The 72089-nt window shown below is 35.6% G+C and overlaps 3 protein-coding genes across 3 annotated transcripts in view; 2 read left to right on the forward strand and 1 right to left on the reverse strand.

The window, feature by feature from the left end:
- Window positions 1-18739: 18739 nt before the first annotated feature.
- On the forward strand, window positions 18740-20181 carry LOC126975155 (zinc finger protein 239-like). Its single transcript, XM_050822947.1, has one exon. The coding sequence runs from the start codon at window positions 18862-18864 to the stop codon at window positions 19963-19965; it is 1104 nt and encodes a 367-aa protein (XP_050678904.1). The 5' UTR covers window positions 18740-18861; the 3' UTR covers window positions 19966-20181.
- A 26812-nt stretch (window positions 20182-46993) lies between these two features.
- Window positions 46994-57562, reverse strand: LOC126974901 (uncharacterized). Its single transcript, XM_050822625.1, has 7 exons — window positions 57401-57562; window positions 55977-56131; window positions 54982-55074; window positions 52027-52129; window positions 49324-49496; window positions 47650-47778; window positions 46994-47225 (listed from the first exon to the last, which is right to left on the reverse strand). Exons 1-7 carry the CDS (start codon window positions 57549-57551, stop codon window positions 47031-47033), a joined length of 999 nt encoding a protein of 332 aa, XP_050678582.1. The 5' UTR covers window positions 57552-57562; the 3' UTR covers window positions 46994-47030.
- Window positions 57563-70126: 12564 nt separating this feature from the next.
- LOC126974895 (zinc finger protein ZPR1) overlaps window positions 70127-72089 on the forward strand; it is a 17863-nt gene continuing 15900 nt past the window's right edge. Inside the window, exons 1-2 of the mRNA XM_050822613.1 lie at window positions 70127-70367; window positions 71811-71944. Coding sequence (XP_050678570.1) covers window positions 70263-70367; window positions 71811-71944 — 239 coding nt within the window. The 5' untranslated portion in view covers window positions 70127-70262. The remainder of the gene's footprint in view (window positions 70368-71810; window positions 71945-72089) is intronic.

Raw genomic sequence — 72089 nt, forward strand, 5'->3', positions numbered from 1 at the left:
ACTGGTAGATCGAATTGCCGTAACACCTCTATCTGTTAAAATATTAATAATCGCGTTATAAATTCGGAAATAGAAATTGCAAATGAATTTGATAAATACTTCTCCGAAATCCCGATTGTCACGACCAAATACCTTAACTCTTCGCCAAAAGCAGCATATGATATGCTTAAATTACACGTACCAGTATCTTCTACTGACTTGAAATTTAAGTATGTTACAGGTAGCGATATAATAAAAATCTTCAAATTAATTAACCTAAAAAATACAAAAGACCTATGGGGCCATTCGACTAATATTGTTAAATACATACTTGACATTATAGCACCTGAATTAGCAATAATATTTAATGAATGCATAGATGAGGGTGTGTTGCCTGACCTCATGAAATACAGCAAAGTTATACCTTTGTTTAAATCGGGCAGTTCTTTTGACCCTGCTAATTTCAGACCTATTTCAGTGCTGCCTGTTTTTAGTAAAATTTTTGAAAAACTTTTGCTTCAACAGCTACAAATGCATTTTTGTAAATTAATGAACAAAAATCAGTTTGGTTTCACTAGGGGTTTATCAACAATTAATGCGGGTACTAGACTCATTGAGCACATCTTTGACGCCTGGGAAGAGTCACAGGATGCATTGGGCATTTTTTGTGATTTGTCAAAAGCATTTGACTGCGTCCACCATGAAACTTTACTCCTAAAACTAAAGCATTATGGAGTGAAAAATAGAGCCCTAAATCTGTTAAAATCATATTTAAGCGAAAGAGTTCAGATAGTCGATGTAAATGGCAAACGGTCTTCGGGTAAACCTGTGCGAATAGGTGTTCCACAGGGTTCTATTCTCGGTCCTTTCTTGTTTCTTATATATATTAACGATCTACCGTTGTGGTAGTTGATAGCCATGAGATTGTATTGTTTGCTGATGATACTTCACTTATTTTTAAAGTGAAGCGACGTGCGGATATTGATGACGAGGTAAGCAATGCACTCTCAAAGATAGTGCGTTGGTTTGAGACGAATAATCTGCACTTAAACAGTAAAAAAACAAAGTGTTTACGGTTCATTACACCAAACACAGCGGAGGTACAAACCAACGTACTTATAAATGACCAGAGATTGGAACTTGTGGACACTACGGTCTTCCTGGGTATCACGTTAGATAAAAAGCTTCAGTGGGGTCCACATATTACCCATCTAGCAGATAGACTCAGCTCTGCGGCATATGCAGTTAGAAAGATTAGAGAGTACACGAATGTTGCCTTTTTATCAGTGACTAACCGACACTGGTTATACACCGAACTTTGATGATAACTAACAATTTCATAACATTGGTATTACGTATCACACTCGGTGGATATCCAGTTTATAGCTTTTGTTTCAAACTAAGATTCTATAAATACCTATTTTCAGTATTGATGAAAATCGCTTTATTAAGCTCTGTTCAAACAGAGGCGAAAAACGCGCGGGAAGCGGGACGCGTTTTGCCTAATTCGCTCGCTCGCTTAGCCTCTCAAACTGACGCGACTTCCCGCGTGTCATTTTTGGTTCTTCAGTGGAGAAACCCCACCGGGCGACCCGCTCTTGTTTCGCTTCAACTTGAGCGACTACTCGCGTCAATTTGAACACGTCCATACAAGTTAGCTGACACAATCGGCGATAGATTTCCGTCTCGCGTCCCGCGCGTTATTCACCTTAGTTTGAGAGCTTAAAACAAATTGAATTATTATATACTTGCATCGGACAGGAATCGGATTCGGAACGACTCTCAGGATATCAAAGCACAGCAGAGCATTCTCGGACGGAAGATCGAGAGGCGACATGTGGACAGACAGGCGGACACACAGCTCATTACGTGCGAACAGGTAACTATATATCCGCACAAAGCGTGAGTAACTTCTTCTTTTTCTTTGCGTGCCTTATTTTCGTGGAAAAGGAGGACAAACGAACGTATGGGTCACCTGGTGTTCAGTGATCACCGCCGCCCACATTCTCTTGCAACACCAGAATCACAGGAGCGTTGCCGGCCTTTAAGGAAGGTGTACGCGCTTTTTTTGAAGGTACCCATGTCGTATCGTCTCGGAAACACCGAACAAGGAAGTTCATTCCACAGCTTTGTAGTACGTGGAAGAAAGCTCCTTGAAAACCGCACTGTGGAGGACCGCCATACATCTGAGCTGATTGCCTCTCCGACTAGCGAAGATTGGCAGTCAGCATTGTATATTCAACTTTGTCCCTCGCGACGAGAAATATTTCTGCCGCACTCGCTTTTCCTGTCCACTCCCGGATGATGCGTAGCCAAGACTTTTTAGGCGACCTACGCCTCTTCTTCCGGCAAGTTTTCCCATCATGATGAGTTGTAGGAGTTCGTACCTCCCGTGCCTAAGCATGTGCCCCAAATATGCGACTTGATGCTTTGCATGTGTCCGCGTTTTGCATTCACACATTCGTGACTTTATGAGTCCAACTAATTGCCAGCATCCGTCTAAATATGTCAACATATTTCCTGTGAATCACTTATCTAGTCTAAATTGTAGACTTTTGAACACATCTTTAAAATTAGAATGAAATAAATCAGATGTTTTAAAAAAAATAGAGCAATATTATTGAACTGATCAATTTACTCACGGCCGAGTAAAAAAAGAATGACTCCGCGCCGTGATATTAGCAAGTGAAGCACCGTTATGCTAGTGTGTGTGCGGTTACGTGGGATACTAGTTACACAATTTTTTCTCCTTTAAATAATCATATATGGCCACAAATACTTATATAGTATCGTTTTACACTTTTTCACAACGCACGACGGAATTTTTAAAATATTTTATTGAGACGCAAACTGATCTGTCACAGACGATGGCAATTCTCATAATGGCGGTGGCTGTAGTAGTGTAAATGTGTGCGTGGGGCTATGTATTTACACGTTAATCAGCTTGTTTCGGTGCTACACTGTTACGTAAGGTGACACGGAGTCTTTATTTTTTTACTAGTCCGTGCAATTTACTCACACCAAGTCCGTTATGTTAAGCATCTTACAAACTAATTTGTGTCGTATATAACAGCCATTGTAAAATACTCTATTGATTGAAAAGAATGGCCGTTGAGTTTCTTGTATGTTCATCTCGCGAGCTCTACTTTTTACGAACATATGGTTGAGTTCATTAATTTAAATTAAATGTTTACAATGACTTTGAATTTCTATCCCATTGCTCCCAATAGCCTTCTCGCACGAAAGCGCATCGGTATAGCATGTGGCTCCATCTACAGAATCTACTTTACAGTTGAATTGACGAAACGACTTAATTTTTTTTTCACAATTTTCAGAATTAAGCGGAGAAGGTTCCTTTTGAAAATCACTCCTTTCATAATAATATACAAATTGCCTTCTCGTTTTTTTTTAAAACGCAGGTGAATCGATTTTATTCAAAATTTAACTTTTAATAAAAAATATAGCCTGAGCGTTCGAGGCGTACACTTTTGGATTTTCCAATTTTTCTTTCTTTCTATTGATATACTGTTTTCAATTTAACAGTGCGGCAAGCAAGTGCGAGGCTTGAGGCAGTACATCCAGCATTTCAAACGCGTGCATCCTGACAAGAATCGAACCAAGTACCCGGCGATGAAGACGCCGTCGATGTGCGAGCTCTGTGGGAAGATATTCCAGGTATTGCTTCGCAATGCTTGCAATCGGTAGACCTATGATTGATTACGGCTTAAATAAGAATCTAAATTTATATATACCATTAGTTTTAAAGTTGATTTAGTCCCGTTATTCTATGACTAAATTTGACATCACTTATTGAAAGTCAAAAACTACCACCCATTCCAAAACGAATGCCTGACCTGAGAAGAATGGGCGCAACAAACTCAGCGGGCTTTTTTTCATCAAAAAATATGGCTACTAAGTAATATTGTACAATTAAACTTATTATTTAATAGCCTGATGGCGGCCGTTCCATTCCCAATTTGTGGAATCATTATGAAAGTCATTTATGTTATAGTAACCGTTTTGAATATAGTAATACTTTTGTTTTAAAAATTTTCTGGGATCTTATTGTAAAAGCATATACATCGCCCCACAAAAGACTTACTAACTCAAATTAGCCGAGTAGTAGGCATAACAATTTATGTTTGTTCCTCGTGTTAACATTATGATTGTCACAGTTTCTAGCAAATTCCTGAATGTGCTTATGAACATACAGAACATTATCAAGAATATATTGAGATTTTTGGAGTCGGTGTCATCCAAGATAGGTTTGTCACTACATACAATATACATAGTTATAGGTGAGATGTGCTTGAGTCGTGAGGAGGCGAGAGCGGGTCGCGGCGGAAGGACACCGATTCCAAAAATAACAATAATCGTAACTAGAATTAGATTAATTAATTAGGTTGTATAAAAATACGCAATTATTTTTATACTTTTTAGTGCATTTTATATTTATTGTTTTGGAATAGTGTTTTTGAAGTCGGTTGTTTTATTGTTAATTTTTTTTTATAAACTATCTATCCACGCCGACTCGCACTGAGCGAATTAATTTTATTTCAATTTCACACTTATACATTGGTTCATTTGTTGTCACATAGAGGTCGCTAGTTGACCATATTATGCATGTTTTTACCATTTTCCCAGACCACGGCCCTGTTGAAAACACATATGCTGGTGCATACGGGCGAGAAGAGTTTCAAATGCGATGAATGCAACAAGAGTTTCTCGCAGAAGACAAACCTTGTGGTGCATATGAGAGTCCACAGTTCCTCGCGACCCAGCTTCGAGTGTCCGCTCTGTGGTAAACACTTCGCTTCCGATCATAATAGGAAAAGGCATATGTATGTAAGTACCCTCATTTTAGTAAATAAGACATTCAATATCTATCTTACACAATAATCATTTCAAAACTACTCGTGTTGACATCCACTCCTCCTCCCCTCAGCATTACAAAAAAAAATTTGCAGCAATTTATCAGTGCAGAAACCACATAATTAATGCTTTGTTTTGATTTATATTCAAAATGTAATTTTAAGTTTTTTTTCACTTATTCACTTCTACATTATAATAGTACAATACAATATTTTTTCATTGTCTTGCAACCCCGCACTTGTGCAACTCAAAAATGCATGCTGGTTTGCCTGTAATTGGATTTACACCATAATTTATACTTTTTTTGTTATTTTTATAAGCCCGTAACAGTGTATAATCTGTTGGTGAACCTAAATAAATAAATATTAGTCAATGACATACTCTAATCGCCTGTTAAAAGGCCGTCAAAAATTTCTGAGCGGCGTTACATTAACTTATACAGATAACATTTAAACATTTGTTTATTTATTTATTTAATTACAACAGAATTACAACAAAAACATTATTAACAACAAAACTATCAGCTAAATACATGATAGGCTGCAATTCCACGTGGGTGTGTACTCAGCATGTTTAGCATAAATTAATAACTATTAAAATACAATAATAATAGCGATTTTAAAACTAGCTTTAGGTAATGAAATATTATAAAAGAAAAAGACAGAGAAATTATATATTTGGTCAAATAGACGTGAATAGTTATGGTAAAGGCCTATTAAAAAATAAGGACTCCGTGTCACCTTACATAACAGTGTATTACCAAAACAACACACACTACTACAGGCCAATAGGCGGCCATCATGAGAATTGTCATGTCTGTGACAGATCAGTTTGCGTCTCAATAAAATATTTTTAAATGCCGTCGTGCGTTGTGAAAGTGTAAAAACGATACTATATAAGTATTTGTGGCCATATATGATTATTTAAGTTTAGATATGCTGTTATTTGGACAGATTTGTCATTGCATGGCGTCGTATTCAAAGCGCGGACTAAACTAAAATAGTGCCTAATAGACGCGTGGGCAGAGTTTTGCTTCAGACAATTTTTGAGCGTGATTGTGAGTCTAGTTGTTTATTGTACGTCAATGATATTAATTCTATTTTAATATTTTATCGGTGGTAGACCTAAAGGCTATCCGCAGCTAAAGATCTACCAAAAAACCAAGACATTTTTTTGCAAGTACCCTCATTTAGTACACAAGGGGAAATATATTTTACAATAATTATAATAGTATGATATATAGTTTTTGTCGACATAAATACGTCTTGAAAGAGCGTCCATTTAAATGTGAATAAGGATTTTGAATTAGCATTGTTACATTTTCTATCATACACAAGCGATCTCTCACTTCAAGGTCGATCAAGGTCAAGGGATTCTTCTTAGTCTTTCGGAATTAATATCTCAAATTATTACTATGAAAGCATGAATATTTTAGTTTTGTTTTGATTATAAAACTATAAACACTAATAACAATAATATTGGCACACTTTTTACATAAATTATCTTGCCCCAAATTAGGCATATAGCCTGTGTTATGGGTTGCAAGACAATGATATATTTAATACAATATACTTAGTTAAACATACATAAATACATATAAACATCCATGACTCTGCAACAAATATCCATATTCATCATATAAATGCTTTCACCTACCGGGATTCGAACCCGGGACCTCTAGCTTAGTAGTCTTGGTGTTACCATTATGGTTATGACAGTTTCTAGCAAAATTACTTATGTGCCTATAGGTAAACTATAACATAAATGACTTTCTTAATGATACCACAGATTGGGATCGTAGCGGCCGCCCTCAGACTATTAAATAATAAGTTTAATTGTACGATTTTACTTTTTTACCATATTTTTTATTAAAAATAAGAAGGATCTGCGCCCGTTCGGTTATTCTCAAGTCTGAGGCATACTTTATTCGAATGGGTGGTAGTTTTTGACTTTCAATAAGTGATATCATATCCTATCTATATATATAAAAATGAATTGCTGTTCGTTAGTCTCGCTAAAACTCGAGAACGGCTGGACCGATTTGGAAAATTTAGGTCTTGAATTATTTGTGGAAGTCCAGAGAAGGTTTAAAAGGTGAATAAATAGGAAAATGCTCGGAATTAAATAAAAACAACAAATTTGTTTTTCCTTTGATGTGTGTCCATGACGCACGGTTTGACAGTTCTGCTGTGAAATAATTTCATTACGACAGCAGGGTGCATATTTTACGGAGTAATTCTTGATTGATTATTGACAAATTCATAAAAAACATTATTTTATTTATTATATACAGAACAACGTCTGTCGGGCCAGATAGTTTTGAATAAAAATATTTGAACTAGAACTTGATAAAGTGCGGTGGTTATATCAGAAATATTCTCCATATAGATACACACCGGCCTAAAGCTCTTCAAATGTGACACGTGCGGCAAAGGTTCTACGACCTCGGACGCACTGCGCTCTCATATTGAGCACGTGCATCTCAAGAAGCCGTGGCCTAAGCGAGCGAGGCGAGGTGACGAATGCCCGCTTGAAGATTGAAACGTAAGTTAGTAACAACTATAGTGTAGAATGAGTTAGTTTTCCTATTACAGCACTAGAGCGCGGCATAATGCTCAACGTTGAGTGTTCCAACTACAGCAACGCTTCGCACAATCGAGCACTCTCAAAAGTACAGGAAATCTTTCGCAAAATCGACAACAATATATTCGGAACGATACGATAATACCCCGAATATATTACACCTACCCTACTCTAACAAATGTTCATATTCTATATCGTTTATCGTAACAACATCGTAACCATAGACTAATATTTTGATTTTTTTACGATGTTAGAGTGAATCAATTATGCTCAAACCTTGAAAAACTGAATATTATCTGTGCTATGTCGCTGTTAAGTGTCAAAAGTCAAAACATAGCTAAGGCGCTAAGGACCATGCCAGACTCTGCACCATCAATTTGGTATCATTTACACAGAATGTAAATATTAAAAAAATATGTAATGAATAATATGACCATTTGAAATTGAGGAAATGATATAAAACCTGCGGATAATAAAATGTTAAAAAAGTAACTCAACCCTTCTCGTCGTCTTCCTATTTCTCAGGCGGCCATTAGTATTACTTTCTACGCATAAGCGATCAACAAAATGACTTAAATTACTTGGTAGTAAAAAATCCTGTTGAATAGTAAATCACATGTTATTATTTTAATAATATTTATTAAGTATTTATATGGCAAATATATCTATACAACTTGAAACGATAACAGCAACGACAGCCTAGAAGGTGTCGGTGAGATTATCGTAAAAGTGACGTTTGATTGTTTGTCAAATTCGAATATTCGTCTCTGACATTTTCATGACATGGATAAAGGTACAAACTTACCGAAAAATGATTTAAATATTCTTCGTTTATTGTATTTTGTTACCAATGTTCTAAATAAATAAAACTAAAACTAATGAAGGTACAAACATTGACTATTTAATTTTTTATACCACATTTAAAATGTGAATACAATTTCATTTTAGAATTCTAAAGTATACACAAATTTATTGAACAGAGACATACTTTTGTCAACATTGCAATGGCTTGATCGAATCATTTATTGAAGCAGACATAAATGTTTTCGTGGAAATGAACATATTTATCGAAATGATGAAGACAACATCTTATTTTCTTATAACATTGCTAACTCTATGAATATTATTTTTCAACACTGAACTTAGTATACACGCACTCTGCTGGTGCATTTTAAAACAAATTCATGTTCTAATTCAACATCAGCACAATTCGGCATTATGCTCTGTAATTGGAAAACTATCTTGATTTCCTTGCGCAAAGTCTCCAATTCCAGATATGGACTACGCTGTGTACGATTTGGGGACAATACAATTTAAAACAATACTTTAACTTCAAATAAAATTCGCTGCCCCACTGCGACGTGTGTGAATTGTCGCATTACAAGAAAATGTATGTGATTTAAACAATTTTTTTTTTAAAAGTGATAACGCTCACTTCTGGGATTAATTACACAAATTTAATTTGAATACGCGACCTCTCGCGTTCCGTGCGAGCGCTCTTCCACATATCCAACCGTTCGAGTGACGTATCGTTGATAAACCTTGTAAGTCTTGTTCAACATTCATTGAAATTTCAATCTCGTTCAAAATGTTGTTTGTTCGTGGTGTAATAATTATTGTGATTATAAATACATTATCAGGAATATACTATAAAAATGGCCTGCCTTGTGCTGGGTGCCCTCTTACCATTATGGCGAAGAGTAAGCAGAAAACACGCAAACATGGTATTTTTAGACAAGTTTTGTGGTGAAAGTATAGCATTTCTAGCTATGAACACTACTTAATCCTGTTACACATATCCTTAAGTCTTATTTGTAGGTTGCTAATGATTGCTGTTGGTTATAATTAACACTGCCGAGCCTTTTTGAACTACCACTTTTCTTTGAAGTTAAACAAGTTTTTTGACATGGTGTGACGCTTTTTTTTTGTACTTCTCTCAGAAAAGTTATTCTTATAGCTTGTACGTTTTTGTGTAGGTTCATTTATTCAGATTAGTAGTGAATAACGAGGATTGTAAGCATATAAACTGTTTTTCACGCAAGAATTTTGAAAATATTGGCTTTGTTACATTGATGGCGGGCCGGCAGCCGTGAACTCACATCGCTCAAGGTCGCTTGCATTTAGTGTCGCCTTAAACGCAGTGCGCTACGATAGCGACGGTTTTGTCGCTTCATTGTATTATATGTCAGCTCTTAGCGAACAATATTAATATATAATTTATTGTAGTCATAGACAATGAAAAGAGTTTTTATTGCACTGCACAATGTGTACATAATAATGATTATCATTATTTTACAGGTACATCAGTGAAGCGAGCGTATTACTTTTAGTCTGCGAACTAATAGATGGCGCTAGTGTATATTTTGACGTTTTACAATCGAGTATCATTACTTAGTTATATTTTTATGTATTGACAATTGGGTATCGCTATTATTATATTTTAAATATATTATTACTTTATATTTTATGCTGTTTCATTTTAGTATTGCGACCATTTTTGCTGCCTCATGCAGGTTTCATCGAATTGTCGACACGCGATTTCTAGTTTCCGAGAGGGTTTTCCAAAATATGTATAGTGTGGGAAGGGTTAGAATGTTTATGTCATAGCCATAATGTTAACACCAGGAAAAGAATAACTTATAATGCCTACTACTCGGCTATGTCGAGTTAGTAAGGCTTTTGTCGGGCGATGTATATGCTTTTACAACAAGATCCCTGAAAATGTTCAAAACAAAAGTAGTGTTAAAAAATGTTTGTGTGGTCAAGGTTACTATAACATACATGACTTTCTTAATGATACCACAGATTGGGAATGGAATGACCGCCCTTTAGGATATTAAATAATAAGTTTAATTGTACAATATTACTTTGTAAACATATTTTTTCGATGAAAAAGAAAAGCCCGCTGAGTTTGTTTCGCCCGTTCTTCTCAGGTCTGGGGCATTCATTTTGGAATGGGTGGTAGTTTTTGACTTTCAATAAGTGATGTCACATCCTATTTTGAAGCAAAATATTGAATTTGAATATAAATGTTACCCGAACCGAGTTCTTGGACACATTTTATAAATTGGTCTAATAGCGCTCTTTTGGAACACAACAATTCTATGAATATACGCAGCATTTCCTCACAATAACATATTAATAACAGCATATTTTTTTTATGAAAATAAGGCACGAGACGAGCAGGTCGTTTAGCTGATGGTAATTGATACGCCCTGCCCATAATAATGCAGTGCCGCTCAGGATTCTTGAAAAATCCAAAAATACTGAGCGGCTGTTATTTCTTAAGTTAAGTTGAGATGTTAAGTCTCATTTGCCAAGTGATTTCACTAGCTACGGCGCCCTTCAGACCGAAACACAGAAGTACCCATAATCTAGCCGGCTTCCTGTCCGAAGGAGCCTCCCACTGGTATATAATGGTATGGAAGTACACAAAATAGACCAAATGAACTTTAGTCATTCACATCAGTCAAATGTCTGATCTTTTTAACGGCAAAAACTGCAGAACTCAGTCTATGGGTAAAAGTACATTTATTTAATGGCAGCATTCTCGTTGTTGCTGTATTATATTATCTTTGTTTTGATTACGATCAAATCAATACTTTTGTAAAGAATATTTCATATAAAATTTATTGTAAATAAGCAATAGTTACATGAAAAAAAAACTACGTTAAAAAAAACCGACTTCAAAAACTGAAAATTATCAAATAACTAAAAATTTAATTTAATACACCTTTACCTTTAATATAAATAAAATGCTATTAGTTAATTGTGCTACCTATTGATAGGTTTTAAGTCGGCCAAGCCATAAAACAATATTATAAACAGCTTACTTACTTGTTCAAAACAAAGGTGTTACGTTATCCAAAAGAATTGTTAAAAAACGTTTGTGTGGTAAAGGTTACTATAACATAAATGACTTTCTTAATGATACCACAGATTGGGAATGGAGCGACCGCCCTCAGGCTATTAAATAATAAGTTTAATTGTACAATGTTACTTTAATTGTAAAACATATTTTTGATGAAAAAAAAAGCCCGCTGAGTTTGTTGCGCCCATTCTTCTCAGGCCTGAGGCATTCACTTTGGAATGGGTGGTAGTTTTTTTTTTTTGACTTTCAATAAGTGATTTCACATCCTATTTTGAATAAAAATATTTGAATTTGAACTGTAATTATTAAGGTTGTCTGGCCACGCGTGTCTGTGCGCTTGGGTTGTTTTGTTCTAGACGAAGCTGTCCCGCTCAAAGTCACGCGTGGCGAGTGTAGGTACCTATTATTACATTTGGCTTAGCACCGACTTTAAAACTTAGCTTCAATATGTAGCACATACAAATAATAGTATTTTATTACTCTTAAATGTAAATGTGTATTAAATTAAATTTTTAGTTACTTGATACTTTTCAGTTTTTGAAGTCGGTTTTTTTTTATTATTTACATTTTAGTGTCAGTTAATAACTATGATATATAATCAACCTGAATGAAAAAAGTTGTACACAACAAACAATTATATCATCGAGGTAAACAAAAATTTTCATAAAAAATGTTCATAAAATGAAAACTACTGGGCCAAACTATTTAATTTATGGGACCAAATGGCATCTATTCTGCATCGAACCAAAGAAAAATTACGTAAATCGGATCATCAGAGTAATCGGTGTACATGCATAAAAAAATCTCCTGAGTTTTTATAATCACTACGGTAGACGGCTTTGGTAGCCAGACACAGTACGCGCAACCATGGTGTTAACTTTTATAACAAGATATCGGTATGTTTGAAAACAATGAAATCACAAAAATTGTATTCACAAGCTAACCGCAAAGTGATGTCAAGTGCCATGACACTTGTTCTTTTTGTTCGCCAAGTTGATATTGTGACAAACATTAAAATGGGTTACGCGAAGAGATCAATAGCTTTGTGCTATTCCATCTCACCCTAAGTTTAGTCATTTCTAGTTTCTATTAAAACCAAAACAAATTTTATAACTATATTTACAATACTATAACTACAAAAAATTTAAACTATCATTACGTGGAAGCGTACCAATAATACTGGCAGCATTTCCGCGTTGGATAGCTAGGCTGATCCGTTGACCTAAATAGCTGCCAGTGCTTGGGTTTCCAGTAGTCTTATTGACGCAAGATAGTACTTTGTACATCCTCCGCGCCTCTGGGTAGCACGGGTCAAGTGTCTCGACACCAAACGGCACATAGATGTATGAGACTGCGACCGGCTTATTTGTGACTGAGTGAGTAATTTTGGAAATTTCCATAACGGGCAATATTGGGGGCCAGAACACTAAATTTATTGGTAATATCAACCCGGTCTGAAATTTGGACTTCAGCTTCGGAACTACCTTTGCACCCGACACCCAACTGAGTTGGGATGAATTAAGGTGACAGGAAAGGAGAAATATGTCATCTTGTTTCTATTTGTAGTGAACTGTAAAGTCGTCGACGATACGTGTATCTAAAAGTACTCTGTCGACACTACTTTTCTAATCTCTATGGTTAATTCCATAGTATTATAAATTACATCGTCTTTGGTAAATTCATAGATAAGAGTATTCACAGAGTACATATTTAATGTTTTTAAGGAATGAATAATGAATATAAATATATTTATTGTAATTTAGAAAATTATTTATCAAGTTATTAATTATTTAAATATTAATTATTAATATTAGCTTTTTTTTCGTGTTGATGGAAGTTGAAACATCATTATTTATCATATTTTAAATTTGGAGCTCCATTAAAACCTTGGTGAGGGAGATTTTTAATAACAGGCGAGAAACATCTAAATATCTTAATAAATACATATTTTAATATGAAAAATTTCATAATTAGTTTCGCTACTTATTAAACTATAATAATAAACTGAGGATTGGGCCCAATACTTGAATATAGTGAAGCCAATATCTGTTTCATCGTATTCTAGTGTATAAATGATTGTGAAAGTGATTATGCTGAACTATTTTGTATACATATTGAATGTAGTTAAAATCAAGAATTTCTAATGAAATAAACTAAAGTATTCGTATATTTATACCTCGAAATTAAAGTAAAGAATGACAAACACTCTAATAATGTTTTATTTCCATAAATTAATTCATTTAAATGACTTTATAATCCTTTTACTAAATCCATAGTTCAAATGCAATTGCATGTCTTATTTATTGAAACAGTAACGTCTTGTAACTAACTGGTTACCATGAATCATATTTTGGTTAATTTTTGTTTTAGGAATCTGAATTCTCAAAATATTAATCCAAATTGCTGCTATAAAGTTAAAATTGTTACAATAGTTCTTCTGCTGTCATCTTCTAAAACAGTGTTCAAAGTTACACTTAAAGAATTTTGTCTATATTGTTTGCACCTGATCACATTCAAGATGGACAATGTACCATTTATTAAACAGGAGGCCAAAAAGGAAGAAGAAGAAACAGAGCAGGAAACAACAGGTAAATTCGGAGACTTTTTCTTATTATACACATTTTTTTTTAAATAATTCTAAAATCCTATTAGAATACTTGCCTACACACTATTCCCTCACCAAGATATTATGGTCTCTTAATCCATATTTTAAAGAACGACCTTTAGTCGTTAATCCCTATTTTTGATCAAATTTATGGCTCAATATTCCATATGGTGTTCATTTATTATTGTTACAACTTTTCTTAATACTTATAATGGGAAAAGGTTCCTATAATATTAAGGAATATATTGAGGATAAAGAAGTTTGGAGTATGGTACCATGCATATTGCGAGTCTCTGCGACCCTGTAGCATCCAATGACATATTTTTACTTACTTATTTTTACTTTTTGACGCTTTTGCACACTGAAATGTTCACAAGAACATTTCATGACTATTTACAGATGCTTTTTGTAAGTTTATGTAAATACATTTCTTTTTTCATTTTCATTCATTTGCTGATGATGAAATGAGATGACTGAAATGTTTAGCACCAACCCAAATTCCCTTTTGGTTGTTTTAAAATATATCATTCAGTACAGAAATGAATCTCAGAGACAGTGGGTCACTCTGTCAGATGCCTCTTTCTATTGATATTTCATCTCCCTTTGTTTCTAATCCTAATTCCTCTTGAGGTGTTAGTGTAGAGCAGTGGTTCCCAAGCTTTTCTTGGGCATGGACCATTTAAATTATATTATTGTTAACAGGGACCAAGATGTGCAAGAAAAATAAACTGAATCAATCCAAAAATAAACTTTAATCAAGTATACTTCAGTGGAATTTAAAAATTGCATTGCATTGTATTCTTAAGGCATCCAGGAAGAGTCTGAAGCTAACACCTGACAGTGGATGATACAATGTGTTGTTGTTGCCTTAGGATTCTTCTGTATTACTAACATTGCCAGACCAGAGCATGATCAAACCAATGAGTTTCTCCCATCTAATGTAATGTTTCTGAAAATATTCCGATATCATGTTCATGACGTCAATACCTTTTGAAGTTGTTTACAGTTCTCGTGAAATCAATAATTCTTTAGAAAGAAAGAAAAAATGTTTATCGACATCATTATACATTCTGATAGTTCTTAAAGTTATACTATTCTAATTATGATCTAATGACACCAATGGGCCCCCAACTTAGCATAGTTGTGGTTTCGAAAGAATCCAATGGTGGTCTTCCATGGAAGATGAATATTGAAATTAGTTTGCGGAACCACTGGTGTAGAGTTTTCTATGATTGGTTATGTGGTTTTCCTCTACATTACAAGTCTAGCGCCTTCCTTATGTAGGTATGTGAGATGCTATCAAACAATTTAGAGTAATCTATTATAAATCGAATATATAGGGATTGATATATTCTTAAATTTTTCAATAATAGATTGATTGTTGAATATCCTGAAGGGAAACCTGCTTGTTACACAGGCTACTTATCGTCAATCTTTTCCGTTGACAGACTTGACAGTATTAGTTTGTACATGGTTGGTACATATTGGTCTATAAGTTTGAATATCAAGTGTAGAATAGTATTATGTCTGACTAATACCATTAGTGTGGTACTATTCCTGTTCGAGAACCATGTTAAAAAGTATTATCTATACTAATATTATAAAGCTGCAGTGTTTGTTTGTTTGTTTGAACACACTAATCTCTGGTACTACTGGTCCAATTTGAATGATTCTTTCAGTGTTGGGTAGTCCATTTATCGAGGAAGGCTATAGGCTATGTTTTTTTTTTCAAAATTAGGGATCCGTAATAAAATTGCTATTTTGTAACACAAGGTGTAATCTATACTATAATATTATAAAGCTGCAGTGTTTGTTTGTTTGAACGCGCTAATCTCTGGTACTACTGGTCCGATTTGAATGATTCTTTCAGTGTTGGGTAGTCCATTTATCGAGGAAGGCTATAGGCTATGTTTTTTTTTCAAAATTAGGGATCCGTAGTAAAATTGCTATTTTGTAACACAAGGTGTAAAATCGAAAACTTATTTTTGCGTGCGCTGCAAAAACTATTGACAATAGAACAAAATGATGTACAGGCTATAATATAGGCAATATTTTATTACTTATAAAACTATCGCGTGAATTACACTTTATATGGTAAAACAACGTTTGCCGGGTCAGCTAGTTAAGAATAAAAGCAAAATGTGAGCTCCTGTCTCTTTAAAGCTTCATTCCTGATGCTGTTTGGGCCAGGGGTATTCTCAGATTTAAATAATATGTGTTGTTGTTAACAATTGGGAGTACAGTTCTCGAAATTTTCGACTCGTAGCTGAACTTTGACTTACAGGTATGCAGATGTGGTCGCTAACTATGGGCCTTATGTGAAAGTTCATGATCGCTAAGAGGGCAATGGAGAGGGCTATGCTCGGACTTTCCCTGCGAAATCGAATCATAAATGAGGTGATCCATTGAGAACCAAAGTTACCGAAATAGCACAAATGATTGCGAATCTGAAGTGGCAGTGGGCAGGGCACATAGTTCGACGGACAGATGGCCGTTGGGCCAAATTCCTCGCATGGCGACCATTCATACTGGAAGAGGCAGTGTTGGTAGGCCCCCACAAGATGGACAGACGATCAGGCCAGAATATGTTGGATGAGGGCAACGCAGGACCCATCGTCGTGGAAATCTTTGGAGGAGGCCTCTGTCCAGCAGTGGACGTCTTCTGGATGATGATGTGTTGTTGCAATTGTCTTTCTATTATGCCACAAATTTTACTGGGATTTTCTCCATGCTTTAAGATGCCGGCTAGATTATGGGTACCACAACGGCGCGCATTACTGTGTTTCGGTCCGAAGGGCGCCATAGCTTGTGAAATTAATGGGCAAATGAGACTTAACATTTATGTCTCAAGGTGACAAGCGCACTTGTAGTGCCGCTCAGAATTTTTGGGTATTTCAAGAATCAAGATCAGCACTGCGTTGGATTGGGCAGGATGTATCAATAACCATCAGCTGAACGTCCTGCTCGTCTCGTCCCTTATTGTCATAAAAAATCTTCTATTGAGACCATATTTGTGTAGGTTGACAATGGGTTATATGTTAACAACAAAATAATCCCACTGTCATATCTCCTCTCATCATCAAACTAGGAACTATTTGGAGAGCAAAGCCAAATCAGCTTGCAAGGAAGGAAAAGGAGGGTGATACAATATGGGTCTTAGTGGACAGATCCAGATATATCTATATTGAATATTGTTCTCAGCAATGACAGAGAGGATTCCTTGAACTATCTGGGATCTAGTAGCTTATGAAGAGCTTGATACATTTCTTTGCAAAGATTGATCCTTATCAGCAGCAGAGTCCATTGGGCCTGCCGTATTCTTTTTATGCCCCCGGGGAAGCACATGACAATAGAAGATACAAGTTTCTTACTTCAACTTTAAAATAAAATTATGAATCCAATTAAGTTGAGTGTAAAAATAAAATCGGGCATTTAATTTTCAGAATCATTACTACCGGAGCATACAAGTAATGTGTATTCACATCTGATCGAAGACAACATGCAGCAAGACATGTTCATTAAAAAGGAATATAAAGTTGAGATAGATGTGGTAGATCAAGAGTTGCCAGGTAATTGCTAAAAAATTGTTTAAAATCTATACATATAAATAAAATTGGAATGTCTGTTTGTAATATTGAAATAAAGGATTTTTACTACATGTATATCAATATATATTGGTACATAAACCAAAATCATATTTTTTACAATAGTTGTTTGTCTGTTTGTTCCGGCTAATCTCTGAAATGGCTGGACCTATTTTGACGGGACTTTTATTGGCAGGTAGCTGATGTAATAAGGAGTAACTAAGGCTACGTTTATTTCAGAAAAAATCTTTTATTTTAGAAAAATAATGTAATGTTGCAATGTCCAGAAACGGTTTAACTTTAAAAATAATTTATATGGCAAAACAACGTTTGCCGGGTCAGCTAGTATTCAATAAGAATGAATTCATTCAGTGTTCATGGAAGTATAATATTTTATTTTTTAATATTTAAATTTGATATTAAAATTTGATTTTTATCCGAATAATTTATTGATAATTTAATTTTTTACGTCCTACTTGTTAATACATACAATGTTATACGATTAACATCAACATCATATAAACTTCCTGTTGAGAAAATTAGGAATTTTGAAAATGATTTGCAATATAAGTACAAGATTAGTATATTTTTATAAAATACTAGCTGACCCGACCGACGTTGTTCTGTATATAAAATTAAGTTTATTTTTTACCTCCTGAGAAAGTTAGAAAGATATAAATTCTAGTAAGTTATTCATTTCAAACTATTCTTTCAATTTGATTTCTGAACGACGGGGGACACATCAATGGAAAAACAAAATTGTTGTGTTTATTTAATTCCAAGCGTTTTCATTTTTATTCAAACCTTCTTTTAAACCTTCTCAACGAATAATTCAAGACCAAAATTAGCCAAATCGGTCAAGCCGTTCTCGAGTTTTAGCGAGACTAACGAACAGCAATTCATTTATATATATGTAGATATTTGTAATAAAAGAACATGCAGAAATCAAAAAAGAGCTGGTTATCTTCTAAACGGATGAGCAACTTTTCTTGAATTCTTCTCTAGCAACACCTTATGAGTGCCATTGATGTCTTGTGTGCTACATTATAAAAGCATGCTACATGGTGGTCTCATGCCGTTGCCATACGATAACGTGAGCAGACAGGAAGCTAAATAATAAGAAAAAAAGACAGGAAATTAAATAATAAGAAAAAAAAGACAGGAAGTTAAATAATAAGAAACTAAAGCAGAACTGCCTCATAAGTAACAATTTCCAAAATTTATGTACATTATTATATTATAACATTAATTAATTTTATCTCACAGTTATAACAAAGAAAGAAACAAGAAATAAAGCAGAAAACGAAATAGAACAAAAAAATATAAATGATGTCAGTGGTGAACAAACATATATCACACAAAATATAATGAAAGAGGAAAATATACCAATTCATAAAACAATAACTAACAACAACAAAATAATTACCTCAATCAAAACGAAAGCGCCGTTTAAAAAAACTACCAAGAACATAAAAACAAGTAAGAAAATAGTATCTGGAAACATAAACAAGAAAATATCGGATGTAGAAATGAAATTAATCGATGAAATTTCGCAGATTGAAAGTGAAAAATCCGGTTCAAATTTGGGAACACATGGCAACACTGAAATTAGTAATGTTACAGAATTTGATAATAAAAACAACAGTATAAGTATAACAATGAAACGGTATTCGTGCAGCGCATGTGGCATGAGTTTTAATCGATCTCATGATTTGAGGATACATAATAGAATGCATACCGGTGAAAAGCCGTATTCATGTGATGTATGTGGTAAAAGTTTTAATCGATCCAGCGGTTTAATGACTCATACTATAATACATAGTGATGAAAAACCGTATTCATGCAATGTATGTGGTAAAAATTTTAACCGACCTGGTCATTTGAAGACACATTATACAATACATACAGGTGAGAAGCCATATTCATGTAATATATGTGGTAAGAATTTTAATCGATCTACCGAATTAAATAGACACGCTAAAACACATAGCGGTGAAAAGCCGTATTCATGTAACGAATGTGGTAAGAGTTTCAGTCAATATGGTAATTTGAGAACTCATAGTAAAATACATAGCCGTGAAAAATTATATTCATGTGGTGTTTGTGATAAGAGTTTTAGTCTATCTAAAGAATTGAAGGCTCATACTAAAATACATTGTGGTGAAAAACCATATTCATGCAATATATGCGGTAGAAGTTTTAAGCGATCTAGTCACTTGAAGACACATAATGCGGTACATACAGGTGAAAAGCCGTACTCATGCAATATATGTGGTAAGAATTTTAATCGAACTACCGATTTAAAGAGGCACACCAAAATTCATAGCGACGAAAAGCCGAATTCATGTAATGAGACTGGTAAGAGTTCCAGTCAATCTAGTAATTTAAAGAGTCATAGTGAAATTCGTAGCCGTGAAAAGCCATATTCATGTGATAATGTGGTAAAAGTTTCATTGAGTCTAGTGATTTGAAGAAACACCATAGAAAAATACTGGTTAAATACAATATTCTTATAAAGATTGTGATAAGAGTTATATAAAATATGTTTATCTTAATATACATTCTAGAACACAAAGCAATAAAAGGCCATATTCATATGTGTGGCAAGTTTCAACCAATCAGGCGATCATTACAAGAAAAAGTGTGTGAACTTTGTATCTAAAATAAATTGTTTCAAGCTGTTGAAATTACATTTTAATTTATATCCCATTCTTCGTAATGTGCAATTTTTTGAACAATTATAAATATTTGTCGTGAAATATTTTACAAATTTATCTAATATTCGATGTCATAGCATGTTACTGTAAAAGTTAGGCATAAAAAAATACCCAGTTGTTGAAGACAATCAATGTAGATTGCATAGTTTCATTTTATAGTTCCTGTTTCCTTCATTAAATCATACCTTTGGGCGATAGCAATCTTTATCTTCAATAATAACCACAAATCCTTTCTCTTCCAACGTTCATTCTTAATAATATTATTCAATGATAACTTTGGGGCCATTTTGAACTTAAAAAACGATCCAATTCGTTCTCTGCTTACTGCTTACCCGACGATATCCATATTTTTAAAATTATATTCTTACGCGGCGATCACAAAATTCTGTTTTCTATCCTAAATTCCTCCTTCCTTCCAACATTCCCAAGAAGGACATTTGTAAAGAGTTGGTCCGTCCCTCCATCGGAATCTACTGCTTGAATCAGAGAGGGTATAACATCCCCTTCAATGCTACTTCATTTGCATATGCAAAGAGTATTGAGACGTTAAAGTTTTAATAAAAAAAAAAGAAAAAATGCCCCTGTAACATAAAAATATTTTCTTAGACAACCCTAACTTTTAAAGATTTCTGACTTCACACAGTCATTAGTGATGACATAAAGAATATTTGGTTCAAAGTATAGTATAGCCATAAAGTTTCACCGTGTATATAAAAAATAGTTGTGTATATATTATCAAAACGGTTCGACTGATTTTGATGAAATTCTCAGCTTATATTCAGTTTAGCAAGTAACGTTCTCTCGCCAATACTATGTATAAGAAGAGGCGATACCTAATACCGTGGCCGGAAAGGCTTATTTACTAATAATAATATTTTTTATAATAATAATTTAGAATTGAATAAAATGGAATAAGATGTACTTAATAATTAAATAACTTAAAACTAAGATTGCCCCAAAGGGGGGTTTGTACAAAAAGTTCTGTACTGATAATACTACTTCCGGTTTATGTCACGATGCACCGAAAGCCAGTAATGGAGTAATGCTCAGAGCATACACTGAGAATTTCGTTTTCGGATTCGCGAATGCGAGACCAAAAAGCTCGACTCTAAACTCGTGATCTTATCACTGCGAAATAATCGGGGACTCTGGCGTCGGCAAAAATGCCCGACGCACTGCAATATTTGGGCAGTCTCATCAGAATACGGTATGCATTATTATACTGCACTCTGATGCTGCTTCGTGCAGTTGACCTAAAGCTGACACGTGTAGAAGCATTGACAATATGCTCTAAATAGTGTCAGCTTCGCCTCAGGACTGCACCGTGCAAACCGGCGTGCGAGCATATTCCATCGAACAGCCAGAGCCCTCCGCTCGCGTTCTATATCTTCGCTATCACACAAATTCTCAGTTAGAATATGCCCCAAGTACCTGAATCGGTCCACTCTATCTATGGATACACCGTTTAAAAAGACCATCGGAATATTGACACACTTTTTACACAAATTATCTTGCCCCAAATTAGGCATACATAGCCTGTCATGGATGTTTCTATAAACATACAAACATCCATGGCTCGGAAACAAACATCCATATTCATCATATAAATGCTTGCACCTACCGCGATTCGAACCCGGGACCTCTAGCTTAGTAGGCAGGTGCGCTAACCACTCGGCTATACAGGTAACTAATAAAATGAAACAACTTAAAATATAAAATTTTATATTAAATTTTATCATAGCGACACACATACATACACAATCATCAATAAATACAAAGATAATAAATAATGAGATTGTAAAACGTTAAAATAATCACTACCGCCATCTATTAGTTTCTAGTTGAAAATAAATCCTCTACTGTTTTAATGTATTATTCACTCAATCTTATATAATACTAATAATAATACTGTCATATGGCTTGCTTCACCGATACACCTGAAAAATAAAGAAATACGTTATTAGTTCATAAATATGCAAATACATATATAAATGTATATATACAGGCTGTAATCGTTAACGTTCGTTCCCAATATACTCTCAACAGATAGAGATAAATTACTACCTTCTACTGTCAGTAATTAGCTGTCGCAATATACCCGATAAGTCATTCTTATCGCCTTATATGGGGACACGTGAATTGCAATTTCCATACAAACTTCTATCGGTGGTAAGCTATACGTCGTCCCATTGGCAGACAGCGTGTATGGATAAAGTGAATTACCGTCTATAAGTATATTGGGACAGAAAAGTCAACGACTACAATTTTTATCTCAAGTAGGCCACAACCGGAGATAGACTGAATATTGGGAACGGCCGTAAATGTGACTGAGCGCTAGACCAGAGATGACAGCAATACTCCATATGTTACCGGACCATATACATTCATATGTGGGCCGGTTTGAAGTATTGCCGTGCTCAATTAAAATAAAAATATTAATAAAATTAATTAATAATAATAATAAATAAATAATAATATAATTTAATTAATTAAATTTAAATACTAAAAACATTAATTATAGAATAAAGGATTACCTATTACATAAATTATAGCAGTAAGTAAGAGAATTTGAACCTGCTAAGTCATATTTATTCGTTTTTAAGTCTTTTAAAATATTTTCACTGTGTTCATTTAATTTATAGCATAAGTTGTTGTTGAGTTGTGACGTATTATTAAGTGTTATTAGCATTAGTTGTTAACCTTTGTGGTTTTTTTTAGATGCTAATTTGAACTAGTTTTATATCGGTATATGTAATATGATAAATAAATAAAAAAATTAAAAATTAGTGCCTAGCTTCTTCGAAGCCAATTTGGGTTTACTCTTCAGATGACCGCGGAATTGGCAATCGCTTTTTTTTTTATGTAATAGGAGGACAAACGAGCGTACCGGCCACCTGTTGTTAAGTGATCACCGCCGCCCACAATCTCTTGCAACACCAGAGGAATCACAGGAGCGTTGCCGGCATTTAAGGCAGGTGTACGCGCTTTTTTTGAAGGTACCCATGTCGTATTGTGCCGGAAACACCACACAATGAAGTTCATTCCACAGCGTTGTAGTATGTGGAAGAAAGCTCCTTGAAAACCGCACTTTGAAGGACCGCCTTACATACAGATGATCGGGATGATATTCTAAATTGTGGCGTGTCGTGCGAAGGTGGAATTCGGCGGCAGGAATCATGTTAAACAGCTCTTCGGAACACTCCCCGTGATAAATGCGGTAGAGGACACACAATGAAGCGACGTCTCTACGCAACGCCACGTGATCCAGCCGTTCACAGAGCACTGGTTCCTCGACAATGGTTATTTTCGCTTAGTACTGATATTTAAGGAAACTGTTTATTAACCTAACAAAGTAATAAAACTATATTTTAATTGAATAGTATTTATTTCTTAGTAAGTACAAAATTTTGTATCCAAAGTGATATCCTAGTTTGCGATACAATGCGAGCAAACCGTTCTACTAATCTCATACTAAATGTATAGGAGTATTTAATATCAAAACATTGGATACTTTTCGTTTGATTTATCAAAGTAATTTATTTTACTGATTAGGTAACAAATGTTAATTTATAATAGTTACGGAATAATCGCCTGGGCACCTAATGGTATAACTATTATTCTATTGAATATATTTAAATGATCGTTTTAATTTCGCCAACACAGCGTAGAAAATAATCTATTGGTCCTGTTTATTAGAAACAAATTGTTTATTAGAAATAAATCAATCGATATATTTATCTATTTTTATACATTTTAATATTTGGTACAAAAAAATAATATTTGATCCTCTTTTGAAGCGTTACTTCTTTAGAATGGTTGTAATTTGAAACTCGATGAAACGAAAAAGCGAGACGCGCCGTTGCCAGCTATTATTTAATAAATCTTGAGAACCCCTGACTTATTTATTCTACCATTAAACTAAGGTCATCGCCCTGAACTCGGTCTAATGATTTAGAGCGTGGCATCAGATGAGCGGCGTGTCAAACGAAAAGGGGGGGCCTCTACGCTTTGACCGATGCCGCCAATCGCGGATTTTAGAATTATCACAAAATTACAAATTAAATTCACTCTGTTACCGGTCAGCTCGCGAATGGATCGGGTGTGCAAATTTTGCGCTCACTTCAATTGCATGATTTTTTATATTACAGTGTTAAATATAGTTTGTAATAAATTGCTAGTTAAAATTATTTTAATATCTAACAACTTTCAGTTTGACCCTCTTAAGTGATCTATGCCACCCATGTTGTCTGGGACCAAAGGAATCGCAGAAGCGCTTAGACTTTTTAGGTTACCCCTTTTTTATATAAGAGGTTCACAGGATGGGGGAGTATGCTCTTGAAGGTCCCTCGGGAAAACAGCTGCCACTAAATGATTCCATAAAGTAGCCGCGGTAAGATTTTTTTTGCAAAATGCGCGCTTGTGACATGCTGGTCAACGTGATGCGAATGTTCTGGAAACAGAGAGATGTCGCAAACTTACGAATCAATCTTCAAGCGTGCATTTCCATTCGTCGCCTCGCCTCGCTCGCTTCGGCCACGGCTTCTTGAGATGCACGTGCTCGACGTGGGAGCGCAACTCGCCCGAAGTAGTGAAACTTTTGCCGCACGTGTCACATTTGAAGGGCTTTAGGCCGGTGTGTATCTGTATGGAGAATAATTCTGGTATAACCACTGCGCGTCGTCGTATACTAACGTTACGTCTTCAGTAGTCTTTTTGCAAACTGTACTTTAGTTTGGTGATATTTGAAGTGTCCGCCATCTTAATTTTGATGTCATCAAGATGGCTGCCGGTTCCTATATCAACGTGACATGGACAAAGCTGTTTTATAAAGTGATATTAAAACTACGTTACCCATTTCCCTACTATATCCTTTGCACAGGATGCCGGCTAGATTATGGGTACCACAACAGCGCCAGCAATAATGTGTAAGAATTACTATATTTCGGTCTGAAGGGCGCCATAGTTAGTGAAATTACTGGGCATATGAAACTTAAGATCTTATGTCTCAAGGTGATGAGCGCAATTGTAGTGCCGCTCAGAATGTTTGGGTATTTCAATAATTTTGAGCGGCACTGCATTGTAATCTACAGGGCGTATTAATTACCATCAGTAGAATCGCACTCAAAAATTGTCTCAAACAAAAGCTCCATAGAATGCTTCAATCACTTCATGATGTACTTTTAAATTTTATTTTCTAAAATGTGGGTATTTTTAAAATGTTTTTCCGTGACATTTTAATAAAGTGTTTACCCTTCCAAACTAGGCGGTGTATAGTTAATAGCTATCCACCAATAAGGGCACTTGTAAAGTTTTATCTGCTGATACAGCAAGTTAATCTTTAGCGTAATATTGATCATATTTTTCTGAAATGAGGGTACTTACAAACATATGCCTTCTCCTGTTATTATCGAACGCGAAGTGTTTCCCACAGAGCGGACACTCGAAGCTGGGCCGCGTGGAGCTGTGGACTCTCATATGCAGCACCAGGTTTGTCTTCTGCGTGAAACTCTTGTCGCAGCGGTCGCATTTGAATCTCTTCTCGCCCGTGTGCACCCACATATGGTCTTTCAATAAGGCCACGCTCTGGAAACAAATTGGATAGGGCGGGTCGTTTCCTTCCCTTAAATATGGATGAGGGAAGTACAGTTAGCGCGCGAATTAAATGCAGTCGGGGCCTAAAAGGCATAAAAGGCATTTATTTTCTCAAAATAAATTCCTTTAGAATTCTTTTTGATGTCATTTCTAATAACTACTAGATACTACTACCGCTTCGGAAACAAATAGCGCTCTGAGAGAGAAGAAGCGGCGCAAGAAACTCTCCCAGCATTCTTTTTTGCGCTCTTTTCAATGAGGTAAATAGCATCCCCCCGCATGCCTCGCCTCGCGCGCTTACAGTGTAGTGTTGTGCCGTACTTAACAGCTATCGTACGCTTACTGTGTTATGGTGTCAATACTGAATCTCATCGCCAATCAGGAGAAATAGCGAAAAATATTATAGACATGTGTCAATAGAAAGGCAGAACTAAAATATGAGATTTAATTATTAGGTTAAATTGGTAAACTTGAAGCAGTGTTTAAATATATCGACATCAATTATAATAAGGTCACATCACGCGCGTTGTTACGCAACTAACAGTTCGTCGCATCATCACGGTAAACGGTCGTGCCCTATATAAGCCAGAGCGCTATGTTCGAGGAGGCATTAATTATTGTGAATAGTATTGATAATTATTGGTGGAAACTGTAAAGACCCCCTCCCCCCCTTTTGTCACGCTGTGTCACACTTTCTGTGACCCCCCCCTTAGAAATATTTCGTCACAAAAACTAAGACACCCCCCTGCTGAGTATGATAAATTCTAAATGATAGTACATAAATTCTGAAAATTAAAAAATATTTCGGCAACAAAGAGTATAAAGTAATTAACCGAAGAGTATTAAATAGAGAAGATGAAAAATCTTGTCACATTCAGTCCCCCCCCCCCCCCCCATTGTATGCGAACGTATTTTATGAACGGCCCCAAAATACAGATATTTCAGTTTTAAGTGCGTAACACTCGCGTTAATCAAAAAAAGCAATAGATAATACCTGGAATATCTTCCCGCATAGCTCGCACATCGACGGCGTCTTCATCGCCGGGTACTTGGTTCGATTCTTGTCAGGGTGCACTCGTCTGAAGTGTTGGCTGTACAGTCTCAAGCCACGTAATTCCTTGCCGCACTGTCACATTGAAAAAATTTTTCGTTGCATAATCACAAAAATCATCACCTTTTTGCTCTTAATAGTGATTTTCATTATTATAAAACTAGAAATAAGGGATTGCTTGCAACTAATTCTAGTAGACTTCATAGGATACATAATAGCTTTAAGCTTTTATAATAAAGTCCCAGCCACTGTTCAAGCATTATCTATAAATAAATTTAAATGTTTTATAAAAAAATGGCTATGTCGTAAATCCTATTACTCCACTGCTGAATATCTAAATGATCGCACAGCCTGGGACTAGATTGTGATTATTTTATAGCGATAGAAATGATTGTACAATATTTTATATTTTTATTGAAAAGAGCGCAAAAAAGGAATGCTGGGAGAGTTTCTTGCGCCGCTTCTTCTCTCTCACAGCGCCATTTGTTTCCGAAGCGGTAGTAGTATCCAGTAGTTATTAGAAATGACATCAAAAAGAATTCTAAAGGAATCAATTTTCAGAAAATAAATGCCTTTTATGCCTTTTAATACTTTTAGATACACTATTCTGTTCACAACTGTACGTCAAAAACCAACACCCGTTAGAAAAAGTGTGTCTCAGCCCTGAGAAGAACGGGCGTAATAAACTCAACGGGCTTTTCTTTAAATTTAGTTACAATATATGCATACAATAAAATTTATAATTAAAATGCCAGATGTCATTCGTTCCATTCCGAGTCTGTGATATCATTAAGAAAATCATTTATGTTATAGTAACAACTAAAGTGTTGTACGATATTGTCTTGACGAATTTACAATAACAATATGGTGATAAAATGATTAATATTAGATAAATAAAACAAGGAATCCAACCGTATAAAATATAATGTCGACTACCTGTGGATCAATTAATTCAAAGAGTAAGAGTCAGTTAAATTTTTAACTTAAAATAAGTAAGTTAAGTTTAAATTATTTTTTCCTATACTACTGTACTATAACATATTTTTCCACTAAATGTTATAATGAACAGTCACATTTGGTTAATTACGCCTTTTATACGCAAAGTTTTCGTTTGTATTCAATTTCTTTTGTTACGTTGAAAAAGAAATTGTTAATTATTTAATAAATGCTATTAAAATAAAAACTTTTAACTGATTATTCTTATAAAAATCATGTAGTTGCTGATAGTTTCATTCAAACATCTTCGAAAAATAAAATATTATCGTTTTCAATCGCCAAAATCTAAGAAATATTCTAAAATCGATTTTCTCCAAATTAGCAAAATGTTATTTGTGCCCTTTTTCGTTATGACGGCAGTATAATTGGTTCACAGTTATGTAAATTAACATATAAGGTAGCTAATAGCTGTTGGTCTTCCTAATAAATAAATAAATTTAAATGTTTTTAGGTTTTAGCTGCCTCTAAAGTATATATTTTCGAGTAATCAAATGATTCACGCTTTGGCGGATATATAATTACCTGTTCGCACGTTATCAGTTGCGTGTCTTGTCTGTCCATATGTCGCCGGTCGATCTTCCTTCCGAGAATATTCCGCGTAGCGTTGACACTCTGAGAGTCGTTTCGTATCCGATTCCTATCCAACCCAAGTATATAATAGAGCAATTTGTTATTTTAAAGTAATTCCGCGCACTGCTGGGATTATGTATATGTCGCAGGGATATGATAAAAACAGTGATTTGATCTTAATATAATATAATATTGACTCACTTTTTACAAAAATTATCTTGCCCCAAGTTAAGCATATAATATAGCCTGTGTCTATGGGTTACAAGACAATGATATATTTAATACAATATACTTACTTAAATATACATTTAAACATCCATGCCTCGGAAACAAACATCCATATTAATCATATAAATGCTAACCTACCGGGATTCGAACCCGGGACCTCTAGCTTAGTAGGTAGGATCGCTAACCACTCGGCTATACAGGTTATATCTATCATATCCCGGAGTTTGTTAAAAGAACATCACGGTTTTATCATTTCTCGAAACAAATCTAGTGATTTGACCAAATGCCAGAGTTGGTTCCGAGAAATGACAAAAAGACTTTTCTTTGGTATTTAAAAGGTTAACTTGGTCAGACTTAGACATAATTTGGTAAGAATATAGTATCGTGTCGCAGGTGGAAGGGGGAGGGAGTCCCCTGGCTCACTCCCCCACTCCCATGAAAAGGTAACGCACCATTCTCTTGAAAATCAAACCAATGTAACCTAACCTCAAAACAGATAAAAGTTTCTCTAAATGCCAAGTAGGAGCACAGCTTCGCGGGGCCCATATTATTAAAAAAAACACGAAGAACAACCACGGGTTGGCGGGTCATGCCCTCCATCCCCTTCCACCTAACCTGTCCGGGTCGGGGTATGACTCAAGTCAGAAGCTAGCTTTTACATCCAAAGTTCTAGTCGCGTCCCTCATTGTCATTTCACGGAACCAACTCTGGCATTTGATTAAATCACCAGATTGTTTAGAGAAATGATAAAATCGTGTTGTTCTTTAACTTATGCTTAAGCATACTCCGTGATTTGATCAAATCACTAAGGGAAATGACCAAATCTCTGTTATTATCATTTCCCTGCGACATATATAAAATTAATTTGTACCAAATGCTGCTATCAACTGTAAAGTAAATCCTGTAAGACAGAGCCAAAACCGGATCGTGTTACAAACTCACAATGATTTGTCACAGAGTTGGCTTAACAGTAATCTCCGGAGTATTTAAATTCGTAAAATAGTTTAAAAGATCTACGCGAACAGACAACGGAAGCCACTTCATTCTATACTATGTAAAGAAGTGGACAATATGAGAGATGCGTAAAAAATTCCATGGCAGCCATTTTGAATTTGCCATTTTGTTTTATTTATTTATTTATTCAAATGGGATTCCGACGTTGCATACAAGATTGATACTTATTCTAGAGCACACTATTAAGTATCTAAGAGATTATATAACTCACTTACAGGCTAACTGCCGTTCCCAATATTCAGTCTATCTCCGGTTGTGGCCTACTTGAGATAAAAAATCGTAACTATCGTTGACATTTCTATCCCAATAAAGTTATCGAAGATAACTCATCTTATCCGTTCACGCTGTCTGTCAATGGGACGACGTATAGCTTACCAGCGATAGAAGTTTGTATGGAAATTGCAACAGTGAACTGAAGATAAGAATGAGTTATCGGGTATGTTGGGACAGTTAATTACTGACAGGAGAAGGTAGTAATTTCTCTTTATATGAATATATAAAGAAGAACTGAAAAATAATAAAATGGTCTGCCGCACCCCAGTATCAGAACGAACCATTTGACCGCGTGCAACGCATCGAATTAACGGAGATCCGTAGAGACGTCGCTTTATTGTGTGTCTTCTACCTCATTTATCACGGGGAGTGTTCCGTAGAGCTGTTTCACCTGATTCCTGCCGCCGAATTCCACCTTCCTACGACACGCCAAAATTTAGGATATCATCCCCAACATCTGGATGTGTGGCGTTACTCCACAGTGCGATTTTCAAGGAACTTTCTTCCATGACAACCAAGCTACGAAATGTAGTACCTTCAAAGAAAGCCGGGAACGCTCCTGTGATACCAGTACGCTCGTTTGTCCTCCACTTAATTTAAAAAAAACAATCCCGATGATAAAATGAACAGTCAACTCACGTTTCGTTACCATCGCTGTGTCGAGCGGACAGCTTTATATGTCGAAGATGGGCTTCTTCGGACACGAAACGCACTTCGCAGACATCACAGTAGGGACCCTCCAGAGTCACCTAAGAAACAAGACCTGTTGATAAACTGAACGACACTACGTCTTCCCGGGAAGTAGCAAAAGTGTATCATTCATTACGTAAAAAGTTATATTATTCTTAACATGATAGAAATTAGAATGTTAATCATGCAGGAAGTTAACTTTAGCCCTTTAGGGCCCAGATTCATATCCATTATAGTCTTCATACTACTGTCTGCCCCTCATGACAGAAGCCCAGAACTGTATTAGTTTTTTCGTGCAACCTACATCCGCTGATTTCCTCAGCTATACGTCATTGTCGACAGTGTCGAATGCTTTTTTTAAATCCAGGTAAACCACATTTTTGAAGTCCATTGCTGGGACCAGATATGTGATCAAATTTAGTAGATTAGTGGCAGTGCTTTGGCCTGAACGAGTTGGAAGTCGCAAAATTGCGCTGACACTTCCACGTACAGTTTGCGATGTATAGCCGACTCGAACACTTTTGCCGGCGTCGATAGGACTGCCACCGGTCTATACTGACATCTATGGTATGTGAATAAATATGATTGAGAGATTATCTTCACAATATAATATGGATAAGCATGTGTTCAAATGGAAGTGTTAAATATATGTAACTATAGTACGAAAAAGAGATTATATTCACAATATGGTTGACAATACAGTATGTGGATAAGTCTGTGTGCTAACGGCATGTGAAATGTGCCACAAAATACATAGGCTTGGACAGGAGACAACTGAAAGCCCTCACGGGGTTCCTATCCAGCCATTGCAAGCTGAATGGGCACCTAGCCAGAATGGGTCTCAGTGAATCAAACCTGTGCAGATTCTGTTGCGAAGCCGCTGAAGACCCCAACCACATCCTTCTGGAATGCGAGACCATTGCCAGAATCAGGCTGGGGTGTCTTAAAATATCTTCACTTAAAGCAGAGGACGTGCCCTGCCCCTGCCTGGACCCTCTGAGGATCCTACGCCTATTAAAAGTAAAAGGTCTCAAGGACATCATTTTTAAATCTCAGCACAGTAACACGTTTCCTAGTTAGTAGCCTCGATTCTCTTATCTTTTGAGTTGAGGGTAGCCGCGCTAGCGCAAGAAGGGGCTACAATAGATACTAGGATTTAAGTGCAATATGTGAAATACAATGTATGTCAAAATATGCCAAAGTCAACTCACCTCCAAGTCAGTCAGTCTATGTTTCTTCTTCTTGTGCACCTCTATGCCTTTTTGACTCACAAACGTGAATCCGCACAGTTCACAGACAAAGTCGGATGCATGCTTTATCCGCACGTGGCCGAGGTATGTGGTCATTTTGCTTGAAAATAAAAAATAAGGTTACTATTGCAGATTCCCGCTGAAATAATAACCTCGAACTGCATAATTCCGAGTTATCTCATAATAAATTATTTAACAGAAACTGCAATTGGTGTTTAACACACCAGGAATACACGCTGCAGTACATTTTTGAATTGACAACTTCTTTAGTCTCGTTGGGCACTGTTTGGTAGTGGAAAATTAAAAGATTAATAATAATAATAGTTAATATGTGGTAGGACACTTTTTGGATGGGTGAAACCACGTGAGTTCGTGTCAATGAAATACTTAAAGCAGTATATCTGTAGCTATACAGCTGACGTATTGTGCAACATTAGTGCTGTGTATATCTTATAAGTGAAATTGAATGGAATTAGTGAAAAGTTCAATGTGTATACTTAGTCTGGGAGTAAATACTGTTACAATTAAAAAAATTAACAAAATATTACATTTGAATTTGGAATCTGTCATTTTTATTTGATCGTTCATTGAGTTTTTTCATTTAGTGTGGTGATAAAGTGAACCGAATCGCTGTGATTGCATTACACAAAGTAGGTGTGGAGCAAATGCAATTTTTTAAACTCTCAATACGCTTGATATTAAAATGTTTGTGTACCGGGCTATTAATAGGTACGATGAGACCTCCTCTGTTTGTGACAGAAAATGATCTGGCCGTCCACGTAGTGTTCGTACGAAAAAATTAGTCAACGCAGTAAGGAAAAGAATTCTTATCCGAAAGCAAAAGATTTTATGAACATTGTTGAGTATTTTAAAAGATGACTTAGGACTTGCAGCCTATAAGAGACGTACTGGTCATTTCTTAACCGAGAATATAAAAAAGAATATGGTGGTAAAATCGAAACAACTACAGAAGCGGTACGCAAAGGGAGGTCATAGAAAAAATTTGTTTACGGATGAGATTTTCTTACAATTAAGCAACATTGTTTAAACAAAATGACCGTATTTATGCTCAAAGTTCTAAGAAAGCTTCCCAATTAGTCGACAGAGTGCAAAGTGAGCACTATCCGACTTCAGTGATGGTTTGGTGTTAGTAACTAATAACAGTTATGAAGGAGTGACTGAGCCATACTTTTGTTATAAAGGTATCAAAACATCGGCACAAGTGTATCAAGATACCATTATTGAGAAGGTAGAGAAGCTCATCAACACCATGTTCAATAACCAAGAATGGTCCTTCCAGCAAGACTCGGCGCAAGGTTAAAAGCTCGGTCTACGCAGTCTTGGTTGGAAACAAACGTTTCGGACTTCATCAGAGCTGAAGACTGGCCGTCGTCTATTCCCGATCCAAATCCGCTGGATTATGATTTACGGTCAGTTTTAGAGAATACGGCTTGCTCTAAACGCCATGATAATTTGGATCTCCTAAAACAATCCGTACGATTGGCAGTGAAGAATTTTTCCATGGAAAGAGTGCGTGCTTCTAATTATAACTGGCCTCAACGTTTAAAGGACTGTATTGCAGCCAATGGAGATCACTTCGAATAAGCTTTTTATATTTTAAATTGTTTTATATTTATGTATTAAACTAACACACTGTAAAAGTAATAAACGTTATATAATTTAATGGAAAATTATTTTTTCTTTGTTTCAGTATTTATGGCAAGACTAGGTATACTGTGTATTGTTGAAATAGTGTGTTTGTTTGATTAATATATTATTGAAATTAAGTATTAAAAATAAATTGAAATTTATAATTTAATTGTTTTTAACAGAAATTTAAAATTTTAATACTAAAAGTAACAAGTTTTCACTTCTATTGGCAGTAATACTCTCTGAAACTGCCAATTTTTTTTTATATTGGCTAAGAACCAGTGTTGGTCTTTTTTATATTTATTTATACTTACTCAAACTGACTCGGACAGTGAGGACATTGGTACGTGGTTCCAGCATGCCATTTCTCGTGTTCGCGAGCGACGCCCCTGTAACAAAAAAATGTTTTTCACAGCTATCGTTGGCCTATCTATGATCACTGCTGGAACAATAGATCCGGCAATGGACAGCTGCCAATTGTCTGTGCTCTAACGGCCGTTCCCAATATTCAGTCTATGTCCTGTTGTGGCCAACTTGAGATAAAAATCGTAACTATCGTTGACTTTTCTGTCCCTATAAACTTATCGACGGTAACTCACCTTGTCACACACGCTGTCTGTCAATGGGAGGACGTATAGTAAGCGATAGAAGTTTGTATGGAAATTGCAATTCACGCGTCCCAATATAAGGCGATAACAATGACTTATCGGGTATATTGGGACAGCTTCAGATTATTGACATCTAATTACTGACAGGCTATTGAGATTTTGATTGAAGTAGAAAATGACCGGCAAGCAAGTCATGACCACAGCAAATAGAAGTAAGACCTTTATTTGTTGACGAGGATAATACATTATAGATGTTGTAAATGCAATTTATTTTCTATGTGCTTCAAATTCGCCTCAGCAATAAGAGTATTGTATAAATATAATGAATAATGCTTAAGAGATAAAAGGCATTTATTTTCTTAAAATTGATTCCTTTAGAATTCTTTTTGATGTAATTTCTAATATACTATATAGTACTACCGCTTCGGAAACAAATGGCTCTCTGAGAGAAAGGAAACGGCGCAAGAAACTCTCCTAGCATTCTTATTTTTTTGCGCTCTTTTCAATATTTATATACAATATTGTACAGTAATTTCTATCGCTATAAAATAATAATAATCTAGTCCCAGGCTGACATGGGTACCTTCAAAAAAAGCGCGTACACCTTCCTTAAGGGCCGGCAACGCTCTTGTCATTCCTCTGGTGTTGCAAGAGAATGTGGGCGGCGGTGATCACTTAACACCAGGTGACCCGTACGCTCGTTTGTACTATTTCATAAAAAAAAGGCTGTCCGATCACTTAGATATTCAGCTGTGGAGTAATAGGATTTACGACAGAGCCATTTTTTTTATAAAACATTTAAATTTATTAATAATGCCTGAACAGTGGCTGGGACTTTATTATAAAAGTGTATACATTTACCATTAAAGCTATGTATGTGGTGCACAACTAAATGGTAAAACTGTGGTGGTAAATGGTAAAACTTTTGCAATTAATAACTTAATATTTTGTACTTTATGACTAACAACTGTGGTCAATTTTGATAGTGGTTTATATTATATTCTACTACTACTTCTAATAATACTAATTAACTAGTTCTTCTCTCATGCTCACTTTTTTCGTCTATACGCCAAGGACGAGTAAAAACAGAAGGACTCCGCGCCGTGATATTAGCAAGTGAAGCACCGTTATGCTAGTGTGTGTGCGGTTACGGGGATAGTAGTTACACAATTTTTGTCACTAAAATATCATATATGGCCACAGATATTTATGTAGTATCGTTTTTACACTTTTTCACAACGCACGATGGCATTTTTTAAATATTTAATTGAGACGCAAACTGATCTGTCACAGACGATGACATTTCTCATAATGGCCGCCTATCAGCCTGTAGTAGTGTGTGTGCGTGGGGCTATGTATTTAAACGTTAATCGGCTTGTTTTGGTGGTACACTTTATGACACGGAGTCCTTATTTTTTTACTAGTCCGCGCTATACGCATGTTTTGTATATGTAAGTATACTTGTTCCAGTTCGAGCTTATAAATTAGATTTCAGAAACAGCTGAGATATGCTAATTTATAATTAAACTAGAAATAAATACCAACCTATTCTTAGTGACAAACGGACACCCTCTACAGCTAAATTGTTCAGTGTGTTGTGACGTCAGATGCTTCCGCAACGCACGATTGGTCTTTAATCTCGTCTTGCATATGAAGCACGGGAACGCGCCACTTCGCTGAAATAATTCACCCTTAAAACTATTACGCATGCCAAGGCTACTAGATTGGTGATATGCAATTCCTTATTTCTATTTTTGTAACAATTATTATCATTATTTTTAACTAAAACGGCGCCAAACTGTGTTCATAAGACTCACTTAACATTTTAACAATCACAATTTTTATATATTTACATAATATTCTACGGCGTAAAATTTATAAATTAATGTCAGCTGGGACCGAGAATGGAACCTTGCGGAACACTGACAATTACATGTTTCACTGAAGTCGGCCATAATTTACGTAGATCACCAAAACCTTTCCATTTTAATGTGAATTTAACATATTTAAGGCTGTGTTGTCGACTGCATAATGTGTAAAGTTTTAGGAGCAGAATTTTGAAGGTGCACATTGTCAAACGCCTTGGTCGGGTCATAGAAAACGCCCAATGGTGCATTTGAAATATAAGATGTGTTCTATGAGCTTTATATCTATATTTACTAACGATGAGCACACAGTGAATCAAAACTGTTATTGTTTACGTAATAAGACATGATTTTTTTTTTCTTATCAACAATGTAACCCATATTGACTCACCTCACTATGCCGGACAATATGTGCATCATATCTGTCCTTGATATGGAACCCACGAAAGCATTCAGTACATTTAAACATAGCATTCTTATACAAGGTAGACTCCTGTCTCTTATTAATCTCCTCAATTTGTTCTTCGAAGGTGAGTGTTGTGATTGTGAACAGGTCCTCATCTATTCTGTCATTCGTAGCTCGACGCTTCACATACAATGTTTTACATCTGAATGGAATAATTTTGCTATCTGTATTAGAAAAAAAATAACTAACGAATATCTGTCTATAACCGGCCACTGTTCCTTGAGTACACATATTTACCATACTTGCATAATGTAGAGTATAATTTGCCTTCTACAGAGATTTCATTGCTATTTGCGCGTTCAAAAACTATTATTCAGTTGTGTTAACACAACATCAAAACGTGTTGGTAACAATTAACTCAGTGTATTTTGCTTTGGTGAAATTGTCAAACGAATCAAACGCAGAGATTATGAAATATCCGATATGCCGATCACAAGCATCATTGCCACTCGGTCGAGCGTTCAAATTCTAATCAGATCGAAATGTAACTTACGTTCTCTAAATTTATTTTCTTTTAAATTTCGTTAGCAATGTTTATACTTTTGTCATAGAACAAGAGTTGTTAGTCTTAATGTTACCTAAATTTCCGTTACGAGGTCTTGCGTGACTTACCATTAACCCTGTAGGTATATTTCTGATATGTACCACAGCTAGTAATTTTGATATATAATGTAATAGTATATTATAGTATGAGGATATCATCCCCACCACCTGGATGTGTAGCGGTCCTCCACAGTGCGGTTTTCAAGGAGCTTTCTTCCACGTACTACAAAGCTGTGGAATGAGCTTCCTACTGCGGTGTTTCCGGGACGATACAATATGGGTACCTTCAAAAAAAACGCGTACACCTTCCTTAAAAGACAGCAACACTCCTGTGATTACTCTGATGTCTCAAGAGAATGTGGGCGGCGGTGATCACTTAACACCCGTACGCTCGTTTGTCCTCCTTTTCCATAATATTGTTACAATATTACAATATTTTGCTCAATGTGAATGTTTGCAGAATTCAATCATACCTTTCATCCGCTGTTTCATCTGCAATATCCTTATCCTTCTCAACTCTCCTTCTAATTTTCAATTTTTTCTTCACTTTGACTTTACGCTTTACTGTGCCCACTTTACACTTCACCTTGTCTACTTCACTTATCCCACTATCTACTTTACACATTTCACTCAAAGTTCTGTCATCTTCACTAACAAAACCGCACTCTTCAAAGAATATCTCATTGCTGTCTTCATTTGTTGGCTCTTTGATTTCATTACAAGCCTCATTATTAACTTCTTCATTAAAAGCATTATCATTTACATTAATATCATTATTTATCTCATTTTTAATTTCATCACATGGTGGTAGATATTCTTTTATATTAACAGTGGTTAAAGTAGAGATAAGGTTAAGTTTTCTGCGGTCTAACGATTTAACGTCACCTATGGTCACCTGAAAAAAGTCTATCCTCAATAAGAAATATAATTATTAAGGCGTTATTAAGTAAAGTGGGCACAATATATGCTTTACTAAATGCGATACAAATCCCCCCCCCCCCCCCCCAACAAACCTCATGTATTAGTTTTTAAGCATAATAAAGTTTTATCCCTCAATACGTAGATAGGATTGTAGAAATAAGTTTTCTGATACCTACACATATAAGGCTTAATTGTAAATTGCTTTAATAAGTAGATTTAAGTAATTTTGTATATATATTTTAATATCAAATAGAATATTATAGAAATTTTGAATTTGATTTTGTTTTTTCGAGAGAACATTAATTACTGTGAATTGTAAGGGGTAACGCTACCCAAAAATGTATTGAGTCATTTATTATTAGTGGAAATAGTAAAATACAGATTTTAAATTACCAACCCCTTCTACACTTATCCCAAACTGAATTTTAGATTTTCTACACTTTGGAACTGAGGTATCGACTTAATAAACTAGTCTATAACTTACACATGATTTGGAATGAAGTAATCCAAGCATTATGTTATGGGATTGTATCGCCTTGCTTCTTAACTTGTTTGCAGATAAGAGCCTGTATGAACACTCCCAGCACAGTTTCTGTGGTAAGCTTGTATTAGTCTGTAATAATAACATTGCTAAAAAAATCCTCACTAATATTGTAAATGTGAATGTAAGTTTTTTTGTTGGTAGAGCGATAGACTAGAGCTTGGGAAAGGACATAGGCTACAATTTATCCCGGAAAAATCCATGGTTACCATGGGATTTGTGAAAAACTTAAATTCATGTTGATGAGCTCTAACTATACCAATAGTAGGTTTAGTTTGCCATAGCAATCTTCCTCGAAATAAGATTCATATAATATGTTGGGAAGAAAACGGGAACCGGAACTGGAATAGGAGATGAGATATTATTCAATTCCAAACTTGCTTATTATTTTTAAAAAACCCTTTCCCCCTTATTCATAATGGTCCGCTAACTTTAAACAGCCGCTAAGGAGTGTTTTTTCTCATTCTGACTTAGGTCAATAGAAGAAGACAGAGTGAGAATTAGCAATGCTTTAAGTTAGGAGACTATTATGAATACGGGGGTAAATCTTTGCGGGCGATGTCCCAGGCATCTGCTAGGATATAATAAAAAATTCTATAACTAAATATCATAAAAATATCTTAAGTCGAGGGGGCAATTAATAATTATGAATTATATTATGCAAATTAAAACATAATGGCGAAATGGTAAGTATATATATATGTATTTAGTGAGTATTGCATAATATCTAGAATCTAGATCAACATTTTTTTTTATTTGGATGAACTCTCGTGGCACATTTTTTTTATGGAATAGGAGGACAAACGAGCGTACGGGTCACCGCTGCCCACATTCTCTTGCAACACCAGAGGAATCACAAGAGCGTTGCCGGCCTTTAAGGAAGGTGTACGCGCTTTTTTTGAAGGTACCCAAGTCGTATCGTCCCGGAAACACCGCACAAGGAAGCTCATTTCACAAAGTTGTAGTACGAGGAAGATAGCTCCTTGAAAACCACACATCCAGATGGTGGGGATGATATCCTAACTTGTGGCTTTGTCAAGCTTGCTTAGTTTTAGCTTTAGTACTGCTGCTTGTGGCGGCAACGTGGGACGGGTCGTTCCCACGCTAAAATACGGTCGAGCGAGGCGATGGGCTGATCTATGAGTCGTGCTCGTGAATGGGCGCTACATGTAAAAAGAAGTTTCTTTTGTTTTGACATTCATTAGTATCATTTCCTTGATCTACATGAATAAATGTGGTCTTGATTTATAAGCCCATTAATTGATGACGACCTGTATAGCCGAGTGGTTAGCGATCCTACCTACTAAGCTTAGAGGTCCTGGGTTCGAATCCCTGTAGGCGCAAGCATTTATATGATGAATATGGATGTTTGTTTCCGAGTCATGGATGTTTATACGTATGTTTAAGTAAGTATATTGTATTAATTATATCGTTGTTTTGCAACCCATAGTACAGGCTATTATATGCCTAATTCGGGGCAAGATAGTTTATGTAAAAAGTGTGTCAATATTATAGTATATTAAATGATGAAAATATTTCATTAACATGTGATCTACTATCACGGCGTTCAGTGGATTTAATGAATAGCACGTGTCATTATATTATTTATAATGTAAGAAGCTGAGTAAAGAAAGAAATTATTTGATTGAAACGGTGCTCTACAGTAAATATAATAGGTCGGGGAAAAGTTTCTTCGCATTTTATGTTATAAAAGACTCGAAACATTATTTTTTTTCAAAGCTCACTTACTTTTCAGCACATTTTGTTCGATGAATTATTGAATTTTTGCCATATTGCAGCAGGCAGTTGCTATAAATTTCGGAACTTCTCACCAAAAATCGTAACAAGAAGTTTTAGCAGTCAGCTTTTGATGATTAACCTAACACTGAATTTAGTATTCCGGAATAGGTGGAAATCCTAGTCACGGCTATATGGCAGATGCATTAAAACATCATTAAAAGTGTATGTGTAATCTATGTGTTTGTGATACATTTTTGCATATGTTAATTTAATTAAAGTTTTATTAATTAGAATGACTATTCTTTATAATTTTGCCCTTGATAACTTTATATTACATAGAATTTAGTTTTATTTGTGTGTTTTATATCAAATTCTATTCGTAAGTACAGTCTTTTTAGGGCAAATGCCTATACATAGAAATATATTCATTACTAGATACAAATATTTATACAAGTATTTAATAGCGTAATTGTTAGATTAAGGGTTTGTCTCCGCTGCGCTCCAACTAGATACCATACTACCTAAGAACAATAGCTTTTATATTACGACGACTTTATAGTGTATTGGCTATTTGTAAAGATGCTTGTGTGTGTGGAATTTTGACACTCGATGGCATCTTCCAAATTTTTTAACTTATCTAATCTCTTCATGTTATTTTACATTGAAATTAATGAAATAATAAACACTTTCTGATGATATAACAATATGATATCAGTGTCTTTCTTATTTATATATATATATAGTTTAACAGAACATGTGGCGGCATGTCTACGTCACACATTGTTCTAGATGGGCTCGAGTAGGCTCACATGGGCGTAGAATTAGTTGGCGCACTTTGCGACTACGCCTGCGGTATTTAGTTGAGAGTGCAGAGGAGACCAATCGTTAATCCAAGGAATAATTGTTAACAAAAGGTTTCAACTAAATATTTGAGGTGAGGAGATAAACTATTTCTAGTTGACAATTTAGGTTGTCACTTATTCGTCTCTGTTACTAAATACACTGTGTCATGCTCGTGAATTTATACCAACTATTGACAACACTTCCCTTACAGCCTCGCCTAGTATCGGAATTCTGGGTATCGATTTTTTTTTTATGGAATAGGAGGACACACGAGCGTACGGGTCACCTGTTGTTAAGTGATCACCGCCGCCCACAATATCCCGCAACACCATAGGAATCACATGAGCGTTGCCGGCCTTTAAGGAAGGTGTACGCGCTTTGTTTGACGGTACCCATGTCGTATCGTCCCGGAAACACCGCACTAGGAAGCTCATGCCACAGCTTTGTAGTACGTGGAAGAGAGCTCCTTGAAAACCGCACTGTGGAGGACCGCCACACATCCAGATAGTGAGGATGATATCCTAACTTGTGGCGTGTAATGCGAAGGTGGAATTCGGCGGCAGGGACCAGGTTACACAGCTCTTCGGAACACTCCCCGTGATAAATGCGGTAGAAGACACACAATGAAGCGACTTCTCTACGCAACGCCAAGTGCTCCAGCCGTTCACAGAGCACTGGGTCCCCCACAATTCGAGCCCGATATCTCGAGCGATCGCCAATTCCGCGATTGCCATCTGAAGAGCAAAGCCCAATTGTCTTCGAAGAAACTGGGCGTCATAAATAGAGCACGGCAATACTTCAAGCCGGCCCACATTCTAGCGCTGTACAATGCGCAGGTCCGGCCACGTATGGAGTATTGCTGTCATCTCTGGTCTTGCGCACCCCGGTATCAGCTCGATCCATTTGACCGCGTACAACGCTCGAATTGAACGGCTGGATCACTTGACGTTGCGTAGAGACATAGCTTCATTGTGTGTCCTCTACCGCATTTATCACGGGGAGTGTTCCGAAGAGCTGTTTCACCTGATTCCTGCCGCCGAATTCCACCTTCGCACGACACGCCACAATTTAGAATATCATCCCGATCATCTGTATGTAAGGCGGTCCTTCAAAGTGCGGTTTTCAAGGAGCTTTCTTCCACATACTACAACGCTGTGGAATGAACTTCATTGTGTGGTGTTTCCGGCACAATACGACATCGGTACCTTCAAAAAAAGCGCGTACACCTTCCTTAAATGCCGGCACCGCTCCTGTGATTCCTCTGGTGTTTCAAGAGAATGAGGGCGGCGGTGATCACTTAACACCGGGTGACTCGTACGCTCGTTTGTCCTCCTTTTCCATAAAAAAATGCAATAATTTAATTGCTGATGAGAATTAATATACTTATAAATTAGTTATATTGTTTTATTTCTTTCTACCCTCTGTATGACATAGTCTTGATCAAATATAATTTTCAGCACTTGAACATAACAAAAAATTCAATACGTACAGAAAGGCCTGTGATGTTTGTATAAATCTGATTTAAATCTTTTTCAGTCATGTTATACATTTTCAGGCCGGCGCCTAGACATAATCTGCAAACCTGAAAATGTCAATTAAATAGAAAGAGGCATTTATAGATTACCAAAGAAGCTTTAAACAAAAATAGTATCATCAGTTTATTAAAGTAATTTTAAATAGTATTAATAAAATACTTAGTTACCTGCAGTTCTTCAGCTTCTAGGTCTGACATCTTGGCCTGCAATAAAGTATTTTTAGTAAGTGCTGCATGGAATGGAAGTATCTACATATACTGTAAAACCCGCGTAAGACGATTTCACAGGGACCCAACCAACAACAAGGACACATCCACAAAGATATTCAAAGGTTGTTTGTAAAATTGACCTAATTGCAGTGGTAACATTATGTTTTCAAACAGCACACAAATAGTTTTTTTTTTTTTTTGGAATAGGAGGACAAACTTGCGTACGGGTCACCTGGTGTTAAGTGATCACCGCCGCCCACACTCTCTTGCAACACCAGAGGAATCACAGGAGCGTTGCCGGCCTTTAAGGAAGGTGTACGCGCTTTTCTTGATGGTACCCATGTCGTATCGTCCCGGAAACACCGCACAAGGAAGCTCATTCCACAGCTTCGTAGTGCGAGGAAGAAAGCTCGCACTGTGGAGGACCGCCACACACCCAGATGGTGGGGATGATATTGTAACTTGTGGCAATAAGGAACAAGATGAGCTGGACATTTTCTATTATTCTATTAAGCCCTTTTTATTCTGAGTTAGAGGATGTCTCTTAACTCAGTGTGCCGCTTGGCAAAGGCCTCCTCTAGCTCTTTCCATTGGAGTCTGTCATGGGTCACTCTTCTCCAGTTGGGGCCCGCTGTGAATTTGGAGCTGGACATTTACCTGATGGTAACTTATACACCCTGCCCATTTCAATGCAGTGCCACTGTGGACTCTTTAAAACTCCAAAAATTCTGAGCAGCACTACAATTGCCACTGTCTCTTTGAGACATAAGCTGTTAAGCTTGTTTTACAGTAATATCACTAGCCATGGCACCCTTCTTACCAAAAAACAATACTGCTTACACTTTACTGCTTCACAGCAGAAAGAGGCGCCAGCATCCTGTGCAAAGGAGCCTGGTAAAATAGTAGTAAAATGTTTATCTTTACAATTACAACAGTATTATAAAGCGCAGTATTCCTCCCCCAAACTAATAGTTACAACATAAGAAGATGGAATTCACTATACACACTTTGCTACAAATTCAATAATGTATGCATTGTTTGTGTTTTGACAACACTGTATGTGTATTTGTGGTGAGAGAGAAAGTATAAGCAATGTGAAGTGAGACAAATAGTTTGTTTTTATTGTGTTTTCACAGCAATTGGGCGAAATAGCTCTTTAACACATTCACTGCTCATTTCACCGATCCGAGTAGAACAGGGCTGTAGTAGCGGGGTGCACTCGGATCCGAGTGAGTGACCCATTCATTTTGTAATAGTCGGTAAATTGCCGGAGTTTGAGGCCAGTCAATGTTGCTTTGTGCGGCAACTCTGGCAATATAGTCGACTTACAAAAACAAGTATACATTTATTCATATTTTCAAACATTCATATGTACCAAAAAATGTAATCAAAATTCGCCTTAAGTAGGTTCCCAGCTATTATTTTTATTTATTTTGTTAGCAGTGAATGTGTTAATTTAGGCTTGCACACAATAGTTCCCAACTGGGGGTGGTCAATTTAGTTCGCAGCTCCTTAACGAGCTCGTTCGGTTATTAGTTTGTTAGTCCCTTTCTCAATTCCCAAAAAGATTGTTCACCCAATCCGGCTTTTTCCCGTAGTTTACTAAAGAACTAAAACTATTAGAGTTAGTGAACATAATTAGATACCTACTGTGAGGAGAATATTTTGTAAATTGAGCCGGCATCAAATAATAATTAGTAATTTAGTATGCGAAGCGCATTACAAAGTATAGTAGGACCTGTAACGCAGATTACTAATATTATGCAGCAACCGTAGAATGAGAATGAACTAAGGAGAAAGAGACCTGGGAACTACTTTGCGTAGTTCGTCTGTGGGAGTACTCTTTTGAACTCGTTTGTTCGCGAACAGCTCTATTAAACAATAAAATATGCTTAGGCTCTACAATGTAGAGGTAGATGAAAAACATAAACAAGACTTTGCTTTACACCACATTGTAGTTTTGAGTTGAACTCTGACAGAATGATACATACATGACCCCTTATTCATCATTATGAATGATACATAGCCCCTTATTCATCATTATGAATAAGGGGCTATGTATCAGTCAGACCATTGTCCGCTAACTTTAAACAGCCTCTTAGGAGTGTTTTTTCTCATTCTGACTTAGGTCAATAGAAGAAGACAGAGTGAGAATTAGCAATGCTTTAAGTTAGCAGACTATTATGAATAAGGGGGTAAATGTTTACATAGTTGACCATTGCATTTAAGAGGGGCGTGAATTAAACCAGATATAAATTTCTGACATGTAAAATATATTCAAGCTTGATCGATAATGATTGTCCAATTCGCAATGCTTACTAAAACAACTTTTCTTAGTAACAAAACTTCGTCATTAGTGAATTTAATTAATTTAGATATTGTATCTTTATGAATTTAAATCTTGCTACTAGAAAAATAAACCTTTCACCATCAGCAAACTAATACAAATACAAACTTACGAGCGCAATCTGTGATATTTCTCTCGATGGATATTCGATCAATTATTATTTCAAGTTTCCTGTTTTGAACATATTATAATTCATAAGCACAAATTATAAACACATTTAGTCATTAACAGTGGTTTTCTTGCACTTAAAATTATTGTTATTTCATAAACACAAATTCATTACAAGATACAACTCCAATTTTTTTTTTAAATTCGCTTATTGCCAAGATTACATACAATTTACAAATACAATTCTGCTAATTTATTTCTTTCTATTGTGGCTTTTGCGGTGGGCCACAATAATTTAGCTAATGGCTAGCGTAAGCGCTGTATTGCCATATTCATATCCTCTATATTCATATATCTACTTGTTAGATTTATTATATTAATTCCGTGCGTGCGCTGAGTTTTTGATTGTTTTTGGATTTATACACAATATTCAGTAAGTTGCTATTGTTATAACACAATTTTATGTATAAGACATCATATTATATTATAATAGTATGGATCTACAAGTCTAATTTATATCAACAAGTACTATATGTATTTATTGATATAAGTTAGACTTTAAATAGGGTCCATTCAAATCGAATAACGACTTTGAAGCGTCGTTTCCTTTGTCTGTTTTTTTTCTGTTCATTGACCTTGGACTGTATTGAATTAGTTTACTTTATTTGGATAATTATTATCGTACAATGTAGTTCAGTAGTTATTTTTCCCCAATTATATTTTATGAGAAGAAGGAATAGAATAGGAATTCTTTATAAGAAGTTTTAAGAGGTAGGTTTTTAGTCTGGTTTTATTCTTGATATAAAATAATGCAAACCCGGCTTATTAGGGTTATAATATAGAACATAACCGTCGTTGTTGGTAGGCGGAACTACAAACATAAGTAAGAACATAGGTCAAGAAGAATAAGAATAAGGAAACACGAAAGACTATATAAGAAGAGAGCGGGGCGTCAGCTATTACAAAATATAAAACATCAAATTGCAACTACATCTGCGTTGGCGATATCATATTATAATAAGTCCAGTTTTTCATTAGTCCATTCGGTTGTGTTTTGACCGCGCTTTGAACGCAATGACAAAGTGTTCAGTGAAAAACTCTCCGAAAGACAGCATATTCAAACTTAAAAAGGCTGCATCCTTTTATCGTAATTCATGCCATGCCCATTTATATTAACAAAATTATGTGACAACTTGATGTTTCTAACCATTTTGCTAAATAATGAGTATATTTTAATTGCTATAATAACGCACATTTCGCAACATAATCCATGAGCTTCTAACGAACGTATACAATAGACTTTGAACATTACTGCCACGAAATAAGGTGTTAAAATGAATAATTGTTATATTGTTATCTGTATAAGTCAATGTATATATTATAGTATCGGGAGTCAACTCGTCTGAAGTAAGTCAATCATCTTAAATATTTTGTAAGTGATAATGAAAAATAATTACTGATATTTTTAACCCCATTCTTATATTTTTTTTCTGTATGCTCTTTGTAACTAATTCATTGTAGCATTGTATAATAAGGGTTTGTAGTCGTGTTGTAACTAAGCATAGTAATTATAATGTTTATTTGTAGAACTTTTTTGATTTTGTGATTAATATTTCCTTTTAAGTAAAAGTGTTGTTTAATTTTTGGTAACTTCACTGTTGAAAGTGATACTGTTAACTTCTGTTAATATTTATTATTGTAATACTGTTTGTTACCTATACCTACATAAATAAATAAAATCATTCAAAATTTTAATTCATTTATTAAATAAATACAAAATCACTCCTTTTTCTTCTTGCTAGGCGAATCGTCTTCACTGTGACGTCTCTTCCGGTCATCTGACTTACTCTTATCTTCTGTTTCCGGTATCAATTTCTTAACTCTCGCCGCTTCTGGAGAGTACGCCCATAGTAACATTTCTAAATGTTCATTAGTTGGTTCTTCTTTATCATTGAACAGTTTTACATCGGCGTGCTGTAAAGATCGGAAATTAAAATAAAAAATTCCTGCTGATAATCCCAACTGCAGATTAAGTTATGATTATATTGGCAAATTAATATTACAATATAATATGGTATGTAAATATTTTTTTTTTAAAGTGATAACTCACTCATACAATTTCGCTCATCACCTTGAGACATAAGATGTTAAGTCTCATTTTCACAGTAATTTCACTAGCTCGGCGCCCTTCAGACCGAAGCACAATAATGTTAACACATTACTGCTTCACGGCAGAAATAAGCGCCGATGTGGTACCCATTATCTAGCCGGCATCCTGTGCAAAGGAGCACTGATCAATAAATATATTAAGGTATATAAGCAGTTGGGGATAATTTGAACCGTAATTATTGCATAGAAGTATTAATAAATCCCTCAAAAGTTTATCGAACCAACTTACCTTCTCTTTTAACTCTTTCAGTGCCTGGTTACGAACAATGTCCCAAGTCTTTCCATCTTCTTTTTCTGCCACTGTTCGCAGACGCTTGTACTGTCCCCCCACGCTACTGTATGCTGCTATAAACGATCTCTGAAAAGTTTCATTATTAAAAACATAATATATACCTATTCTTGCCTTGAATACTGAAGCAAAGAAGAAAATAAATTCTATTGCAAACTAGCTGCCCCCACAGACGTTTATTTATTAATATTATGATACACTATTGGTCATACACGTTGTTCTGTTCATAATAAAAAAATCTTGCGAGTGGATTTTCGTAAAATCCGTTCTTAGCTGACCTCTACTCGACGAAAGGAATGTTCCTACCAAATTTCAAGTCTTTACAGTTCCAGATATATCGTGATGAGTGACTATATACATGGAAATCTCTTATATATATATAATATTTATTACTTCTACAGTGTGTTAGATTAATACATAAATATAAAACAATTTAAAATCTCCTAAGGTCTCCTATTGGCTGCAATACAGCCATTTAAACGTTGGGGCCAGTTATCAATAGAAGCACGCACTCTTTCCATGGTCAAGTTCTTCATCATTCATCAATCGTACGGATTTTTGAACGGGACTCCAAAATATCACGACGTTCAGAGCAAGCCGTACTCTCTAAAACTGACCATAAATCATAACCCAGCGGATTAAGATCGCGACTAGACGACGGCCAGTCTTCAGCTCTGATGTAGTCCGAAACGTTCGTTTCCAACTAAGAATGCGTGCTTTATGACCCGGCGCCTAATCTGGCTGGAAGGACTATTCTTGGTTATTGAACATGGTGTTGTTAAGGGGTTTCACTACCTTCTCAAAAAATGGTATCTTGATACACTTGTGCCGTTGTTTTGATACTTTTTTCACAAAAGTATGGCTCAGTCACTCCTTCATAGCTAAAAGCCCACCAAACCATCACTAAAGTCGGACAGTGCTCACGTTGCACTCTGTCGACTAATTGGTAAGATTCCTTAGAGATTTGGGCATAAAAACGGTCATTTTGTTGTTTAAAATGTTGCTCAGTTGTAAAAGTTTCGATTTTACCACCCTATTCTTATTTTAAATTATCAGTTAAGAAATGACCAGTAGGTAGGTACGTCTCTTAGAGGTTGCAAGTAATTAGTCATCTTTAAAAATACGCGACATAGTTCTAGGTGGTATCTTCACCTGCCGAGATAAAATCTTTTGCTTTCGGAAAGTATTTCTTCTAATTCTTTCCCTTACTACTTTGACCACCTTTTTCGTACAAACAGAGGAGGTCTTATTGTGCCCATTAATAGCCCGGTACACAAACATTTTACTAATGCCAAGCGTATGGAGAGCTTCAAAAATTGCATTTGGCTCCATACCTACTTTGTGTAATGCTATCACAGCGCCAAAATGAGTAAACTCAATGAACAATCATATAAAAATGACAGCTTCCAAATTCAAATGTAATATTTTGTTTATTTTATAAGTAAAGCATAAATAAATGTAGCTTATATTATATTGTAATGCTTCTATCTCAGAGCGCCATTTGTTTCCGAAGCGGTAGTAGTTGTTAGAAATGAAGTCAAAAATAATAATTGTAAAGGAATCAATTTTGAGAAAATAAATGCCTCTCTTTATAGATAATGTTCTACAACTCACCTGTTGGTCAGTGACCGTGCCTCCTGCTAGCTCGAGGCACGTACGAACAATTCCCAGTGGCAGATAAGGATTGTTCTGTTTGCTCATGTGGAGTGTATCGAAGTCGTCCAGAAACTTCTCGAACAATGACATCGCTTCTTTAATATTTGAAAGTTTTGTTTCATCGCGGGTACCTGCAAAGAGAATTTTTATTACCATTTTGGGGAAGGCAGAATTACAGTCAAACCTAATTAAAGAAAGAAATCGCAATCAATTTATATAGATAGAGTAAATAATATTATGTTGTATTAGTATGGATTGTATTGGTATAATATATGAGAAACAAGTCAGAAATTAACGTTACAATTTATTTCATCTTATCTTATCTTAAATCTCGTGTCACAATGTTTGTCCTCAATGGACTCCTAAACTAATGAACGGATTTTAATGGTGATTACTTCATGGAGTGCAGTTTGGTCCAACTTGAGAGATAGGGTAGTTTTTATTTCGATTTGGGACCCATATATATTTTTATTTTCAATATTTGTTTTGTATGGACATATTTTCTATGAGAGAATTTAGTGACGCACGGTTTGACAGTACCGCTGTGAAACAATTCCATTCTAACAATAGGGAGCATATTTACGAAATAATTTTTGATGTTTTGAAATATAAAACAGTTGTTTTTTTACTATCTACAGAACAACGTCTGTCGGGGCAGCTAGTAATTTATATAAATTACGTGACACGTTGTTTGTCCGCGATAGACTATTAAAATAATGAACGGATTTTAATGGTGATTACTTCATCGAGTGCAGTTTAGTCCAACTTGAGAGATTGGATAGTTTTTATTTCGTTTTGAGACCCATAATTATTTTTAAGTCCAATATTTGTTTTGTTTGGACATATTTTCTATGAGAGAATTTATTGACGAACGGTTTGACAGTTCTGCTGTGAAACAATCTCATTATAGTTAACAACAGGTAGCAATGACGTTCTATACGTAATATAGAACGTCATTGTCAGGGAGCATATTTTACAAAATAATTCTTGGTGTTATTGACAAATTCATAAAAAACAGTATTTTATTTATTATCAGAACAACGTCTGTCCGGTCAGCTAGTTTTATATAAATCACATTACAGGTTAACTCGCCTATAACGAGTTAGAGTGATGCCGCGTTATAGGAAAACGCGTTATACGACTTGGTAATACTGCCGTATAACGCAGTATTACGACCACGTAATTCGTAATAATAATAAAAAAGGATTGTGTGGTTTTATGAAACCACGGTGAAAGTAAAACTGATTTTCTTAACATTTAACTTAACAATTTTTGGAATAATATTTACATTAAACACTGACAAAAACAAACAAAATAGCGTGGAGCACTGGCACAAATGAGTAATAGTCTATACACTACTCGGTCAACTGCTGTGAACTACAGATGAAAAATTTTGAGACGATGTAATAAAAGTTTCACTTTAAAATCACAATTCAATAAATTTAATAAAATAATAAGACACACGTGCCAAGGTACATGAAGCTATGAACTGTACAAATCATTATAAATTTCACAGTACAGTGGGAAATACCCGTGTTATATGGCAGGTTCAAAACGAGTTTTAAGGTTACCGCGGTATAGGGATTATGTATTATGTACTTATTTTCCATTTTCGTTTTCTAAAAATGATACAATTGGTTTGTTATAACTAAAATAATAAATAATAATAATAATTATGTTTTTCAATACATAGTAATTGCACGATAAACCACTTACTACACACACTTACCTCACAATGTAAATACCAAATGATTGTTACAACTCGATCGAGCGCTTCACCTGAGAGCGTGACGGATCAGCCTTACTTATTACTTACGAGTACTAAAATGTGAGTGTGTTGCGCAAAATCGAAGTTTTCTCTTAAAAAATAAGCTTAATACACTATAACAGAAATGATTACGACATCAAGACGAGGTTAATAAGACGATGCTCAACTATTATTATTATCTATACTCAAAATGTAATAACATTTACAGTATTCATAAATAATTATAGGTAAATGAGTAGTAGTAGTAGTAAATCAAGCAGGGGGAAATGTGGCGGCATAAGATGGACATAGACTTAGAATATACTAGAGCGATCTGAAAGCCCGTTAATATGTGACCAATTTTGATTTGTCAATGGATGTGTAAGGTTGTGATTAACTAGTTTAATCATCAAAACACTTTAGAACTAATTCCAAGTGTCGCTGACTGTTGCTTGTCAATCAAAATCGGTTACAGTTTCGTACTTCGTTAGAGATGTGTCGGTGCAGGCCTGTCTAATATCTAAAATAATCTTTGGACCTGTAAATGGGCAAATGTAATGTATAGAAGTGAAAATCTTGATAATTTGTTATTTTTAAAGTGATATTTAATTTTCATTATAATTAATCCCAGAAGAGAGGGATATAACTTTAAAAATAACAAATTGTTGAAATTTGAAACAGTGACATCAATTTCAAACAAGTAAATTTCCTAATATAGCAATAATTTGGGTTGAGCAGGTAAAGTAGGTCCTGTAGATTGGGCAACAACCTGAGAGTTGAACAAGTCATACCAAGATTTACGAAGTATGCGTCACGCCAACGGTGGGCTCAGTTGGTGAGAGCGCTCGAAATTTAATTTTTATAAGTGATAATGTATCAAATAAGTAAAGTTCAAGGCTTAAGTTAAGACTTACAAGTAAGAACCCGCTTCGCCCTTCCAAGGAGTCCTTTTACGGCCAATTTCTGATAGTCCGGGTCGCGTCCTTCAAGCTCTTTGACTGTGTTTTCCGCTGTCTCCTACAATCATTACAGGTGCGTGAGATATTCCATCTTTTACACTTACAGTGACATCGTGGCTGAATCACGGTATGCCAACTTCTTCACCACAATGGCCTTAACTCTACAAAGCGCAGGTCCGGCCACTTATGGACTATTGCTGTCATCTCTGGTCTGGCACACCCCAGTATCAGCTCAATAGCTTCGTTGTGTGTCTTCTGCCATATTTATCGCGGGGAATGTTCCGGAGAGCTGTTTGGCCTGATTCCCGCCGTCGAAATTCACCTTCGCCACGCCAAAAATTACGATATCATCCTCACCATCTGTATGTGTGGTGTTCCTCCACAGTAAGCCTTTCAAGTATCTTTCTTCCACGTACTACAAAGCTGTGGAATGATCTTACTTGTGCAGTGTTTCCGGGATGATATGACATGAGTGCCTTAAAAAAAAGTGCGTGCACGTAAAAGGCTGCCAACGCTTCTATAACCCTAGACAGCTTGACCGCTGCCACCTACTCCACGCATATGCGCAACTCATCCCATCATGCTACTAATGCTCTCAAAGAGATTAATGTCACAGATGAGCTGGTAGTACTACGACTCGTGGAGAAAAAGATTGAGGCAATCGTTGCACCGGACCCCGAATTCCACTCAATCGTTGTTATGAGAAAAACTTAAATTTGTCATAATATGTAATTAAATATAAATTATATAGGTGGGTGGCTGTGATCACTTAACATCTTTTTCTTCACCTTCTCTTCCATAAAAACGTCCTTTCAGATACATCCTCAACCTTACAGCCACAAGTAAACAGCTAACTAGCGTGAAAATAACGCCTGCTGTTTTATTTGCGCGCCTCAGCCCTGACTAGGTAAGTAGGAGCGGATCGTAGTGTGCGTAAACTGATTTATCAATGTGTTATGAATCTAACGCAGAAGTACAATTTAAAATTAATGTTATTATCTAAAGTTGCTCTTGCTTTAAAAGGTGTAACTAAATAAATTGCTAATGAAATGAATGAATGACGCATCAAATATATAAGTCAAGTGTGTGTGGGCAAGTCGGTCGCGGGAGACCTCGTAGAACATTCGTCAACCAATTGGTTTTGAGAAAAGGAGAGGTCCCGCAACCGGCGAGCATGTATGAAAAGAGTAATGAATGTAGAGGAAGCGCGTGAAGTTTGTAAGGATAGAAGCAAATGGCATTCTATTGTCTCTGCCTATCCCGACGGGAACAAGGCGTGTGTGTATGTATGAAATGGCCGATGAGCTCACAATAGCTGGAGCTACAGGAGTCCAATATGGTCCGGAACCTATTTGTGGACTGTGAAAGAGCACCATCCAAGAAACCAAATTCAACAAGAAGCACTTAAACGCAGGAGCAACTCAACAGGTTTAAACCATTCCAAAGCACTGATAACGGCATTCAACAGCAGATACGCGAATGAAGCCCTATCATTGAACAGGAAAAATCTAGGTGGCGACTACACCCTGCTCCCACATGCTGTTTGTAATACTCGCATCAAGAAGATACTGCGGTTCGTAAGTTTTTTTTTATGGAATAGGAGGACAAACGAGCGTACGGGTCACCTGGTGTTAAGTGATCACCGCCGCCTACATTCTCTTGCAACACCAGAGGAATCACAAGAGCGTTGCCGGCCTTTAAGGAAGGTGTACGCGCTTTTTTTGAAGGTACCCATGTCGTATCGTCCCGGAAACACCGCACAAGGAAGCTCATTCCACAGCTTTGTAGTACGTGGAAGAAAGCTCCTTGAAAACCGCACTGTGGAGGACCGCCACACATCCAGATGGTGGGGATGATATCCTAATTTGTGGCGTGTCGTACGAAGGTGGAATTCGGCGGCAGGAATCAGGGTGAACAGCTCTTCGGAACACTCCCCGTGATAAATGCGGTAGAAGACACACAATGAAGCGACGTCTCTACGCAACGCCAAGTGATCCAGCCGTTCACAGAGCACTGGGTCCCCGACAATTTGAGCTGCTCTGCGTTGCACGCGGTCAAATGGATCGAGCTGATACTGTGAGCTGATAAGTGCGTTAGAGCTTGACGACGAGCTATAAGTATGAGTATAACCGACTTCTAAAAAGGAGGAGATTCTTAATCGTCAGCTAAGGTAGATTTGTAAGTACATATAAAGTTTTAAGTGCGATTTGCTTGAGTCGCACGCTTGACGTGAGGAGGCGAGAGCGGGGCTGCGGCTGAAGGTCAAAGATTCCAAAAATAAGTTGCGTAGAGACGTCGCTTCATTGTGTGTCTTCTACCGCATTTATCACGGTGAGTGTTCCGAAGAGCTTGATTGATTAACTTGATTCCTGTCGCCGAATTCCACCTTCGCACGACACACCACAAGTTAGGATATCATCCCCACCATCTGGATGTCTGGCGTTCTTCCACAGTGCGGTTTTCAGGGAGCTTTCTTCCACGTACTACAAAGCTGTGGAATGAGCTTCCATGTGCGGTGTTTCCGGGACGATACGACATGGGTACCTTCAAAAAAAGTGCGTACACCTTCCCTAAAGGCCGGCAACGCTCTTGTGATTCCTCTGGTGTTGCAAGAGAATGTGGGCGGCGGTGCTCACTTAACACCAGGTTACGCTCGTTTGTCCTCCTATTCCATAAAAAAAAATACACAATAGTTTTTTTTATACTTTTTAGTGCATACTACAGTTATTGTTTTGGAATATTTTTTGAAGTCGTTTTTTTTGTTAAAGTTTCCACTTTTCGAGTTTGTTTTATACGTGATTTTTCTATATATATACAACGTCACTGCATTAAACCAAAAATCACCTTTTAATTTTAGTTGAGTCCATTAATTTACTTTTAAAAAAATGAACTGGGAAAAATGTTCCTTACCTTATCTTTGAATCCTAAACCTGGCACAGTCTCTGCTGGCAACTCCTTTTTATCCTTCGGTTTCTCTTCCATCTCCACATCAGAACTGCTAGCCTAGTAATTAACGTTTTATGAGATTTTTTCTGAACTGAACACTTCTTTAGCCGCTTTGGGCCCTTTTGTGTAGGGTTAATCTTATGGGTTCATGTCACCGACATGCCCATGACTGGCCCACGCGATAAATAAATAATAAAAAAATTAAATATATATATATATATAGATAGACACTTTTTGGTTGTGTGAAATGTGTCCTTTAGCGCCTTTAAAATTTTGAATAGCATTTGTAAATAAATAATAGTTTAAAAAAAACTAAAAAGCACGCTTTATATAAAATTCAACTAAAAAATAGAAAATAGTGTAAAAAAAGCGTGGGGTGCTTTTAAAGATATTATATATTAGATTTATTAAAATAATAATTCTTCTACACTTCTTTATTAACTATTATTTATTTTTCATTTTTTAGTCAAATTAGTGTAATGTCATCGGTGCTCGATAAATCTACAAAGTTTGAATGAAATCTAGCCGTTTGAAGTGGGTCATAATCGCGCCCAAAGAAGTCGGTTACAAACATACAAACATACAGGCAAAACTAATATAAACCGTATAAAAACAGAACAGATTGTTCTTTAAGTAATAAAGCTATTTCTTGTGGTTCTACTATTTTTTTAAATATAACCTCACCACCACAATATAGTCAATAAACAATATAGTATAGGATTATCTTTTTATGCGTTTTCTTTATCTATTTCGAGAGAAACCTCGATACGCATATGCTTGGAAAGTAATATCTTTGAGAATTGTAGTTGGGCCTAAAGGCTTAGGCCCAAGTTAAGGCCTTGGGTAGAAAGCAGATGGAAGACAATAGTTTATGGTACCCACAAAGGGCTAACGATAAAGGAGATAAGTATCTATGGTAAAAAATCGAGAAAAGAATCAAAATCAAATAGAAATCTCACATTGTCATCTTCTTTCTTATCTTCTTTTTGTTTCTCTTTCACCTTCTCTTTCTTATCAGTCTTCTTGTCCTTATTCTTGTCAAGGTCTGCGAGCCAAGCTTCAAAGACCTCCATCGCTTCTTTTATGTTCTTTATTTTGTCTTCAGCTTTCGTCACTGAAAAATTGAGTCTATTTTAATTTATATTAATTTATTAACCAACTCGTCAGACGGCCATTCCCAATATTCAGTCTATCTCCGGTTGGCGACAACTTGAGATATAAAATGGTAACCATCGTTGACTTTTCTGTCCCAATAAACTTATCGACGGTAAGTCACCTTATCCGTACACGTTGTCTGCCAATGGGAGGACGTATAGCTTACCAGCGATTGAGGTTTGTATAGAAATTGCAACAGTAAACTGGCGATTAGAATGACTTAGCGGGTATATTGGGTCAGCTTCAGATTATTGACAGCTAATTACTGATAGTAGAAGGTCGTAATTTATCTCTAACTGTAGATAGTATATTGGGAACGGCGGTAAGTGATGGATATTACAATATATAAAACGAATATATAATATATAATAGACGACCTGTATAGTCGAGTGGTTAGCGATCCTACCTAGAGGTCCCGGGTTCGAATCCCGGTAGGTGCAAGCATTTATATGATGAATATGGATGTTTGTTTCCGAGTCATGGATGTTTAAATGTATTTATGTATGTTTATATGAATTTATGTATGTTTAAGTAAGTATATTGTATTAAATATATCATTATCTTGTAACCCATAACACAGGCTATATATGCTTAACTTGGGGCAAGATAATTTGTGTGAAAAGTGTGTCAATATAAAAAACTTAACACTTCAGAACTATTATAAATATTTTACATTAAAAAGTTTACCTCTCAGAAAAATGAACTTTCATCCATAATAAACTGTAAAAATATTTCACGGCTGAGATTCGAACCTCGACCTCGCGATGTTTCGGCTCGCAATCACAATGATTCAACCACTGGTCCAATGAACGAATGTTCGTTTAATTGAAATAGCTGAACTATAAATCTTTCATCAATAATTTTAACGCATGTCTTACGAATATTCAATCAGGCCACGTGTCTTGACGCGAGTTAAATAATTTATACTCATGACATAAATTAATAATAATAATACAATTTTTTTTTATGGAATAGGAGGACAAACGATCGTACGGGTCACCTGTTGTTAAGTGATCACCGACGCCCACAATCTCTTGCAACACCAGAGGAATCACAGGAGCGTTGCCGGCCTTTAAGGAAGGTGTACGCGCTTTTTTTGAAGGTACCCATGTCGTATCGTCCCTGAAACACCGCACAAGGAAGCTCATTCCACAGCTTTGTAGTAGGTGGAAGAAAGCTCCTTGAAAACCGCACTATGGAGGACCGCCACACATCCAGTCCAACTTACTCGAAAGTACTCTTTTGGCTCGTCCTAGAAGACCCCTGACAGTCAGTCTTCGGTAGTTCATATCATGTTCTTCTAGAAGACGAAGGGTCTCCTCTGCCTTCGCTTTGTCCTTGAAGCCGAAACCAGTTTCTTCTTTATCGTCTTTACCCATTTTCTGAAAATATATACAGGATATGAAATAGCCACTTACTAAAAAGGGGGGGGGGTTCCTACGGGTCCATGATTCCTTCTTTTTCATGAAAATAAGGGACGAGATGAGCAGGACGTTCAGCTGATGGTTATTGATACGCCTTGACCATTACAATGCAGTGCCGCTCAGTATCCTTGAAAAACCCCAAAAATTCTGAGCGGCACTACAACTGCGCTCGTCACCTTGAGACATAAGATGTTAAGTCTCATTTGCCCAGTAATTTCACTAGCTACGGCGCCCTTCAAACCGAAACACAGCAATGCTTACATATTACTACTTCACAGAAAAAAAGTTGTTGCAGCGCCGTTGTGGTTCCCATAATATAGGCGGCATCCTGTGCAAAGGAGCCTCCCACTGGTATATATTTTGAGTATGCACGCATTGAAAGTATCTTAAATTAAAATTATATTGTGTCTACACGTATAAAATATTATCAAAGTTTGAAAGTTATTATTATTGTCGGCCACTCCGCAGATGGCGAGTGATTCCAAGCGCGGCACTCTGTGTAACTCATATCTCGGGATATTAAGATACTATATTACAAGATTTATCAAAATTTGGAGCTCATACGCTTTATCTTATATAACTTTTTATAATATTTCATAACATCAAGAATTATTTCGTAAAATATGCTCCCTGATGTTATAATTAAACAGCAGAACTGTCAAACCGTGCGTCAATAAAATTCTCTCAAAGAAAATATGTCCATATAAAACATATCTATACTAATCTATACTATTTTGTTTCTTTGTTTGTTTGAACGCGCTAATCTCTGGTACTACTGGTCCGATTTGAATGATTCTTTCAGTGTTGGGTACTCCATTTATCGAGGAAGGCTATAGGCTATGTTTTTTTTTTCAAAATTAGGGATCCGTAATAAAATTGCTATTTTGTAACACAAGGTGTAAAATCGAAAACCTATTTTTGCGTGCGCTGCAAAAACTATTGACAATAGAACAAAATGATGTACAGGCTATAATATAAGCAATATTTTATAACTTATAAAACTATCGCGTGAATTATACTTTATATGGCAAAACAACGTTTGCCGGGTGAGCTAGTGTTAGAAATAAAATTAATTATGGGTTATTAAGCCGTATTAAACGGTGACAGCAATGTATCCGTAAGTTAAACTAAGGGTATATAGCTTATTGAAAACGGCCGATAGTCCAATGCTTTATGTCGATAGGTTATTGAAATGTAAGTAAGTGTAAGAGGATAGATTTGTCTACCTCTAGTAAGTTAAACTAAGGATAGATAGGTTATTGAAAACGGCCGTCAGCCGAGTTAGTTAGTCTTTTGTGGGGCTATGTATAATATATATATTATATATTTGCCTTTACAACAGGAACTCAGAAAATGTTTAACTAAATTATTTATTATGTATTACGAAATTTAAAAGAATTGTTAAAGTTAAGTTGAGAATTGTTAGTATGGTGAATATAAATGTCTTTCAAAATGAAACCACCGAATTGGAATTATACATTTGATTGGGTGAGTTTCTTGCGCCAATTCTTCGCAGGTCTGAGGCATAAATTTCCGAATGGGTGGTAGCTTTTTACTCATTAATTAGTGATTTCATAATATACTATTGTGAATAAAAATATTTCCATACGCAACGCTCCGAAAATTGAGGGACAATTGTGCAGCAAAAGCGGGCAAAAATAAGTCATACTGAATAAATTCAAATTCAAAATTCAAATTCAAAAACACTTTATTCATGTAGGTCACGGAAATGACACTTATGAATGTCAAAAAATAAAAAAAAAATTTTGTTTCTTATTGAATTTACCGCTACTTCGTAAAGGGTTGAGCTAATGAGAAGAAGTAGCAAGAAACTCATCGCCACTCTATTAAGTCAAGATTTACATTTAAATTGTTTTACAAATCATTTCAATTACAATATATGCAAAGTGACGCAACAAAAATACTCAAATGTCAAAACTGAAAGGCTTACACGAGTAAGTCAAAAAAAGAAAAAAAAGTAAATTAATACTTATAAACAGAAGAGTTATTGAGTATAGTAGATGCATCAATCCACACATACCGTAAATAAATAGAGGCATTATGTGAGCATTTCATAAAATAAAATATATTTTAACTTTAACGGAAATAATAATAAAAAAAAAAAACATCAAGCAGACCTCCCGGTAACAAGATCATCCAGCCACCATCAGAATACTTACAGAGAACCTCTTAGTGAAAAAAAATCGCCACAATCAATTTTATTAAACAGCAATTTAGATAAAATGTTATATTTTGACAAGTATAATTAATGCAGTTTTAAGTTTGGCGAGTCAACATCTCCTGGGCGAAACACGTGTTTGAAGACGAATATTGGCGGAATTAGCACTTAAGAAAACACAAAATATTTGAATTTTGAATTTCCGCAGTTGGATATACTGAAATACACAATATTTGCGCCATGTTTCTCGTACACGCTTTGTGATTAATACTAAATCACTACTAAGCTGGTGTTCTATAAGTCACCTCCGAGGCGACATGTTTTTTTTTATATTAGAGAGGGCAAATGCTCAATTGATGAAGGTGAAGCAACCGTCAAGAGATACTGTTTTCTTGAAGGTCTCAAATGCCGTCGTTATTATTACCGAAACAAAATAATGCTTACACATTACTGCTTCACGGCAGAAAAAGGCGCCGTTGTGGTACCCATAAACAAGCCGGCATCCTCTGCAAAGGAGCCTACCACTGGTTAATAACCTAATTCGCCTCTTACGACACAATTGGGCTTGGGACATCCCTAATCTTTTTATGCCCCAAGGAAGCATAGGGAAAAAAAGGCTTACCCACTAGGTACCTACACCTACCTCAGTCCTACCGACACAGATTGGATAAACTTTGCAAAGACGGGCTCAGAGACTCAAGTGGTAAGCCCTATGCCAATCTTAGACTGATATCTATGCAGCGTACTAACGGCCGTACTCAATATACTATCTACAGATAGAGATAAATTACTAACTTCTACTGTCAGTAATTAGCTGTCAATAATCTAAAGCTGTCCTAATATACCCGATAAATCATTCTTATCGCCTTATATTGGAACGCGTGAATTGCAACTTCTATCGCTGGTAAGCTATACGTCGTCCCATTGACAAACAGCGTGTACGGATAAGGTTAGTTACCGTCCATAAGTTTATTGGGACAGAAAAGTCAACGATAGTTACGATTTTTATCTCAAGTAAGAGATAGACTGAATATTGGGAACGGCCGTAAGTTGTATCGGTTCGTTTAAACAGCAGCCGGTAATTGATTCCACAAAGAGACTCTGCGAGGCAAGAAGTTTCGTGCAAAAACACGCGGTTATACAATGTCAGACGACAACGTAATGCGGTGATGTTTAACGTGCCTATGTCACTTTCATTACGTCCTTATTAAGATTAAAATGCTCAATACATATTTTTTTATGGAAAAGGAGAATAAACGAGCGTACGGGTCACCTGGTGTTAAGTGATCACCGCCGCCCACATTCTCTTGCAACACCAGAGGAATCACAAGAGCGTTGCCGGCCTTTAAGGAAGGTGTACGCGTTTTTTTTTTGAAGGTATGTTGTATCGTCCCGGAAACACCAAACAAGGAAGTTCATTCAACAGCTTGGTAGTACGTGGAGGAAAGCTCCTTGAAAACCGCACTGTGGAGGACCGCCACACATCCAGATGGTGGGGATGATATCCTAATATGTGGCGTGTAGTGCGAAGGTGGAATTCGGCGGCAGGAATCGGGTGAAACAGCTTTTCGGAACACTCCCCATGATACATTAATCTAACATTCCCTAATAACATTTTGCAAACCGTTCTTAGTCATTATGATGCGCCAATTAAAATGGCATTTATGCGGCTAAATATGCCTGTTTAGTTATAATTAAATTAACATAATTTAGTAAGGACATTTTACTAACAATTATCATGGATTTTTTCTGATATAAATTATTATTATTACTATAAATACACACAATGAAGCGAAATCTCCTTTTATTGCAAAACGTTAGAAGCATTCCCCGTTTTTGACAACATTAACACAATTATTAATTATTATAATATTATATACAAGCTACTTACCTTAATATTAATAAATACTAAATTATCACAGAAAAATAAAACACTCAAACGACAGTATTCAAAGAGTAGCGCTTGACACACTGAATGCTTCTTCAGAACTAAATTTCAAAATATGTTGTTGTTTTCATTGGCGGGAATATGTGATGTAATGCGGCTAAATTACGATGACGCAACAATGTATTTTGATAAGCGTCGCGAGGTGACTCGTGTCTTTGGGCGTGTTGCGAACGCAAATCGACCAAAATAAACATGACGTCATGATTTCTTTAGTTTACTTAGTTATTCCAAGGCCTTCGTAATTTATTTCCGATGGGACATGATATCATTCTAGGTCAACATAGCTTACGAAAGCATTGTAAGAATAATTTATCATTGGATTACTTATTTACTTTAATGTTTAAATACGAATTTAGTACGAGATTTTGGAGATTACAATAAATGGCGGGAAATATAAAACTAGCATGTTACTTGATTATTTAAAAAGTCACATCATGTTAAATTAATAGTTACTTACAATTTATTGTTATAAAATATATAACAATTATAATGGTGAACATAAAAATTACAAAAAATACTTAGGTAGTGCAATTAAAAATGAAAATAATACTAGGGCTACAAAAAAGATATAAGATTTATACAATACTAGCTGACCCGAGACGTTGTTCTGTAGGTAATAAAAAAAAATACTGTTTTATTGTTATTTGCCTGTAATATGACAAAACATCAAGAATTATTTCGTAAAAAATGCTCTCAGTTGTTCTAATGAAATTGTTTCACAGCGGAACTGTCAAACCGTGCGTCACTAAATTATCTCATAGAAAATATGTCCATACAAAAAAAATATTGAAAATAACAATAATTATGGGTCCCAAATCGAAATAAAAACTATCCTATCTCTCAAGTTGGACCAAACTGCACTCCATGAAGTAATCACCATTAAAATCCGTTCATTAGTTTAGGAGTCCATTGAGGACAAACATTGTGACACGAGATTTATATATATTAATTAAGATATTAAGATTATAATGGTGAACATAAATATTACAAAACTAGCTGACCCGGCAAACTTCGTACTGCCTCAATCGATAAATAAAAGGCCTAAAGTTTTGTATAAAATAAACTTAAAACAAACAAAAGGAATCCTTTTTTTATTAAAACAATTATCATACAGTCTGTGAATCAATTTAAAGCTTTCTGATATGACTATTTTCTTGATCTGTCTCTCTCTGGTCATCATTGCAGTTAGCACGTGAGGTAGCTCTTAAAATAATCTGAGAGATATTTAATAACTGTAGTTAAGAGAAAGTTAGATAGATATAAAAATTGTAATTACTTATTCAATTTTTTTTTTTATGGAATAGACAAACGAGCGTACGGGTCACCTGTTGTTAAGTGATCACCGCCGCCCATACTCTCTTGCAACACCAGAGGAATCACAGTTCATTTTAATTTTAAACTATTCTTTCAATTTGATTTCTCAACGACGGGGGACACATGAAAGGAAAAACAAAATTGTCGTTTTTATTCAACGTTCCCTGGACTTCCACAAACAATTCAACACCAAAATTAGCCAAATCGGTCTAGCCCTTCTCCAATTGTAGCGAGACTAACGAACAGCAATTCATTTTTATATAGATAGATAGACTTAGGTACTCCCTTATTGCTTTTAAAAAAGAATCAATTTATAATGAAACTAATACTATGGCTAAAAAATGTTATTAGTATTAGGTAAATATACAATATTATAACGTTAAACGAGAATTAAGTATATATATTTTACGATTTAAAATTAATTGGTCTTAATTCATATTTTTAATATTGTTAATGCTAAAAAAGACAGTAATATCGTACAATAAAACTCTTTATTTAATAGTCTGTGGGCGTCCCAATTCCCAATCATGTGGTATTTAAGAAAGTCAATTATCGTATAGTATACCTTTACCACACAAACGTTTTTAACAAAAGTAAGTAGTTGTTGTAAAAGACTTACTAACTCGACTTAGACGACTATTAGCCATTATAAGTTTATGTCTGTTCCTGGTTTTAACATTATGGCAGTTTCTAACAAATTCACTTATGTGCCTATGAGCATATATTACATTGTCAAGAATATATTGAGAAACAACAGTTTAGATATTAATTTATTTAAATTAATGACTTATCGGGTATATTGGGACAGCTTCAGATTATTGACAGCTAATGACTGACAGTAGAAGGTAGTAATTTATCTCTATCTGTAGATATTATATTGGGAACGGCCGTAAGTCTGTTCGCTAATCCTTCAATACGGGGGCCCCATATACAGTATGATAACCGAAAACGGGAATTACATTTTTTTTTTACGAAATACAATTTGTCATTATATTTGTAATACTAGCTGACCCAACAAACGTTGTATTGCCGATATTAAAATCGCAATACAAAAGTAACTGTTGATCGTAGATAGGTGAAAATTTTAAGTTGTATGTATTTTTTTATGCTGACTCATAATCAAACAAATTAAAAAGAAAATGTCAAAGAAATTAAAAAAAAATTGGCGTGAACCACCCATTAACATTTAGGGGGCTGAAAAATAGATGTTGTCCGATTCTCAGACTTACCCAATATGCACTCAAAATTTCATGAGAATCGGTCAAGCCATTTCGAAGGAGTTTATCTACAAACAGTGCGACATGAGAATTTTATTTTATTATTTATATATTAGATTGTTACTGCTAAAGAAAAACAGTAATGTCAAATTCAAATTCAAATATTTTTATTCAAATTAGGATGTGACATCACTTATTGAAAGTCAAAAACTACCACCCATTTCAAAATGAATACCTCAGACCTGAGAAGAACGGGCGTAGAAACTCAGCGGGCTGTTTTTTGGAAAAAATATGTTTACAAAGTAATATTGTACAATTATACTTATTATTTAATAGCCTGAGGGCGGTCACTCCATTCCCAATCTGTGGTATCATTAAGAAAGTCATTAATGTTATAGTAACCTTTACCACACAAACGTTTATTAACAATTCTTTTGAGTAACGTAATACTTTTGTTTTGAACATTTTCTGGGATCTTGTTGTAAAAGCATATACATCGCCCCACAAAAGACTTACTAACTCGACTTAGCCGATTAGTAGGCATTCTAAGTTTATGTCTGTTCCTGGTGTTAACATTATGGTTATGACAGTTTCTTGCAAATTCACTTATGTGCCTATGAACATACATTATATCGTACAATAAAACTTATTATTTAATATCAATTAACCTTATTATAATAAAAAATATTTATATTTAAATAAAAATATATGATGAAACACTAAAATGGACTAGAGCAATAACCGAATGGTACCCCAGAGGATATAAGAGGGATAGAGGAAGACAGTTCATACGATGGGAGAATGAACTAAAACAGATAGGATGACCACTATGGACTAGAATAACAAGGAACCGGGAAGAATGGAAGAACTTGGAGGAAGCCTTTGTCGAAGGACAAATAGTTAACAGAAAGAGGACACAGACTGTTTAAAAGTTACTGCTAATAATAAAGTTAATAATATAGTTATGTAAGATAAGTTAATTAATTAAAATGTTTTATATTATGAGTATTAGCTAGTAAGTTAATTTTTGTTTTGTTAACTGTTATAAATGCTTTATTATTATTATATTCTCTTTATTACAATTTCATCTTATTTTCTACATTTATATATATAACATTTTTATAAAAAACAATATTACAAATATAAATATAAAAAAGAGAGCCGGCGTTGGTTCACGACAATTCCGCCGGTGGTTAGGACGACAGACTGAGGAACTTCCGCACGATGCGTGCCGAAAACAGGTGCTTTCTGTAACTGACCCTTTATCCAGTTATTAAGTGACAGCCTCTTGAGATGATGGTCGAGGCTCTTTGCTATAAGACCGTTAACGGAAACGACTATTGGGACAATTTTGCTTTCTTCCACGTACTACAAAGCTGTGGAATGAACTTTCTTGTGCGGTGTTTCCGGGACGATACGATATGGGTACCTTCAAAAAAAGCGCGTACACCTTCCTTAAAGGCCGGCAACGCTCCTGTGATTCCTCTGGTGTTGCAAGAGAGTATGGGCGGCGGTGATCACTTAACAACAGGTGACCCGTACGCTCGTTTGTCCTCCTATTCCATAAAAAAAAAATTGTTGAATCAACATCCCATCATGTCAGTAACCTCGTGTGCTAAGTCTAGGTACTGAGTACGGTAGGTACTCAGGTACTAGGTACTGAGGTAGATGAAATAGACAATTTGTCTATTTCAGCTTTCACAAGGTTATCATCACATGGAACGGTGATATCAACAATAAATGCCCGACGCTCTAACCGATCTACCAACACAATATCAGGCTTATTAGCAATGATAGTTCTGTCCGTGATGATAGATCAGTCCCAGTAGAGCTTGGCACGGCTGTTTTCCAGAACTGGCTCCGGAGTATACTTATAATAAGGGACTTCAAAATGCATAAGTTATTATATTATTATGAATGTAAGCAAGTCCGAGGAAACAAATATAATCTTCATTTGTGGTCATCTTATTAATTCATAGATGATATAATAGATAATTGCGTTACATAGAACCTTGACCTTTATAACAGCTTGCTATTCTGTACATACCTAATAAATAAAATACTGTTTTTTTTTATGACTTTGTCAATAATATTTCATAACTTCAAGAATTATTTCGTAAAATATGCTCCCTCTTGTTATAATGGAATTGTTTCACAGCAGAACTGTCAAACCGTTCGTAAATAAAATTCGTACAAAAAATTTTTGAGTTTCAATTCGTATGGGGAACCCCCAAAATCTAGTGTTTTTTTTCCTATCTTTGTATGAAAATCTCAATGCGGCATACAGACTACATATACTTACCAAGTTTCAACAGTATAGATCTTATAGTTTCGGAAAAAGTGGCTGTGAAATACTCAAAGAAAATATGTCCATATAAAACATATATTGGAAATAAAAATAATTATGCGTCCTAAATCGAAATAAAAACTATCGTATCTGTCAAGTTGGGCTAAACTGCACTCCATGAATTAATCCCCATTAAAAATCATTCATTAGTTTAGAGGAGTTCACTGGAAATAAACATCAGGACACTGGATTTATATGTATGTATATAGTCGTAATAGCTGACCCGGTAAAACAAATTATTTTTAGAGTTGGACCGATTCTTGGACATTGCTTATTTTTGTAAAATAAAAGAATCTTTGTAAAATAAACGCCTAAATTACTCTTTATTACCACAACTACCTGCCAATAAAAGTCCCGTCAAAATCGGTCCAGCCATTTCAGAGATGAGTCAGAACAAACAGACAGACAAAAATTGAAGAAAAAAAAGTGTTATTTTGGTGTATGTATATTCATACACATGTAGTAAAAAACGGCTTATTTCTATATTACAAACAGACACTCAAATTTTATTTATATGTATAGATTAAGATAGTGCATTTTAGTTCAAGCAATGCGTAATAAGTAAATAACCAGCCTGAAGCAAAAACGTTTAATCCCCACATATCGGGCTGCCATTACGTTTGTATATTCTAAACGTAATTTAAGTTTTGACGCTTTTTAGGGTTTCGCAGCCAAATGGCAAAACACGGAACCCTTATAGATTCAAAACAATTTGTTATGTTTTTAAAGTGATAATCCTCACTCCTAGGATTAATACACAAATAAAAATAGAAAACAAAATTTTATGAACGACGCGGGACTTGAACCCACGAACTCTGGCGTTCCGTGCCGGTGCTCTAACCAACTTAGCCAAACCATTCGAGCGACGTATCGTCATAAAACCTAGTATGCTTTGTTCAACTCTCAGGTTGTGGCTACAGGATCTACTTTACAGTTTACCTTACCTTACCTTATAGATTCGTTATGTCTGTCTGTCTGTCCGTATGTCACAGCCACTTTTTCCGAAACTATAAGAACTATACTGTTGAAACTTGGTAAGTAAATGTATTCTGTATGCCGCATAAAGATTTTCATACAAAGATAGGAAAAAAACACTAGATTTTGGGGGTTCCCCATACGAATTGAAACTCAAAATTTTTTTGTACGAATTTTATTTACGAACGGTTTGACAGTTCTGCTGTGAAACAATTCCATTATAACAAGAGGGAGCATATTTTACGAAATAATTCTTGAAGTTATAGATAGGAAACACAAAGATAGGAAAAATACTCTAGATTTTGGGGGTTCCCCATACAAACTGAACTCAAAATTTTTTTTCATCATAGCCATATATTTGTGGTGTGGTATCTTTGGATAGTTCTTCAAAAATGATATTGAGATTTCAAATATAATTTTTTTGATGTAGATACATTACCATGCAAATTTCCACCGAAAATTGGTTTGAACGAGATCCCATTAGATAGTAGTTTTTTTTAATACGTCATAAATCGAAAACCGCAATTTAACTTTCAGTCAATCAACTCGAATATAAAAAAAGGACATTACTTGTTGCTACGGAATCCTTCATGGACGATTTGATTATCCGCTGTTCATCTGTTTGTCTGTCAACTGTCTATGTCATATAAATCAGAATAGGTATAGGTGCAGTTGAAATTTGTCAGAGTTTGTATATTTTTTTATAAAAGCATTTAAAAAGGTGAAAATGTTAATGTCGTAAAGGGCTTGATTTCCTAAGGTTCAGTAAGAAGTTAAGTTTAAGTCGTAGATACGTCGCTTCGAGTGTTCCGAAGAACTGTTTCACCTAATTCCTGCCGCCGAATTCCACCTAAGCACGACACGCTATAAATTAGGATATAATCCCCACCATTTGGATGTGTGGCGGTCCTTCAAGGTGCGGTTTTCAAGGAGCTTTCTTCCACGTACTACAAAGATGTGGAATGAGTTTCCTTGTGAGGTGTTTCCGGGACGATACGACACCTTCAAAAAAAGCGCGTACACCTTCCTTAAAGGCCGGCAACGTACCTGTGATTCCAATGGTGTTGTAAGAGAATGTGGGCGTCGGAGATCACTTAAAACCCAGTGCGCTCGTTTATCCTCCTTTTCCATAAGAAAAGTAAATCATTTGAGTTTATTATCCGATATTAGTGTTAGTGAACAAGAATATTATCTTCAATTCATCATATAATGATTTTGTTAAAACATGTAAACATTTTGCGTTCTCTATTCGGAGTTTGGTGGGGTACCCCTATACTCAGAAACTCGTGTACAATGCCCGGGTTCGTAGTCACTTTGATTACGGCACTCTTCAATCGAAATGCCTGCGGATAATATGTGGTGCTATGAAATCATCTCCAATTAATGCTCTCCAGGTCGAATGTTTTGATGCTCCCTAAGGTAGACAACGCCTTAGAAGCAACGCATAGGTAACGCCTTAGAAGACAACGAATATTTTTGAAAAAGATCGATTTTTAAATCGATACGAATCGTAAGTCTATGAATCGATTCACTAAAAAATCAAGGTGTTAAAGATCGATTTCTAGAAAGTCGTTTTTTTTCCAAGTTTGCTTTTATAATGTAAATATAAACCCATTTTGTAAAAAAAACAAGGTCATACTAAGTCATCTCTAATCGGTAAAGTAATTTTCTTAGTTCAGGTTTTTCAATGATAACAATTATTTTTATTACCAAATCAAAGTCTCATTACCTGAAGCTATAGATGTCCTGGTAGCTTTGATTTTCATTGAGCTAAATAAGCTAAATAAATCTGTTATTCTCACTGATTCTAAGAATTGTCTACAATTGTCTATTCTATTGCAACTTACCAATTTAAATCTTAACATAAACTTATAAATTATATATAATTATATTTATATACATAAAAAACATATTCAAAATTAAAGATCTTTAATTTCATCTTCCACTGCCATTCTAAAAATATTTAAGTTGTTTTTGCCTGGGTGACAGCTCTCTTTGTGAGTGTGGATTTGATGAAAGAATTCCCAATCACATCTTTTGAGTTGGCTTACTTACGTACATACCTATATAGTTTTTACTTTTATGATAACCTCATCACTTGCAAAGTTGCCGGCAATTGAAAAAGGCACTCAAAAGGAACAGAAGACTCATAATGAAGGAACAGATTATTCCACGATACTCCACACATCAAGGCTAAGTGAAAGTCGTAAAAAAATTTTTTTTGTTCTTGCCAGTTTAGTAAACTTTTTTTATTGAAATGAAGGCGCAGGAAAGCATACAGCTATCCCGCGAGTTAAATCAACCGGGACCATCGTAATATAGGTCACTTCGACTAACTTCACTGTTAATATTTTTTGGGTTTTGGCAAAACAAAATAATCGATTCACTATTGCATAATATCTAATTAAGAGTTTGATCTTTTCGACCTAAAAATCGATTCTCCAATTTTATTAATCGATCTCACATGAATGGTCGCCATCCCTGACAGCAATGAGCAAACAATCAAGTGATATTTATTGTTGAGAATTATGTAGTATTTACGTCCTCTTTGGTGGTGAGTGGAGTCAGGACTCACGAGTGCCGACACGTAGTGTTTAAATTCTCTTTGGTGTCGACTGCCGACTGCCGAGTGATAAACAATAAACAAGTTTTCTGCGAATATATCGAAAAAGTTTAAATATTAAAAATGACCAGCACAGAGAAGAAGCCCTTATTTAGGGATCTAAATGCTGAGGACCCAGACCCAGAAGTCACACAAATCGAATCATTCTGTGTAAATTGTTATGCAAACGTAAGTACTCGATTCTTCTAGAAAGTTAGAAACATATTCTTAAAATTCTTAATTTAATTCAAGTATGATGTTGAATATATGAAATACAGCCCTTAAAATTTTATATAACATTGCCTATCTATTCTTTTGCTGTACATATATACTTTGTCAAAGTTCAAGCAAATAACCTTAAACAATAACAAAACACAATTCAACCTCATAGCCAATCAAAATCTTAGGGACTGAGCGGCCTTCGTTTCTTACCAAAAAATCTTATAATCATTGTTGATTACAATAGGTCCATATTGGTTTAAGTATCACTTTGTAGTTTGTAATTTTGCTACTGTTTGACAACTTAGACATGCGGCTGATCATCCAGTACATATCTCTCACTCTAGCATAGAGTTGTTTTATGTTTATTATTTTATGCATTCCCAAGTACTTAAAATCATCCGCTTGAGGATTGTTCTCATTATACAGTTGAACTGGAGGACATATTTACTTACAAAGTGACAGACTTGTTAAAGTGAAACTTTTATTACATTGTCTCAAACTTTTTTGTCTGTGTGACGGTCGGGCGGCGCCTATAGTTAGCAGCAGCTGACCGGTTACTGTATAGACTATTACTCATTTGTGCCAGTGCTCCACGCTATTTTGTTTGTTTTTGTCAGTGTTTGATATAAATGTTGTTATTTATTAAAGTGAAACTTTTATTTGCTTTTGGTAAACAACGATACAGCTTGTGAGTCCAATATGTACAATATGTTATGATAAAAAGCTATATTTATAACCTTAATGGAATATTATTCTAAAAATTTTTAGTTAAATGTCTATAATGTGAAAACTTTTTTTTTACGGATTACTTTTCTTCTCCATTTATCAAGCCATGCTTCCACTTCCGACAGTTGCGATTGGATATTACCTGAGGCCTGTGTCACCATGAACTGCTTATAAGGCAGTGTTATCAAAATAGTTTGCAGTTATGTTAGTGGCACATGTGGGTAGGTCTAAAGTAAACTCAGCAGTGTTGTAACTAGGCACATATTAGAAAAATAAAAAAAACATTTTTATTAGATTCCTAAAAAACAATGAACTTCATGAAGAACTTAAATTTAAAATAATAAAGGAAGAAATTAAACAATATTCTTCAAATTACAAAGATTATCTAGCATTTCACTCAAACCCCTTGGCAGTGGAGTTACTAACTTTAAAGCATCTTTCAAATTAAAAGGAAGAAAAGTCGATGGACCCCTCTTCCGACAAAATCAATGAAAATGTCCAACACATCTGCTCATAGTATGGGGACCGATTGCAGATATAATAGAGATAAAAAAATTCATTAGATAGTCAGTGGGCAGTCACTCACTCACTTATCAAAGTCTGTTTTTTTTTTTTTATTTCACACATACTTGTCAATAACTGCGTAAAGATAATAATAATTATCTGTTGCTCATTTGATTACAGGGTATGACAAGATTGCTGTTAACTCGAATACCACACTACAAGAATGTGGTGATAATGTCTTTCTCCTGTGAGCATTGCGGCTTTGAGAATAATGAAATACAGGGGGGCGGGGCATTTGCTGAGCTCGGAGTCAGGTATACATTTATTAAACAATTTGTTATTGTTAAACCGACATCGCTCACTTCTGGATTTAACTAAAATAAGATTTGTAACCAAAATTTATGAATGATATGTCACTTGAACGGTTTGATCAGTAGAAGAGTGCTCGGATGGAACCCA

Source organism: Leptidea sinapis, chromosome 2 (assembly GCF_905404315.1).
Source record: "Leptidea sinapis chromosome 2, ilLepSina1.1, whole genome shotgun sequence".
Taxonomy (NCBI): Eukaryota; Metazoa; Arthropoda; class Insecta; order Lepidoptera; family Pieridae; genus Leptidea; species Leptidea sinapis.

Bases quoted from the DNA above. Each gene is read 5' to 3' on its own strand.
- LOC126974901 (XM_050822625.1), bottom strand. From the start codon at position 57,551: ATGGGTAAAGACGATAAAGAAGAAACTGGTTTCGGCTTCAAGGACAAA. The intron at 55,075-55,976 runs GTGAGATTTCTA...GTTAATTACTAG, and splicing joins ATAAGAAAGAAGATGACAAT to GCTAGCAGTTCTGATGTGGA. The intron at 49,497-52,026 runs GTAAGTCTTAAC...TTCTCTTTGCAG, and splicing joins GGCGAAGCGGGTTCTTACTT to GTACCCGCGATGAAACAAAA.
- LOC126975155 (XM_050822947.1), top strand. From the start codon at position 18,862: ATGAAAGAGGAAAATATACCAATTCATAAAACAATAACTAACAACAAC.